General features: G+C 33.1%; 2 protein-coding genes, 1 long non-coding RNA gene and 1 other non-coding gene across 5 annotated transcripts; 3 read left to right on the forward strand and 1 right to left on the reverse strand.

Moving 5' to 3' along the window:
• The first annotated feature begins 34,133 nt into the window (after window positions 1–34,133).
• Window positions 34,134–39,255, forward strand: LOC108489499 (signal recognition particle 54 kDa protein 2). The gene is made up of 9 exons (XM_017794092.2): window positions 34,134–34,617; window positions 35,082–35,181; window positions 35,348–35,501; window positions 36,543–36,693; window positions 36,785–36,933; window positions 37,054–37,154; window positions 37,264–37,421; window positions 38,369–38,483; window positions 38,578–39,255. The coding sequence occupies exons 1-9, from the start codon at window positions 34,387–34,389 to the stop codon at window positions 38,907–38,909; spliced, it is 1,491 nt and encodes a 496-aa protein (XP_017649581.1). The 5' UTR covers window positions 34,134–34,386; the 3' UTR covers window positions 38,910–39,255.
• A 670-nt stretch (window positions 39,256–39,925) lies between these two features.
• Window positions 39,926–47,669, reverse strand: LOC108489599 (PX domain-containing protein EREX). 2 transcript variants are annotated; one of them, XM_017794256.2, is made up of 10 exons: window positions 47,231–47,669; window positions 46,495–46,605; window positions 45,510–45,608; window positions 45,270–45,356; window positions 44,732–44,840; window positions 43,896–44,590; window positions 42,328–42,492; window positions 41,999–42,241; window positions 41,129–41,347; window positions 39,926–40,368 (listed from the first exon to the last, which is right to left on the reverse strand). In XM_017794256.2, exons 1-10 carry the CDS (start codon window positions 47,471–47,473, stop codon window positions 40,078–40,080), a joined length of 2,262 nt encoding a protein of 753 aa, XP_017649745.1. In that variant the 5' UTR covers window positions 47,474–47,669; the 3' UTR covers window positions 39,926–40,077. The 2 variants fall into 2 exon arrangements, with proteins under 2 accessions (XP_017649745.1, XP_052876168.1); XM_053020208.1 differs by lacking the exons at window positions 45,270–45,356; window positions 45,510–45,608; window positions 46,495–46,605; window positions 47,231–47,669 and having other exon boundaries at window positions 44,728–45,040.
• A 505-nt stretch (window positions 47,670–48,174) lies between these two features.
• On the forward strand, window positions 48,175–48,247 carry TRNAA-UGC (transfer RNA alanine (anticodon UGC)). Its single transcript has one exon. It is a non-coding gene; the product is annotated as a tRNA-Ala (tRNA).
• Window positions 48,248–49,367: 1,120 nt separating this feature from the next.
• On the forward strand, window positions 49,368–51,303 carry LOC128281404 (uncharacterized). The gene is made up of 2 exons (XR_008271610.1): window positions 49,368–49,671; window positions 50,981–51,303. It is a non-coding gene; the product is annotated as an uncharacterized LOC128281404 (long non-coding RNA).
• The last annotated feature ends 9,645 nt before the right edge of the window (window positions 51,304–60,948 follow it).

Here is a 60,948-nt window from a genome sequence, read left to right on the forward strand (position 1 = left end):
TTAAAACAATACACAAATTGACAATATAATAAAAAAGGTTATATTAAAATTTTAAAATGATTAAAAATAAAATAAAAAATATATTAATATATAATTCAGCTGGCCGGCCAAAAAATCTTACTGAGGCTGCCCGTTTTCTAAACGGGCCTCGTTTTTTTGCCCAAGCCCATTTTTTGGGCCAATATTTTTACCCAAACCCTCCCATTTTTCGGTAATTATGCCATTTTTATTAAGATGAGACGATTAGTGGATGTTTTAGCAATATTTTATATGTTAACTAAAGTTAAAATAAGTAAATAAAACTTAAAACATTAAAAACAAAACATCATCTTCTTTGTTTCTTTTCCATCGTAAAACGCCATTCAAAGGAGCTTGGAGAGTTTGGCTCATCTTTTCCATTGCACGTAAGCATTTTCTTAGTCAATTTCTTGTAAATCCTATGTTTTTTATATCGTTATAACTTAATCTAGCTAATCTAGGGACTAATTTGTAAAAGTGTTAAAGGTTTTGAAATGTGCCATTGATGAATTTTGATATACTTGAAGTTAAATGATAGGTTTATAAGCTTGGTTGTTAAATAGGACTACTGTGTCAAGTGAATTTGGTTAGTTTTAGGTTTAGGGAATAAAATGATAAAATAATAAATTTAGGGTAAAATCCTTGTGAAATTTAATTAATTATGAAGGTAGGAGAGCTAAAGAGAATTCGATATAAGATTTTTGTGTCACATCCTATTTTAATGTGAAATTGGAATAGTGGTTTCGGGACCACAAACCTGAGCCGGATAGAAATTTTATTTTTATATTTTTGCATGGTTAGTATTTTAATAGAAATGTTATAAGCAAATTCTAATAAAAAAATTTATCGAATTTGTGCTTAATTACGGATAGGACCAAATTGAATAAAATGTAAATGTTAGATTCCAGTAGCTATAAGGATCAAATAGCTATGGAATTCAAAACTTGAGGTCTTTATATGGTAATTAGACCATTAAAGAAAAGATAGTAGATATTTTTGATGAATCATCCATGGAAAAATTAGAAAAGGCTAAGGACTAAATTGGAAATTAAATCAATTAAAAGATGATAAATAATTAAAAAAATATGATCTTATTTTATATCATCCTTTCCCCCAAGATACATGGAAACCCTAGGAAAGAGAAAAAAAGCTTTCTTGGCTTAATTGGGTAAGTAATCTTGTCCCATTTTTATTAATTTTTATATTTTTGAGATCGGGATACTCTAATATATCTATTTAGGGGATTAATTTGAAAAGTTATCAAAGTATAGAAGTTATAACATGGATAAATATGCTGAAAATTTGAAATTTATGGTAGAATATGAAAGATTGTTTATAGATAAACAACTTTTACAAAGTAATTTTGATGAAATTGTGATTTAGGGACTAAATTGTAAAGTTGTGAAAATTAAAGAAAAATTCAGAATTTTATAGAATACATGTGCTGTAAATTTTATACTGAAATTTCGGTCAGGCTTGGAATAAGGAGTAAATTGCATGAATTTCATTTTTCGAGCCTAGGGACAAAATTGGAATTTCTAGAAAGTTTATGGGCAAAATGGTAATTTTGCCTAGGATGTAAATTAAGTTCAATAGAATATGAAATGTGAGAAAATTATGATTGAATTCATTTATATAGATTTGGATAACACAAATTCAAATTTAAATCGAGGAAAAGAGAAAGTTTCGGATTAGTAGATTTTCTTGTACGGATTATTATCGAGGTAAGTTCGTGTAACTTATTTATGTATATTAACATGTTTGAATTGAATGTTATATTTAATTTGAATGAAGTAAATATTTATTTGACTATATGAATGTTATAAATTTATGAATGATCACATGATAGAAAAGGTCATTAAAATGTTAAGTTCTGTTTGAATAATGAAAATCGACGGATACATGTGATTTCCCGAATATGAATGTGATTCTGCATATGTTGCAAAAGGGATTTAGCTCAGACGAGTAATCCCGATATAGCCTCTCGAGCATTTTGATATATAGTTCCTATGAGCATCTTGATTGGTAGTGATTTAGCATGTGTTGCGCACTATCACAGCTCTTTGTGAGCGTCCTGACATACGATCGGTTGTGGTCCTGCATATAATGCGGACACAAATGCAACTCTTCATGAGCATCCTGTTAAGCTTTCTTGAACTCTCTGTTACCTTACCCAAAGCTCCCTGATATTATCTCTTCAGAGATATCTGAAAGGCTCTATGAGTAAAACTCTTATGAGTTTCCTAATTAGCTCGGATAAGTGTCCTGTTACATGATTACATGGCTCATTAAGCATCCTGATGTGTGGCTCGAGAGTGTGCTTCTTGAATAAGTGCCCTACTAGGTACCCCTGATTATGAATTGATGAATTACAGATTTGTACACCTTAAGTGTACTATTTGAGTATCCATCGATATTTCAATAATTCAACGAATAAAACTCTCGACATGAGAAAAATGATGAGATAAATAGAAATATGCCTTGAATGCTTTTGAATTATTTGATGAAGTGTTTCATGATGAGATCATCTATGCTTATTTGATATACATGAGACTCATGTAACTAACTTGTTTGATTGAGTGCATATGTCTAGGCAATTTGCCAAGTTGACGGAAAAACATGTCATTGTATGTTTAATTTTAATAAATGAGATTGGTAAGTTTAATTCCTGTTATACGAACTTACTAAGCACATAATGCTAACTAGGTTTTATTTTCTCTATTTTATAGTGCTTAGAAGCTCGCAAAGGTTGGAGATGGGTCGGAGCATCATCACACTATCCACTAACTTGTTTTGGTAGAAATAGCAAACTTATTTTGGTATAATGGCATGTATAGGTAACTTGGCCATTATTGGCATAAAAATGTGGTCTGTAAAGTAGCCATTGGAATAGCTAGTAATGATTTGCTTTGGTATATTTATAAGGATATAATATGATAAAAACCTATGTGATAAGTATATTAAATATGGTTGCTCAAGTTATGTTTAATATATATATTAAACAAGGGTAAGAATATAAACATAAATGTATATGATAAACTATCATATTATATGTTAGAATTGGCTTGGATTTAATACTTGAATTGGTTGTTATATAATTGTAATTTTGGTGAAGGTTATTGGAAAATTTGGGTGAGAAATAAAGCTAGGAAATTACTTTATTTTGTTTACACGGGTAAACACACGGGCGTGTGTCATGACCATGTGTGACACATAGCCTGGCACATGGGCATGTGGTTTAGCCATGTGTCGCCTGCATCTTAAAATTAATAAACAGAGTGCTTAGAATTAAGCACACGGGCAGACATACGGGCATGTGTCTCAGTCGTATGTACTACACGGCTAGAACATGGGCGTGTGTCTTGGCCGTGTGGACCCTGCACCTAATTTTTGAAAATTAAATTGATCACACGACCTACTCACACGGGCGTATAGTTGGTCGTGTGGCACAAGTCAGAGAGTTACATGGGGTTGAACACAACCTGTAGCACGGGCGTGTCCCTTGACCACACGGGCGTGTGTGCCTGCATTTAAGAAAAATTTTAAAATTTCATGAAAATTTTTTTGAGTTCCCGATTTAGTCCCGACTCGATTCTAATACTCATATTAGACCTTGAGGGTCCATTTAAGAAACGTTATGAATAATCTCGAAAAATAAATAGTAATTGACATGAATTATTTGAAAATATTCTGAAAACTCTAATAATGCTCTGTAACCCTGTTTCGATGCGGACATAGGTTAGGGGTGTTACATTTATTGGTATCAGAGCTACGATTTAGTCAATTCTTGAATTGAATGTAGCAAGTATAAGTTTAGCTATACATCTCATTATATAATTTGTGATAGTGTGATATCTCCTGACCATTTTAAATGTGTTTTTCATATAGTAATGTCATCCAACTAAGCTAGAGCTGAATCTGAGGAAGTTAAGAGCAATGCTTTAGCTTCAGTTCAAAGAGCTGCATCTACTAGTGAAAGCGCCGTATCTGAATGCCGAAGTGAGGAGGCAAAACAAACCTTCTTTCAAATGATGAATGAATGGTTCACTAGTATATAAGAACAAATCTCGCTGTATAACAACCTCCCCCACCTGCTCCTCAATCCATAAGTATCTTTACCTGTTAGAACTGGTAAGTAGAACCTGTTAGAACTGGTAAACCTTCGGTAGATAAAATTCGTAAGTATGGGTCAGAAGAATTTAGAGCTACTGCAGATGATGATCCAAAAATAGCTGAGTTTTGGTTGGAAATACTATCCGAGTTTTAGATGAATTATTTTGCACACCAGCTGAATGTTTGAAATGTGCAGTATCTTTACTGAAAGACACAACTTATCATTGGTGGAATACTATAACTTCTGTGGTACCTAGAGAAAATATTACATAGGAATTCTTCCAGACTGAATTCAGAAAGAAGTATATTAGTTGGAGATTTTTGAACCAAAAAAAGAAAGAATTTTTAGAACTCAAATAAGGAAACCTGACTGTATCTGACTATGAGCTAGAATTTGTTCGATTGAGTAAGTATGCTAGAAAGTGGGTTCCAACTGAGGCTAATATGTGCAAATGTTTTGAAGAAGGCTTAAATGAAGGCATTAAGCTTTTGATTGGAATTCTTGAATTGAGGGAATTTGTGGTGTTAGTTGATCGAGCGCATAAAGCTGAAGAATTAAGTAAAGAAAAGAAACAAGCTAAAAGAGAAGCTTGGGTTTCTGGAAAAATAACTATGAGCAAGTCGCAATCATCTGCTCTGAAGAAATCAAAGAAGTATTATGCTTGTTTTACAACATCAGCGAGATATTCTGAAAAAGAGTGAGGCTCTCAACGCTTTAAACCGAGATCCTCGTCTCCATCTATAACTAGTTTTGGTAATGTCAGTAATCCTAAACCGAAATGTAAATTTTGTAACAAATTTCATTTTAGCGAATGTCGTTTGAGAAATGGAGCCTGTTACCGATGTGGATTTCTTGATCATTTTCTCAATGATTGCCCGTAAAAAATTGAAAAAGATATTGATCAAACTTCAAAGCCGAGTAATCCCGCTTCAAGAGGCAGACCATCCCGCCATCCCGGTAATGTCTGTCGTAGACGAGGTACTACAAGGGATACAACAGTTAAATCTGAGGCACAAGCAATGCTATTCGTGCTAAATAAGATACCTCTGCACCAGATGTCATTACTGGTACATTTTATCTACTTGATACTGATATTACTACTTTGATTGATCCTGGTTCCACAAATTCATACATATGCACAAATTTAGTGTCTGTTAAAAATTTACTTGTTGAATTCACTGAATTTGTGGTTAAAGTTTTAAACCCCCTAGGCCAGTATGTTATGGTGGATAAAGTCTGTAAAAACTGTCCGTTGATGGTAAATGGTTATTGCTTTTCAGCTGATTTGATGTTACTGTCATTTCATAAATTTGATGTGATTTTGAAAATGGACTGGTTAACCTAACAAGATACAATGGTGAATTGTAAACATAAATACATTGTGTTGAAATGTCAGAGTGGTGAGTTACTCTGTGTTGAATCTGATAAATTAGATGGGTTATCTAATGTGATTTTAGCAATATCAGCACAGAAATATGTTAGAAAGGGTTATGAAGCTTATCTAACATATGTGTTGGACATTAAAGTATCTGAGTCGAAGATTCAGTCAGTGCCGGTTGTATGTGAATTTCCTAATGTATTTTCAGAAGAATTACCTGATTTACCATCGGTTAGAGAAGTGGAATTCTCTATAGATCTTGTTTCAAGAACAACACCCATATCTATAGCACATTACAGAATGCCTCCTACTGAATTAAAAGAGTTGAAAGCACAGCTACAAGAACTTATTGATAAAGGCTTTGCTTGACCCAGTTTCTCACCTTAGGAGGCACTGATTTTGTTTGTAAAGAATAAAGATGGATATTTGATGTTGTGCATTTATTACAGACAGCTTAACAAAGTTACAATAAATAACAAGTACCCATTGCCTTGAATTGAAGATTTATTTGACCAGTTGAAAGGTGCTACTGTATTTTCAAATATTGATCTCCATTTTTTCTACTATCAACTACGAGTAAAAGATTCAGATGTGCCAAAGACAAATTTTAGAACCAGGTATGGACATTAAAAGTTTCTTGTGATGCCATTTGGTTTGACAAATGCATCGGCAATGTTTATAGATTTGATGAACATAATTTTCAGACTGTATCTAGACAGTTTTGTGGTGGTATTTATTGATGATATTTTGGTTTACTCTCGAAATGAAAATGAACATGTAGATCATCTGAGAATTGTGTTGCAAACACTGCATGAAAAATAGTTGTATGCCAAATTCAGTAAATGTGAATTTTGGCTATGGGAAGTTGGTTTCTTTGGACATATTGTATCTGCCGAAGGTATTAGGATGGACTCGAATAAAATTTCAGCTATTGTCAATTGGAGGCCACCAAAAACTATGTCTGAAGTTAGAAGTTTCTAGGACTTGCCGGATACTAACTGAGGTTTGTAAAAGGTTTTTCAATAATAGCTTCTCTAATGACTTGGTTGTTGCAGAAAAATGTAAAATTCGGGTGGTCTGATAAATGTCAACAGAGTTTTGATAGGTTGAAAGCCTTATTGACAGAAGCACCTGTGTTAGTTTAGCTTGAATCGGGTAAGAAATTTGTAATTTACAGTGATGCATTGTTAAATGGTTTAGGCTGTGTTTTGATGCAAGAAGGTAAAGTAATAGCCTATGCTTCAAGACAGCTAAAACCACATTAAAGAAATTACCCGATACATGATCTTGAATTGGAAACAACTGTATTTACATTGAAAATATGGCGACATTATCTGTTTGGTGAAAAATGTCATATATTCACAGATCATAAAAGTTTGAAGTATTTGATGTCACAGAAAGATTTGAATTTGAAACAATGCAGGTGGCTTGAGTTATTGAAAGATTATGATTTGGTTATTGACTATCATCTGGGAAAAGTCAATGTGGTTGCAGATGCTCTGAATAGAAAATCTCTATTTGTTTTGCGAGCAATGAATACTCAATTGATGTTATCTGATGATGGTTCAATCATAGCTGAGTTAAAAGCTAGACCGACATTTTTTGCAGTAGATATTTGAAGCTTAGAAAGATGATAGTAAGTTACAAGCAAAACGGATTCAGTGTCCTGATTCAGAATTTTAGATCGGGATTGATGGTTGTTTGTTATTCAAAGGCAGAATATGAGTACCAAAGAATTTAGAACTAGTATAGATGATTTTGAATAAAGCTCATAATGGTAACATGTCTATTCATCTTGGTAGTAATAAAATATACAATAATCTGAAAAAGATGTATTGGTGGCCGGGAATGAAACGAGATATTTCTGAGTTTGTATCAAAATGTTTGATATGTCAGCAAGTAAAAGCTGAACATCAGTTACCTTCAGGATTATTATAGCCAATTACAATACCAGAATAGAAATGGGAAAGAATTTCCATGGATTTTGTATCAGGATTACCCCTGTCTCCAAAGAAGAATGATGTCATTTAGGTAATTGTTGATCTATTGACAAAGTCTGCACACTTTATTCTGGTACATATGGATTTTTCCTTGGATAGGTTGGTTGAATTATATGTTTCTGAGATTATCAGATTGCATTGAGTACCTGTCTCCATTATTTCAGATAAAGATCATCGATTTACATCTCAATTATGGAGCAAATTGCAAGAAGCTCTAGGTACACAGTTACATTTCAGCACTGCGTTCCATCCCCAGATAGATGGTTAATTTGAATGTGTGATACAGATTTTGAAAGATATGCTTCGGTGTTGTATTTTGGAATTTGAAGGTAACTGGGAAAAATATCTGCCTTTAGTTGAATTCGCTTACAATAATAGTTATCAGTCTAGTATCAAAATGGCATCGTACGAAGCTTTCTATGGCCGAAAATGTAGAACACCATTGTATTGGACAGAGCTTAGTGAGAAAAAGATACACATAGTTGACTTAGTCTGTAAAACTGAAGAAAATGTGAAAGTAATTCAGGACAGTTTGAAAGCAGCCTCTGATCGTCAAAAGTCCTATGCTGATCATAAATGAAAAGAAATAGAATTTCAAGTTGGTGACAAGGTATTCTTGAAAGTATCACCTTGGAAGAAAGTTTTTCGGTTTAGCCGTAAAGGAAAATTGAGTCCACGGTTTATTAAACCCTATGAATTCACAGAAAGAATTGGACCTGTTACATATCGGTTAGCCTTACCATCAGAACTTGATCGGATTCATAATGTTTTTCATGTGTCTATGTTACGATGGTATTGATCGGATCCTACACATGTTATTTTTTAGTTAGAGGTAGAGATTCAGCCTGCTGTAACATATAGTGAAGAACCAATTAAAATCTTGGCTCGTGAAACAAAAGAATTAATGAATAAAAAGATGGTATTAGTAAAAGTTCTTTGGCAATGACATGGTATAGAATAAGCTACTTGGGAACTGGAAGATACCACATGAGAAAGCAATATCCAAATCTCTTTACTGGTAAGATTTCTAAGAACGAAAATTCTTAAGGGGGAGAGTTGTAATAGCCCATTTTTAGTGAAATCGGAACAGTAGTTTTTAGACCACAAATCCAAGCCAGAAAGAAAATTTATTTTTATATTTTTGCATGGTTAGTATTTTGATAGGAATATCATAAGAAAATTCTAATAAGAAAATTTTATCAATTTTGTGTTTAATTACGGATAGGACCAAATTGCATAAAATGCAAATGTTAGATTCTAGTAGCTATAAGGATCAAATAGCTATGGAATTCAAAACTTGAGGTCCTTATATGGTAATTAGACTGATAAACTGTAATTTATACATATTTTTATCCCATGCTTAGCACTTTTATGGATGGTTTCTCTTTAGATTTGGTGAATTCGATCCTCCTAATCCTTTAATTTCATGTTTTATACTTAGGTGAGCATAAGAGAGTAACACTACAAGAAAACAGACTTTTAGCGGCGTTTGAATAGAAAACGCCACTAAAAATTGAATAAATCGGGTATTAGCGACGTTTCACCAAAAACGCCGCTATAGGTTTGAGTATTAGCGGCGTTTTTACGAAAGCGCCGCTATAGGTCTATCTATAGCGGCATTTTTACAAAAACGCCACTAAAGATTAAGCTGAACGACGTCGTTTATTGCGAGCTTTGGTGGCAATAGCGGCGCTTCACTAAAAACGCCGCTATAGGTTTGAGTATTAGCGGCGTTTTTACGAAAGCGCCGCTATAGGTCTATCTGTAGCGGCGTTTTTATAAAAACGCCACTAAAGATTAAGCTGAACGACGTCGTTTATTACGAGCTTTGGTGGCAATAGCGGCGCTTCACCAAAAACGCCGCTATAGGTTTGAGTATTAGCGGCGTTTTTACGAAAGCGCCGCTATAGGTCTATCTATAGCGGCGTTTTTATAAAAACGCCACTAAAGATTAAGCTGCACGACGTCGTTTATTGCGAGCTTTGGTGGCAATAGCGGCGCTTCACCAAAAACGCCGCTATAGGTTTGAGTATTAACTACACCATTCTCTAAACCCTAACCCAGTAAACCATTAAATTACCAAACTTTTAATCCCTAAGTCTCAAACCATAAACCCTTAAACTCTAAACACTACCCTAACCATAAATCTTAACCCATCAACCCTGACTCCTAACTTTTAACCCCTAAACCCATAAACTATAGACCTTAAATTTGAAACCCTAAACTATAAACCCTTAATTAATGACACATAGAAAGAAATGAAAATAAAAATATATATAAAAAAATATATGTTAAAAATGAAAAATTTATATAGTATATATTATTTAAAATAATTTTAAAGCTTTTTGGGCATATGACTGATTGTTTGTCAATTTATATATTAAATAAATTCTTATATAATCATAAAAGAGATGATATTAATTTTAAAATATTTAATTAATTATCATTATTATAGTTTAAGGTTTATGCATGGTTTAGGGTAAATATGGTTTAGGGTTTATGGTTTATATGGATTATGACGAGTTAATATTTTAAGGTTTAGGGATTATGCATGGGTCTAGGGATTATGGGTTTAGGGGTTTATGGTTTATCGGTTAATATTATTTTAAGGTTTATGGATTATTGATTGTGGATTTAGGGATTATGGTTTATGGTTCAATGGCTAAAGGTTTAGGGATTTAAGGTTTATAGTTTAGGGGTTAACATTTAAAGGTTGAGGGTCTAAGGGTTAAGGGTTTAGGGTTTAGGGTTTAGTGTTCAAAGTTTAGGGATTAAGGGTTTATGGTTTAAGGTTCAAGGGTTTAGGGGTTAATGGGACATGATTTTCGGTTTAGTGTTTAAATTTTAGGGATTAAGGGTTAATGGTTTAGGGTTGAGGGGTTTAGGGATTAAGGGGGACATGGGTTAAGGGTAATTAATTAGTGTTAAAAAAGTTAATTAAAATTTGAAATACTATTATTTAAAATAATTAATTTTAAAGTTTTTGGGTATATGACTGATTTTTTAATTTATATATATTAAATAATTTCAAATTTTAATGATTTCAAATTTTCAATAATTTTGAAGATTTCAAATTTTATGTAGTTCTTTTAAATATTAGTTAAATTTTAAAAATTATTTATTTAAATGAAAAAATTAAAATACTATGATCTAAAATAAAATTAAAATTTTTGGCCATTTAACTTATTGTTTTTAATTATATTGTTTTTTATTTATATATAAAATAATTTAAAATTTTAAAGGCATTAGCGGCGTTTTCCATAAACGCCACAACAGGTATGCAATAGCAGCGTTTTTGGAAAAACGCCGAAAAAGATTATAATTTTTTAAAATTAAACGGCGTCGTTTTAGAGTATTTGTTAGTGGCGTTTCTGAAAAGCGCCGCAATAGGTTCGGATGTAGCGGCGCTAATTTATAAACGCCGCTAAAGTTGATTTTGTTTATATTAAAACGTCGTCGTTTTATTAGTTTATTAGTGGCGTTTTGGTAAAACGCCGCAATAGCTTACCCTTTTAGTGGCGCTACGTAGGAAACGCCGCAACTGTCACTTTTTTTGGTCAGACCATCGTCGTTTTGCTGCCTTATTTTTTACCTAGACAAAAACACTTAACATTTTCCCCGTTCTCCCCTTCATTTCCCCTATTTTCCTTAGTCCCAAATCCCTAAAGAACTATCGTGTCTTCTTCCCCAATTCGACATCCGAAAAAAACTATCTTTTTCCCCAATTTGAAATCCCTAAAACTCACCCTTCCCACTGGCCATTGAATTCCCATCTATTAAAAATCGGATTAACAAAGCCACGGGTTTCAGAAGTCGGCTTTGGGGTTGAAGAAAATAGTTCAAGGTAAAGAATTAGGGTATTTACTAATATTTGTGTACTAGTATTACTTTTTGTTATGGATTTAGACATTTTTTGCAATGAACAAGAATTTGCTGTGAATTTCAGCTTTCGGGCTTTGAAGATTGGTGAGCTTTTGTGCTTTAGAAGAATAGCAGAATGGGGTGTGTTGGATTGACGCCGGCCAAATGAGACGGTGATGGTTTTTCATTTTACTTGCTCTTTTTTTTTCTTTTCCTTTTGTTTTTGCTGCTTGGTTTCTGTGAAAATCGTGGGAAAATTGGAAGCTTAAAGGGACAATGACAGCATCGTTGAATTGATTGAGCCCAAGAAAACTTTGAGCTATTCAGTTTAAGTTTCTGATATTTTCTAACCAGCTAAAAGGCTGCACTTTTTTTTTCCATTTTTGTTTCAAAATTTTTCAATTTTTGTGAAGTTTGAAGAGATTAACAACATTTTGGCTATTGAGTTAGATTTGGTTCTGAATAGTGTGTGCATTACTTGATGAATTGCTTGAAAACGATTCGAATTTGATCAAAGTTTAGCTAGATTGGTTCATGTATTTATCTGTAATAAATGGTATCTAACAGGTCTGGAGTTAGCTACTTTTGTTGTGTATATATATTTGGAGTTGAAAAAATTTAAAGATTTGTTTGGGATACAATTATCTAAAATGCTTGTCATTAAAGGTTTCGTTATTAGGTTGCTCGATATACATGTTTTATCTGGCTTAAACTCACAATGTACTATATGTCGAATAGCTTGGTTTAGTGACAAATTTAAGCAAAGCTCAGCTGTAGAACTAGAATGAAGTAGGTTATTACTGCTGTTTCAATGCGATGAAAGTACTCGGTAATGTTTTAGAAGAGAAGAAGAAGAACGATGAGAGGGAATGTTCGATAATAAGGTAAAAGAATTTAGTAAAACTCTAGTCATTTAGATCCTTTATCGAAGAAATAGTTATACCATGTCGAGAACAAAATTGGCGGTACTTCATGTTTCAATTGTTCAAGAGCTTGTTCTAGCTTCGGTTCCCTAAGAAGATAGTATCTACCTATGCTATTGATAGGTGGGTAAAGTTAGTTTGATAAACATACTTGTTTATTTGTTGAATTGAGAATAGTTCTACAATGGGATGTTGTGGAGGTAGATAATTGGAAGATTTTTGATAAAAGTTAATTAGTAATTTACATTATTGACGCCAATCATCGGTGTTTAAAGCCATCATTGAGTTTGCCTATATGTACACATACACATACATAAACAAGACTCTAGTTACCTATGTATATGATGTAGGACACTTGGCATGTAGATTTTACATTCATCGATTTTTGTTCTTAAAGGTGTTGCTTAAAATTGAATAACATAAGCATAAGAAACTTTTAAGCTTTGTATTTTCCTTGACAAGATTATGCCGATTGCTTAAAGGTATAATACTTTGTCATTTATGAAGCATTTGTAATGGTTTCTTAGAAAATTTACTTCTTCTTGTGAATGCTGGTTGAGGAGTGTTTGTTATGGTGTTATGGTACTTTCACAGGACTAGTACTCTAAACTACTACTCTGGCTTGGTTCCAAAGTATTTATGTTGCTTTTTTAACAGGTATTTGGCTCTTCTAGTAAAATATCACGTGTTGACAAAAGCAGTGACATTTGCACTTTTGACTTGTGTTGGAGATTTTATTTGCCAAGTAAGTTTCTAAGTTCCATTTAGAATGACAACGCACTATGAGTAATTTCCTCCTTTTTCCTGGTTTTCCATCTGGTTTTCTATTTTCACTTGATTTTATTTTCTTTGTTGAGTAAACACAACAAAACAATTACTTTTCCTTCTTCTTTTTTTCAATTCAAATTGCCGTTTTTTGTTAAAAAGTGTATTATTGACAAGCGGTGTTAAGAGTACGTTTTATCCATGTTTTAAATAGCTTTTGCTTTGGAAAATTCATTAATGGATCATGTTTTTAATTCTTATTTAATTCTTGTTTAAACTTAGATTATTTTTTATTTCATGGTCGTTCGTTGTTTGCGGTGTAATTTAATTTGCTAGAATTGACTCTTACATCCAATTTACAATTTCTAAGAGGTATGTATATTTAATTTGCTAAATTATTCCATGAGCTAAGTATAAGGTAATTACAATTTCAAATAGGTATGTATATTTAATTTGTTAAATCTGTTTTAACTTATTTTTAGTGGATCATTAATGGATTTTTCTACCATATTTTTTCAGTTTGCAACCTTTTAATAATATTATACCTCTCGACATGTATGCTTGCCACGTGAATTTTTTTACCATCTTTTTGTTATTTGTGATTTAATATTTCTATATTTCTATCACAATTTTTAATGAATTTATTTATTGATATAATATGTCCCATCTAATATACAAATATTTCTATCACGATTTTTAATAAATTTATTTATTGATATAATATGTCTCATCTAATATATAAATATTTCTATCACGATTTTTAATAAATTCATTTATTGATATAATATGTCTCATCTAATATACAAATATTTCTATCACGATTTTTAATAAATTTATTTATTAATATAATATGTCTCATCTAATATGCAAATATTTCTATCACGATTTTTAATAAATTTATTTATTAATATAATATGTCTCATCTAATATACAAATATTTCTATCACGATTTTTAATAAATTTATTTATTAATATAATATCAATAAAATCTTTTTGAAAATGTGTTAATTATATGAATAAGTGAATATTTTAATATTTATAGGAATAAATATTAAATTTATACATAAATATTGATCAAACTTATAATTTGATACATAAATTTTCATTTGGTGTTATTATATAAATGAAACTTAAATTATGGTTCATATGTATGTATAAAACTTTGATTTATTTCAATTGTACATGTTTAAAAGAAATAAATACATACATTTTTTGTCATATTGAATTAATATAATTGTGTGTATGTAATATAATTGAATAATTATATAATGTGTTAAGTTTGAGCATTGTATAAGTATATAATTTATCTTGTTGTTATAATTTATCTTTGCTAAGGTAGGTCTCTCTCCATACTTGGTATGATTTATACTGTTGTTTGTTTTGTGTTATAATTTACGGAGCATTGAATAATTATATAATTGATGGTCATGCCACTTTGGTAAGATCATTGTGTAGCCTTAGTCTATAAAATGTTACTTTATTATAGTAATGCAGATTATAAGCAATTAAAACAATAGTGACCTTCTCTCAACCTTATTTTAAATATTTTAAAGATTCAAAGTATATAGGTTGGAAACTTTGACGGGTTGCCTTATATCGAGTTGCAAGATATAATGGATCCTCCTAGGTGTAACAACGCCACGTATGATGAATCTTAAAAATTCAAAAGACTTGAAAAAAGTTCTATCGAGCTCATTTACTATTGAATATTTATATAACCTTAATTTATTTCCAATTTACTTATAAAAATTAAACTACGATTCTTTTTGATATTATTATATTCAAATTACTATTTTTTATATTAATAATGTTTTATTTTAATATTTAATATTTTTAAATTTCTTTAAAAGTTATAACTACTTTTTATCAAAATTACAACAATAGTGACCTTCTCTCCAACATTATTTTAAATATTTTAAAGATTCAAAGTATATAGGTTTGGAAACTTTGACGGGTTGCCTTATATCGATTGCAAGATATAATGGATCCTCCTAGGTGTAACAACGCCACGTATGATGAATCTTAAAAATTCAAAAGACTTGATTTAATATGTCCCATCTAATATACAAATATTTAATAAAATATTTTATATAGTTTTAACTTAAATTTAAATTATTATTGAAATATTCTTGTCCGTTTTATCACAAATATTATTCTCCGTTTTATTACAAATATTATCGTCCGTTTTACCATTTAAGTTAAACTTTTATTCAAACTAAATCATAGCTTTTAAGCTAAATACGGATGTCCACACGATTGCTTTAATATGTACTTAAGAAAAGATGACTTGTATAACTTATATAATACATAAATATATTTGATATCATAATTTACATAACTTATATAACATATATAACTTACATAACTTATATAACATACATAACTTATATAACTTATATAACTTAGATAAATATATAACTTACATAACTTACATAATACTTAAATATATTTTATATCATAATTTACATAACTTACATAACTTATATAACTTAGATAAATATATAATTTACATAAATATATATCATATCATAAATTACATAACTTACATAATACTTAAATATATATCATATCATACATAACTAGTTTACGAAATTTACTTAACTTACATAATACATAAATCTATAGTCGAAAATCCTGCAACTTGCCTAAATTAGTTTATACCCATTAGAGACTTGATATTTAGTATAATGATATGATTTAAATCAATTGAGAACATTTAAGTAACTGTAATATGTTGTCAACTTTAGATTTCAAGAACTACAAAATGGATAGGAGTTGGATGAAATTGTCAAGGGTAAGCAATGCCTATCAAAATGGAGTACAAACTTTTCTAAATTTTGCATTTCAAAGTGCAAGCCAAGAGAATATGATTCTTTGCCCGTGTAAGAAGTGTGGCAACATCTACTGGCATTTTCGTGAAGTTGTCTCACGAACATCTAATTGTTGATGGCTTTATTCGGGGTATAAAAATGGATTTTCCATGGAGAGTGTACATATAGTGGAACTTGTTCAACGATTAATCCGACTTATCCTGATACTGATTACCATCAGTATGTTAGACAAGATGACATGGAAGATATGTTGCGGGATGCATTTAATATGCGTAGTCATGGTGAGCAATCGTTTCCACGACTTTATTATATCTGAGGATTGTAATATTGGTGGAAATGTTTTTTGCGAAACGGGAACAAGTGCACCTAATGAGGAGCCAAATGAAGAAGCGGCTAAGTTCTACAATTTACTTAATGAAATGAATGAAGAACTTTACGAGGGATCAAAATATTCAAATTGTCTTTCGCATTCGTCTATTTCATTTAAAATGTTTGGGAGGTGGACCGGAAACTCTTTTACAATCTTGCTAGAGTTTCTAAGAGAGATGTTTCCGTTTGCAAAATTCCCAGTCTTGTCAAGACATGAAGAGACTAATAAAAGATTTGGGCCTTGGGTGCGATAAAATTCATAGTTGCCCAAATGACTACATGTTGTACTGGGGTGATCAAAAAAACCAACAATCTTGTCATGTTTGCGGTAAGTCTCGTTGGATGAATAGTAATATAGAAGATGTGAATACGGATGAAGGTGGGGCACAATTAAGAAAGAAGCGGTCAAGGTCTTGCGATATTTTCCCCGATACCAAGACTTCAAAGGCTTTTCATGTCCTCAAAGACAGTAGAATCTATGACGTGGCATAATGATCAACGGACCGATGATGGATTATTAAGACATCCTGCGGATTCTTTAGCTTGGAAATCATTTGACAAGAATTTCCAAGCTTTGCAAGCGATCCTCGGAATGTGAGGCTTGGGCTAGCGGTGATGGCTTTAATCCATTTAAAATCATGAGTACTTCGATGCGATTACTTGGCTTTGTAGTGCTTGTTCCTTACAATTTGCCTCCATGGATTTGCATGAAGCAATCTTCATTTATTTTATCAATGATTATCCACGGAGAAAGGTCCGGAAATGATATTGACATCTATTTGCAACCACTTATTGAAGAGTTAAAACAATTATGGTCGGTGTTGAGACATATGATGTATTGAGAAAGGAGAACTTTAATTTACGTGCGACTTTATTGTGGACAATTAATGATTTCCGGCTTATGCTAATTTATCGGGTTGGAGTACTAAAGGACGTTATGCTGTCCTTGTTGTCTTCGCATAAACTTGTTCAAGTGGTTGTATAATGGGAAGAAGTTCTCTTACATGGGCCATCGTCGTGGTTAGATGAAAATCATAAATTTAGATTTCAGAGGACTCTATTTGACTATCTTGAAGAGTACTGAGGAGCTCTGAAAGGCACCGTTGGATCTGAAATCTTGTTTATGTTAAAAGATATCAACTTTAGTTACGGGAAGATGAATCAACCACCTATCACGCAAACAAGGAGAAGATCGAGGGATGAATCTGATGATGAATCTGACAAAGAGGATGATCCTAATGAGGCGGAGTTGTGGAAGAAAAGGAGTATTTTTTTTGAGTTGCCTTATTGGGAGCACAACATTTTACGCCACAATCTTGATGTCATGCATATTGAGAAGAATGTCTGCGAGAACATAATTGGGACAATTTTAAATGTTGATGGAAAATCAAAAGACAATCTTCAGAGCCGACTTGATTTAGTTGACATGAGAATCCGGCGTGATCTTCATCCTCAAGTACTTCCGAATGGGAAATATCGGTTGCCGCCTTCTATTTTTTCAATGTCAAAGAAAGAGAAAGAAGTTTTCTGCATGGTGTTGAAGGATATAAAGGTCCCAGATCGTGTCGTCAAATATATCTCGATGTGTGAGTTTCAAAGATAGAAGATTATATTCATTAAAATCACATGATTACCACATCTTGATGCAAGATTTACTCCCAATTGCTTTACGGTCTTGTATGTCAAAAATGTAACGTCTCGTATTTTGAACTATCCAATATAATGAAAGCTATCTGTGGCAAAGTTTTGAATGTCGAAGAACTTGAGAAAGTGCAGGATCGGCGGCTTTGACTTTATGCAATTTAGAAGATCTTTCCACCTTCCTTCTTCACTATTATGGTGCACTTGGTAATCCATCTCCTCACGAAGCAATCCTTGGTGGACCGGTTTTTATCGATGGATGTATCCTATAGAAAGGTGCTAATTTATTTCTCAAGTATTCATTCATTCATCTCTATACATTTAGTTACTGCTTTTGATAAATATTGTATATCGTGTTTAGGTTCCTAAGCAAATTGAAGTCATATTGTCGCAATAAGCGTTATCCGGAAGAATCAATTCTTTGAAGGCTACTTGGCGTAAGAGTGCATGACCTTCATTCTAGATATTTAGAAGATCTTTGAAACACGATTGAATAGACCAAGTAGAAATGTTGGGCTCAATGATAATGACTTGGCCGAAACTTATTTATTTCAAAGTTATGGAGAATCAATCGGCAAAGTTGAAATTGTAGAATTAGATGATATATCGTGGTTACAGGCACATCGATATGTACTTTTTAACCACGATTCAATTGAACCGTTGCGCAAGTAAGTTATAAAATTGTCTTACATATTCATCGTTTTGATTTGTTTATCTTCTAACCAATTAAACATGTTTTTAATATAGTGAGTACAAATAAATTTTGAGATCTCGTGCACGCTCTCGAAGATTACAACATCGAGAGATTAATAAGTTATTCACAGAATCTTTTCATGAATGGTTAAGTCAAACGGTATGTAACTAAAGTTAATAAGTTACATATAATTGCGAAATTTAGTTAATCAAATAAGAATGTTTTTACATATACATTTTTAATTATTTAATTTACTTTCGATTCAATAGGTTTGGAGTGGGAAGGACGTCAATGACGAAGTTAAATGGCTTTCCCAAGGTCCGAACAGAGTAATAAAAAGATATAGTGCCTTCCTCATCAATGGATACAGATTTCATACAAAGTATCGCGAGAGAATGAGGAGAACTCAAAATTGTGGAGTTGTTGTTAATTCTTCAATTACAAGTTATGCTAGTGCTAGGGATAGTAATCCGGTTGAGGGTAATGTGGAGTATTACGGACTTCTTACCGACATTATTGAGTTGGATTACTATGGCAGATGGAAAGTTATCTTATTTCGGTGTGATTGGGCAGATGTTAATACTGCTCGAGGAATTAAAAAAGATCAATTTGGTTTTACAATGGTGAATTTCTCTCGCTTGATTCACACTGGACAACAATTGATGGACGAGCCATATGTATTTTCCTCTCAAGTGAAACAAGTTTTTATTCGAAAGATCCAAGCGATGAGGGTTGGTATGTTGTACTCTGGAACACCCTAGAGACTTGTTTGACATGGGTAATGGAAGTAGAGATGACATCGTCGAAAGATCAGAAACATTACCTTTTCCAGAACAAAACTTAGATGAAAATATCCCTAGTACTAACACACAACATCAATGGGTTCGACATGATGTGGATGAAGATATTTACGAATAATGATGTAGTAAGATTTTACAATTTTTTAATTATATGTAATATTATAATTTTAATCTTTGTCATGTTATATAATTTAACTATTTTATATGTACTACTATTGTTGTAATTTGTTACTAAAACTTTAATTATTTTATGTGTATTACAGGAAAAATGCGTAGAAGAAGAGTACGAGATTTAAGTATTGTCCAGAATACTCCAAATTCGGAAGAAAGAAATAGCGAACAGCAGACAGTTGTTGGATCTTGAATGTGCGGAGACACTTGATGAGCTGAAGAATTTCAAAGTAATATTATGTTCATTTTACATGTGTTGACTTTTATTATTGAATTATTTGTCAATTTTACTATAATAATAGTATATCATTTTTCAATTTGAAAGTGGTGGGGCCTTGAGAGTTCGAGGACGACGCTACTTAGAGATTTATCGACTTAGATCCTGTCGAGCGTGTTAAAGTAAGTAGAAATACTCATGGTCACTGTTGGATCTGAAGCTCGACTTTTAGCGAGGCTATTTGGGCATTTTAGCACGAAATGCAAATATGTTGCCCATCAACTACGAATCATGGCATCACATGCCCGATAGCAACAAAACCAGGCTCTCGCTAATATTAAGGTAACAAAATGTGAATGCAATTTATAATACTTTGGTTTAAGTTTCATTTATATTTACATTCTAAACTTATGTTTTTTAGGAGAGATTTGCTTTAGAAGTCTCCGATGATTATATCAAGAAGGCATTAGGTAAAATATGGAGAGACAATAAAAGCACTTTAAAGAAACAATATTTTAAGAAAGACATAAGCCTCGAGGAAAAACTGAGAAATGTTCCGCCAGGAATGCTGAAGTATCAATGGGAAGATGCGGTTAGATTTTGGAATTCAAAGAAAGGAGAGGTATTGCGTATTTTCAAACTCTTATATATAGTGTTTACTATATACGTAATAATAATTTTATTATGTAGGACCGTGAGCGAGTTGGAACAAGCAGCAGGCAAAAACAAAAATTCACGCACTGCAGCGAGGTCGAGAAGTTTTTCTTCCAGAGTGAGGCCGAGGTATTATGAATTTATTAATTCTTTCAAATATTAATAACTTTCTATTATTAAATAATATTCTTACTACTATATTGTAGGAAGTCAAATCCGGACAAAAAGTTGGACGCCTTCAGCTTTTTGAGATTACGCATAGGAAGAAAGATGGATCTCCTATGACATCCGAAGCTGGAGAAATTATGGTATATTCACTTAATAATATTTGATTTATTCTAAATATTTATAATCTTTAATTATAATTGTTTAATTCAATTCATCATTAGTAGTTTTAAAAAATGTTAAGTTATGTTGCATTTATTTTTATTATATATTTCGTTTCTAACTCTTTAATTGATTTTTTAGGAGAAACTAAAGGAGAAGAAGGCGGAATATGAAGCGATTGCTTCGAGTGATAGTTCTGTTAATCTTGAGAACATTGATAACAGAATTATCACTGAAGTTTTGGGTCCTGAAAGGTACGGTCGGGTTCGATTTCAAGGATCTGGTGTTACCCCGACCCAATATTTTGGATCCGGCTCCCAGCAATACATGCCTTCCGGAAGTCAAGCTCAAGTGAAGTTCGAGAGGTTAAGAGACCGAGATAGCTCGGATGCAAGCGAACACGGTTGAGCAAATTGCCGAGGTTCAACGAAAATATGAAGAACTCCAAGAACAACTTAGAGCGAGGCAGAGAGAGAGGCGGCAATGCAATGAGAGAGAGGCGAGGCACGGCGATGGTAGCGAGCGAGCAAAAAGTACGATGACCTCCAGCTGACTTCACAAATGATGCATATGTTTCAACAATCGCAAAAGCATGTCTTAGACATTAGTTTTCTTATTGTAAGAATGTTTTTAAGTTTTGTCACGTTTAACATTATTGTAAAAATATTTTAAATTATACTTTATTATTAATTATATCATATATCTTTAGTTAAATTTGAAGTATCATTTAGAATTAATATTTTTGGTTGTATTTTTATGTTAAATTCTTGTTTTTTTGTTGCATTTTATATTATATTTGTTGTATTTGGTTGGATTTTAGTGCGGGAAGAATTTGGATATTGGTGAAAAAATATTACAAATCTGCCAAATTTAGCGGCGTTTGCAAAAAAAGCGCCGCTACAAGCCTTGACGTTTAGCGGCGCTTTTACCACAAACGCCGCTAAAAAGCCTTGACCTTTAGCGGCGCTTTTACCATAAACGCCGCTAAAAGCCTTGACCTTTAGCGGCGCTTTTACCACAAACGCCGCTAAAAGCCTTGACCTTTAGCGGCGCTTTTCCCACAAACGCCGTTAAAAGCCTTGACCTGCCTTGACCTTTAGCGGCGCTTTTCCCACAAACTCCGCTAAAAGCCTTGACCTTTAGCGGCGCTTTTCCCACAAACGCCGCTAAAAGCCTTGACCTTTAGCGGCGCTTTTCCCACAAACGCAGCTAAAAGCCTTGACATTTAGCGTCGTTTTTTTCCAATAAACGCCACAAATTTTGGTGGCGTTACATATAGCAGCGTTTTTTGCGGCGTTTTAGAAAGCGCCGCTAAAAGTTTTAGTGGCGCCTAAAAGCGCCGCTAAAGGCTAAAAAAAGCGCCGCTAAAAGTCTGTTTTCCTGTAGTGTAAAAAGAGTGAGAAACGGCCGAAAATAGAGAAATGGGCCCACATGGGAAATCAACAGGGCCTGGACTTCCTCACATGGCCGTGTCCCTTTGGCAGGATCGAAGCATGACTTACACGGGTAGACTACACACCTGTGCCTATTCAACAGCCTTGACCACGGGCTGGAGTAATCGTACATGGGCGTGTCCCTGCCGAGCCCAAGTATAACCCTATTCAGAAAAGGCCAATTTTGAGGGCTCTTAGGCATTCTAAAGCCTATTTAAACACCGAAGGAGGCACTCAGGAAGGGGGACGGAGAGGAGGAGGCAAGGAATTACTCAAGGGAAGCCGATTGGTCCATCTCAAAAGTCAGATTCATCATCAAGACAGAAGATCTCCCTTCAATTTCTATTCAGGGGTTTTAGGTTTTGTTTATGTTTTGTATTCATTATTCTTCTGAGATGTTTTCTTCTATAATCATGAACTAAACCCCCTAAACACCTAAGGGGAATGAAACCTAAGACGGATCTTGTTATTATTATATGAATTGTATGATAAATATTTGACTTGTTCTTAATTATCTGTTCTTAATTCTTGTTTTAATTTTCCAGGAAATTGATTCGAGTTAATGCTCTTATTCAGAGGAGGAATTGACCCTGTCTAAGAGTAAATTTGTCATAATTAAGTGGATTTGATTGCACGCCTAGAGATAGGGTGATAAGACTTTTCCAGATTAGGGTGAAACCTAATAAGGGGATCCATAAATCGAGTTAATGCAACACTAGGTGTTAATTAGAAAGAGATTTCAATTAATCAAGCTAGGGTTAGACATTATTAGTCTCGAGAGAGATAATAATATAGCTTAGGGATTTCTACGGATCAAGTCAAATGAATAAATCGTCTGGTTCAGAGTCAAATAACAAGTGAAGTCTAGGTGGATTTTTCCTTGGGTATTGTCTTAATCAATCGAATTTTCCTAAAAGCTTTTCCCCAATTTCTCTCTGTGCACTCTTAGTTTAGTTAATTAATTTAGATCAACAAATCCCTTAATTTTTAGGTTAGATAATAAAAAGAAAGTAATTACTAGTACTCTTGGTTCCTTTGGGTTCAACAATCCGATCTTGCTAAAGCTATACTACTGTTCAATAGGTACACTTGCCTTTATCGTGATAATAGTTACACTTGCCTTCATCGTGATAATAGTTAGTTTCAAGAACGATTAATTATAAATATTTAAAACATGTCGCGAATATCACATATCATAGACCATTAAAGAAAAGATAGTAGATATTTTTTATGAATCATCCATAGAAAAATTAGAAAAGGCTAACGACTAAATTGGAAATTGAATTAATTAAAAGATGATAAATAATTAAAAAGAAAATATCGTCTTATTTTATACCATCTTCTTCCCCAAAATACATGGAAACCCTAGGAAAGATAAAATAAGCTTTCTTGGCTTAATTGAGTAAGTAATTTTGTCCCGTTTTTAGTAATTTTTATATTTTTGAGATCGGGATAATCTAATCTATCTATTTAGGGGATTAATTTGAAAAGTTATCAAAGTATAGAAGTTATACCATGGATGAATATACTGAAAATTTGAAATTTATTGTAGAACATGAAAGATTGTTTATGGATAAACAACTTTTACAAAGTGAATTTTGATGAAATTGTTATTTAAGGACTAAATTGTAAATTTGTGAAAATTGAAGAAAAATTTTGAATTTTATAGAATACATGTGCTGTAAATTTTATATTGAAATTTCGGTTAGGCTTGGAATAAGGAGTAAGTTACATAAATTTCATTTTCTGAGCCTAGGGACAAAATTAGAGTTTCTAGAAAGTTTAGGGGCAAAATGGTAATTTTACCTAAGATGTAAATTGAGTTCAATAGAATATGAAATGTGAGAAACTTATGATTAAATTCATTTATATAGATCCAGATAACACAAATTCAAAACTAGATCGAGGAAAAGAGAGTTTCAAATTAGTAGATTTTTTTGTACGAATTATTATCGAGGTAAGTTCGTGTAACTTATTTATGTATATTAACATGTTTGAATTGAATGTTATATTTAATTTGAATGAAGTAAATTTTTATTTGACTATATGAATGTTATAAATTTATGAATGATCACATGATAGAAAAGGTCATTAAAATGTTAAGTTCTGTTTGAATAATGAAAATCGATGGATACATGTGATTTCCTGAATATGAATGTGATTTTGCATATGTTGCAGAAGGGATTTAGCTCAGACGAGTAATCTCGATATAGCCTCTCGAGCATTTTGATATATAGTTCCTGTGAGCATCCTGATTGGTAGTGATTTAGCATGTGTTGCGCACTATCGCAGCTCTTTGTGAGCGTCTTGACATACGATCGCTTGTGATCTTGCATATAATGCGGACAAAAATGTAACTCTTCATGAGTATCCTGTTAAGCTTTCTTGAACTCTCTGTTACCTTATTCGAAGCTCCCTAATATTATCTCTTCAGAGATATTTGAAAGGCTATATGAGCTTCCTGAGTAAAAACTCTTATGAGTTTCCTGATTAGCTCGGATAAGTGTCCTGTTACATGATTACATGGCTCATTGAGCATCCTGATGTATGGCTCGAGAGTGTGCTTCTTGAATAAGTGCCCTACTAGGTACCCTTGATTATGAATTGACGAATTACAGATTTGTACACCTTAAGTGTACTATTTGAGTATCCATCGATATTTCAATAATTCAACGGATAAAACTCTCGACATGAGAAAAATGATGAGATAAATAGAAATATGCCTTGAATGCTTTTGAATTATTTGATAAAGTGTTTCATGATGAGCTCATCTATGCTTATTTGATATACATGAGACTTATGTAACTAACTTGTTTGATTGAGTGTACGTGTTAGGCAATTTGCCAAGTTGATGGAAAAACATGTCATTGTATGCTTAATTTTAATAAATGTGATTGGTAAGTTTAATTCCTGTTATACAAACTTACTAAGCATATAATGCTTACTAGGTTTTATTTTCTCTGTTTTATAGTGCTTGGAAGCTCGTGAAGGTTGGAGATCAGTGGGAGCATCATCACACTATCCACTGACTTGGTTTGATATAAATAGTAAACTTATTTTGGTATAATGGCATGTATAGGTAACTTGGCCATTGTTGGCATATAAATGTGGTTTGTAAACTAGCCATTGGAATGGCTAGTAATGATTTGTTTTGGTATATTTATAAGGATATAATATGATAAAAACCTATGTGATAAGTATATTAAATATGGTTGTTCAAGTTAAGTTTAATATATATATTAAACAAGGGTAAGAATATAAACATAAATGTATATGATAAACTATCATATTATATGTTAGAATTGACTTGGATTTAATACTTGAATCGGTCGTTATATACTTGTAAATTTTGGTGTAGGTTATCGGCAAATTTGGGCGAGAAATAAAGCTAGGAAATGGCTTGGCCGTGTGTGACACATGGCTTGGCACATGGGGGTGTGGTTTAGTCGCGTGTTCCTTGCAATTTAAAATTAAGAAACAGAATGCTCAGAATTGAACACACAGGCAGAGACACGGGCATGTGTCTCAACCGTGTGTGCTACATGGGTAGAACACGAGCGTGTGTCTTGGCCATGTGAACCCTACACCTAATTTTTGAAAATTAAATTGATCACACGGCTTACTTACACGGGCGTATGGTTGGCCGTGTGGCACAAGTCAGAGAGTTACACGGGGTCGAACATGGCCTGCAGCACATGAGTGTTTTAGGGTCACACGGACGTGTCTCTTGACCACACGGGCGTGTGTGCCCTACATTTAAGAAAAATTTTGAAATTTCATGATAAATTCTCTAAGTTCCCGATTTAGTCCTGACTCGATTCTAATACTCATATTGGACCTCGAGGGTCCATTTAAGGGACATTATGAATAATCTTGGAAAATGAATAGTAATTGACATGAATTATTTGTAAATGTTCTAAAAACTCTATTAATGTTCCATAATCCTGTTTCGAGAACGGACACGGGTTAGGGGTGTTACAGTTTGGGCTTAATTGTAATAAATATGTAAGTTTTGTCTTATAGACTAAATTGAATATAAGGTGAAAGTTTAAGGTAATAATATAAAATAATGTTAAAGGATCAAATACATGAATTTAGATAGTTTAAGGTATTTGAATTGGATAATTAAGCTAAATTATTATATATAGATCAAGAAACGGATCAACCAGTCGATAACCACAGAAAAGGGAAAATAGTCGAGTAGTCCTTGGTGTAATGCCTGTTGCTATTTGATTTAAGTAATTTTGTATTAGATTTATTTGGGTTATTGATTTTTGAATTCAAATTTCATATGTGAATATATATAGCTAACATGGTGTATTAAGGTAAGTAATGAAATTGGAATTGAATGATTGATTTGTAAAGCATGGCAAATGTGTATATATGAATTGAAGGGTATAATCATATGAAATGTATGTGATCAAGTTGAACATGGTATAATGTTGAAGATGGAAAGAGTATGAGATATGAATTAAGGCCCATGTGAGCTTAGTGAATGATTAGGATACAAATGACATGTTATTAAGGTGTTTCAGGCACTATGTGCCATCGATTATAGTTGCTAGGTACTTTGTACATGTGTTACAATTATTAGGTACTATGTACTGGTAGTGGATACCATAAGGATGGCTAGAATCTAACATTTGTTGCAAATTCTCGACAGCTTGTGTGAGAAGGCTGATTGGTAGCTTATCTAAGCATTATTTACCGTGTATCCAAAGTTAATTTACTAAAATTCTCTGGGTAAAATAGTTAATGAAATGAATGGAAATGGAATCTTAGGGCATAAAAAGTTATATACTTGTTGGTTGTGATTTGGCATGTGAGTTATGCTATCCTGAGATCTTAATGATGTTAAATTTTCATATCAAACCATTTGATATGGTAGGAAATGTGAACATGGCAATGAGTACTAGCTATATGTAAATTTTGAATTGTATGCTTTAAATGACAGGTATGTGATGTTTAGTTTTACGAACTTACTAAGCTTTAAGTAAGTGTTAGCTTGATAAATCAAACCGAAATTGCCAATAGGGGGTGAAATCACTTTTAAAATTCTTTTTGAAAGCTAGAAGGAAAATTGAAAGACAAACACTATAATTTAGAGTGGTTCGGCCTCAATTGCCTACTCCACTACCAACTAATGATTTTCCCAATTTCACTAATTTGATAACCTTTGGGGACAAGTTTTAACCTTACAAATCCCTTAAGATTTCTACCCCAAATCTTAAGACACAAACCCTCTCAAGGAAATACAAATAAGCAAACAAAGAAATAATCCTTACAAGATCAAAGTGTTCGCAAATTAAGCTCAAATACAATGAAATACACTTGAGCAAAAAAATATAAGTAAAGCTCTCAAGTGTAGGTAAAAAATATGAAAATAGTAAGTTTAAAGGTTGTTTAATTAATGATTTTTTCTTGAAAGTACTTTTTTGTTGTTGTAGGATCTTTAGAAATTGGTATTTATACCCCCTAATTAATTTCTAGCCGTTGAGGTTATTGGTGTCATGAATAGAGCCGTTGGGGATGTAAAAACTAGAGCATTTATTTCACCTGCAACACTAAGTATCTATACCATAAAAAAATGTATTGATAATTTTTGCAATAAATACTAATTCAGTGACCGTTGGAGTTTTACTATCGATACCAAAATAATTTTATCGATACTTTATGAAAAGGTATCAATACCGTATCGATACTTTGTAGTTTTTTAAGAAACATAATGCTATGTTGGTATCGTTTTTAAAAGCAAGTATCAATAATTCAAAAAATATCGATACTTGACCAAAAGGTATCTATACTTAGTATGGTTTGTGAAAAACAAAATGTCATTTTGGTATTACTTTCAAGAGGGGTATCGATAATTCATAAAATATCGATACTTGGCCAAAAAGGTATTAATACTTTTTGGACTAGAGCAATTTTTACTTGTTTGAAAATTATTTGATTTGTTAAAAGTCTTTTTACTAAGTGAAAATCATTTTAACTTGATTTTAAAGTTGTTTCAAAAAATTTCTAAGAGTTCAAAATAGATATTCAAAATTTTATCTCTTAGACTTCAATTTTAAACAAATCATTTTGGTAGTTTTGTTCAATTTTAACTTTTATTCAAAAACATTTAAATTTGTTATATCAAAATATTTTATCAAATAAAGCTTGGTTTAATAGTAAGTTTACCTTATTTCTTTTTCTTCCTTGTAAATTGTCGGATTCGAGCTGTCGATTGCATCATCTTTAGAACTCATACTATCCGTCAACTCTTTTGGTAGCTATTTACTTATTTTGGCTCGATTATAAGTCACATGTAAATAGGGTTTTGGCAATGTATGTTCATAAGTACCTAGTTATGTTTTGTGCCATTTGGTATATGAACCAAGTGTACAATTTGTAAGATATAATGGTTGTTTTGGTGGCTTGTGTTGGTATAAGCCTATTTGGTGTCTATCATGTTATCTTGGTTATGAATTGTTTCTTATGTATTTGGCTAATTGGTGATCTTTGTTTGGTGAAAGTGGTCATGAGAAAGTGATGTTGGTTTGATGATTGAATAAGTATGAAATGATAGGCATGTTTATGCTTGAATTGTTAACGAAAATGTTTGAATTGTGGTGGCAATCATGGCATATTGGTTAGGCACTTTGGTTGGATGTTTCTTGTGTGCTATTTGCTATACTTTAGCAAGTTATTGGTGCATTTGAATAGGTTAAAATGTTTAGTATTGCATGACTTGTAGCATTAGTGAACATAGGTGTGATTTCTGGGTTTATAAGGCAGTTTAGGTGAACACAGTTAGTGACACGGCCTACCACACGGCTGTGTGCCATACACGAGTGCAGGGCACAACCATGTGGTTTGTTGAATTTATGTGCAGGTTGATCCACAAGGCCACAGTCTGTTACACGGTTGTGTGACCCAGAATTACACAATATCAGCCTGTTACATGGTTAGGGAAGACAACTATGTTATGGAACCACACGGTCTTAGCCTTGTCACACAGCCTAGCCATACGACTGTGTGACTCATGTTTTCACTTTTTACCTATCTTTTTGTAAAAGTTTTAGATTAGTCCAGTTTTGTTTCCAAGTTGGTTTAAGAGCTTCGTAAGCTCGATTTAGGCTCAGTTTTGATAGTAAATAATATATTACTTCATAAGCTAATTTTTAATTGTCATAATACCTTATAGCTTGGGTCAAGTGGCTGAATCGAGTTTAAGGTGTTACACATACCATCCTTGTTAAAAACTAAACAAAGGACATACGGGAGGTCACTTGAGTTTGTACTCATGCATCACCCTGTCGGTCCTTCCCCCTCATGGAGCTTTACGTTGGTGAAAACCAAGGTTTGGATAATCTCTACCATCTCATTATTGTATTTAACCAGTCTGTCCTTTCTAGTTGTTTTCCAATAGCTAAAAGTGGTTGTACGGTTCACTTTAGCCTCGAAATCGTATTTCTTCTCAACCAAATAATAAAAGTGGTACTTCAAATCCCCATAATTAGTCAGTGGTAAATTCTAGGGAGCATAATTGTATATGTCAAGTTTGACAATTGCTTTAAAGTGAAGCTTCTTGCCAAGTACTTTCCTTCTCAAATAATATCTCACTAATTCAACATCAATATGGTGGAACTGAAACCCCAACAATAATAAAGTTCTCACCATAAGTGAAGTGGGGATGGCAAAATATTTTGATAATCCTATTTACAATATCATTAAAGGTCCATGAGATTACAAAATTCAACCAAAACAACTTTAATTAATTCAAATATATATCAAACCTCATATAACAAACATAAGGAATACTAGAGTAAAGAAAAGACAAGTTTTTTTCTCCTTTTTTTTTTCATTTTGAAAAAAAAATGTAAAATAACTTATGTGAGATATGAGAACTTTGAAAAATAGAATGTCGATAATGGTAAGAAAATAAAGGAAAAATAGAACACACAGATTTTACGTGGAAACCCTTTTAGGGAAAAAAATCACGAGCAGAGGAGAAGAAAATTCACTATGTTGAATTCGAATGATACAAGAGGAGAGACGACTACGTTTATTTATAGGTTTGTAAAACCATATTCTAATCAAAGTCAAATAGAAGTAATGCAGTAAGGTTAAAGCACATTATTCTAATCAACATTAAATAGAGGAAGCATACTTCAATACAAATTTCACTTGTGCAACCTGTACCGTATCGCGGGGGCCTCCTAGTTGTGACCCAGCCCAGTATCTTACTTATTGGGGATCTACGATGGGTTGCGGCCTTCGCCCTCATAGATCCCCCTATCTTGCCACTTGTATTTTTATTTAACAAGAATTTGGGTCACATATCTTTAACAAAACTTTATGGTAAAGGAATGAAAAAACATGTTTTTCGAGCACAAGTCTATTTCGATTTACTTAGCTAACATCATAAAAGCTGATTGGTTCAGTTATAATGTAAGATAATCAGTTAAGTTAATTAAGTCTAAAAAATTGATCGAACCAATCTACTTAACCATTTGCTAACCCTTAAATTCTCATATGTGAAGACTTTACTTCAAATCTAAAGATTCATTGAGTAGCGTTGAGCAAAAACAACCAGAAAGTCAATCCAAATTGTGGTGTTTGGATGGTATTGGTAAAATGAGTTAAAAATTACGATTATCCAATCAAATTAAATTATATTTTTTATTTAATTTTGTTATACCCCTACTTGGCGCCTACAGATAGCACTTCACCTTACGTTGTATGGTTAGTCACTAGGGGACCAACCATCTAAGCATCTCACCTTTCATTAGGCCACTCACTATTAGGTCACCCCCTTTTAATAGGAACACTCTTATTTACAAGTGGGACTATTAAGAGACCATTGAGGTGTAACAACCTTATACTATCCTAATAAGGAGAATGTTAAATCTATACCACATTTGAAGGCAACCCATGTATAACGACCTTGCCAGCTGACCGACGACACAATCACCCTGTCTTAGAATTGTTTATGACATGGCATTACTGGGTAGGATACCTTTTCCTGTAACAGCCCGATTTTTCAATGGTGTCAGACATAGTGGTTTCAAGGCCACCAAATCCGGCGAGTAAGTTTGTAAATATTATTATTTAATATTTATGATTCAAATATGGTTTTAAAAAGGTTTTTGGTTTGGTAATTTATGTTTTATAATGATTTATTAGGTTCAAGTAGTAAGATCCTAAGATCAAGTGGTTTTAGAAAGTGAGGTATCAGGACCTCATTTTTATAAATCGAGCCGTAAATATTTTTATAAATATTTACGAAGTGTCATTAAGGTGGTATTAAAGTTTTGTTGAAAAATTTTAACGTTTCGATAATTAATTAATTAAAAATGACCAAATCTTAAAAGATGTAAAATTTAGTGACTATTTTATTTGAGTGATTAAATGGTTTATTGAAGAAGGAAAATGGACTTAAATGGTAATTAGACAATTCAAGGGTTGGTGGACGTTAGTGGGCTTTTAAATTGTTAAAGTTTGATTATATTTATAAGGGTAAAACAGTAAATTATTAAATATGTAAATATAACAAAAACATGATAAAAAAAATTCATTATCATCTTCTTCATTTTAAAAAGCCACCACCGAAACCTTATAGGAGAAGAAAACATTCTATCAACTTTGGTTTGGTGATTTGGTAAGCAAACTTTTCCCCTTTTTAATAATTTTTATATTTTTGAGACCGTTGCAACTAGGTCCAGCTAACCCGTACCTTCGTTTCTGATTCTGTTAAAAATTTTGGAAGTTTCTATTGATAAATATTAGATGTTTTTGATGAATAATGTGGATTTGGAGATTTGATTGTGTTGTGTGATGATTTTGTAAAGTGATTTTTATTAAATATTTATTTTAAGATTAAATTGTGAAAATGTCAAAATATTAGGGTTTGATAGTAAATTTTAGGTTTATTACGGGCTGTACGAGGGCCTAGAATATTTGGATAGATTATTGATTTGAAAAATTAGTTAATTTGATAGATTAACTAATTAAGGGATTAAATTATAAAAATTGTAAAAGTTTGAGGTAATTGCACAAATTCAAAAAAAAGGGTATTAATTGTAAAACGGATTGGAAATTAAATATATGCTAATAAATGATTAATTTTATATTTTAGATCACGATCCCGTAGATACTAGTGAAAAAGGAAAAATAGCGGAATAGTCCCTAAACTTCTACAATTACTATAATTTAGTCCAGGTAAGTTCGTACGGTTGAAATTTAACATTTGTATAATTTGATGATTGGTATTATGTATATATTCTATTTTTGGGAATGAATTATTTTTTGAATTATAATATTGAATTGGATATTGGTTTGAATTGACCGCGGGATTTAAGTATATTCATGATCTGGTGTATGATGGGGGTTTGGAGTGGAGATGGTATTAGAGGGAGATATCGGTATTTTACCCAAGTAAACAGGGGTTCAAAATTTGTTGCAAACTCTCGTGTTTTACTTTCTGTTTGGCCTAATTGGGTAGATCAGCTCTTACGAGCTTCTGTTCAGCTCTTATGAGCTTCTATTCAGCTTTCAAGCTTCTGTTGGCGTATTTGGAAGGACCAGCTCTTGTAAGCTTCTATTGACGATGTACTCTTATTCGTAAGTCGTTCTTCGAATGGAAAAATCTCGGTAAGGTGATTTATTTAATGAATTTGAAAGACATGTTATTTATTTTTGTATTGATTTGAATACAAATATATTTATCGATTGAAGTTGTGAATGATAGGGAGTTGTCATGGATTTTTATTATTATTATTTGATTTATTATAGTTAATTTGGTAAGATTTTTTTTTTATCTCGTCAAACTTTCTAAGCTTCATTAAGCTTACTTGTGTTGTTTAATGTCATTGTAGATTTTCGGAAGGTTGGACGATCAAATTGGCACTCAAGTCACACTATCCAGTTTATCTCGGTAGTTTTTGAAACATTAAATTCATATTATATGGCATGTATAGACTCTTGTGCTATTTTAGTTAATGTTTGGCTTATGTAAATGTTATGAATGATATTTTGTGCAAATAACCAATTTGGTATGAGAATAAGGTATAGTTATTATGCTAGTATGTTTGGCTTACATATATTTGATTTGTTGTGGTTGTAGTAACTTTGTTAGGTATTTTAATTTGGTATTGCTTGAATGAGTTGATGAATTGAAATAATGTGTATTTTAAGATTAAATTGTATATAATTGTGGTACCAATGAGGGTACATTGGTTAGGCACATATTAGATTGGTTTTGATGTGTTTTTGACCCGATTGATGTTATTTTGATTTTGTATTTTGGTTAGTATTTGAGTTTCTTAAGGTCCAAGCAATTTGATTATGTTTGTATTAATGTATGATTTGAATAATTTACTATTCTATTATCTTGTAATACTCCGTAACCCTATTCCGACGACAGATACGGGTTAGAGGTATTACATCTCCCCTATATATACTTCAAAGAATTATGAAAGAGGGATATTTTTCCCCATCAACAACCCTAAGCAATATCTTCAACACTCTATCTTCCTTATCTTCACAATCTCCTCTACTTTACTCCCTTACTTTTTCGATTTTTTGCCTGTTTAAATGAACCGGTCTTCTTAACACCATCATTTTTTTTTGTCTCTTTCCTTGTTGAATACTTGTATCAAAAAATTTATAATTAAATTTAGTTTTGCTAATGAAAAAATGTTTTATATTTAAAATAATAAAACTAACTTACAATTTTTATATAAAAATATTTTTTAAAATACTATATAAGAATTATTTATTATTTACTTAAAAGTGAATTTTTCTTAGAAATATTTGTAAATATTATTTTATATTTTAGAAAATAATACTTGAAAATTATAATATAACGTTCATTTTGTCAAAATAAATACATAAATATAAAATTCAAAATAAACATAGAAAAATAAAAAAAACCAAATCCGAACTCATCCCTTGGAATAAGAAAAAAAAGCTAAGTAAAGATTGGGTTGGGTGGTCAAAAACCCAGCCCAATATTGAGATATCTCAATCATTACGGTTTCTTCCCCACACTGACTTCACCTCATTTTTGATCTCCCATTTGATACCCTTTCCCTTATATCAGATTTCTCAAAAATTATTTTTCATTTGTTCAGGAAAAACCCTAAATTCTTCAAAACTCTCAAGAACAGAAATCTCATTTGATTTTCTCCAGAAAAGTTTAGCGAAGATGGTGTTAGCACAATTAGGGGGGAGCATCTCTCGGGCTATACAACAGATGAGCAATGCCACGATAATCGATGAGAAGGTTTTAAACGAATGCCTCAATGAAATCACCAGAGCTCTTCTTCAATCCGATGTTCAATTCAAGCTCGTTCGTGATATGCAAACTAATATTAAGAAGATCGTCAATCTTGATGATCTAGCTGCCGGTCATAACAAGCGAAAAATCATCCAACAGGTTTATTTCATTTTCTGAATCTTTTTTTTCCCTTCGAATTGAGAATTTCGGTGGCTTTAAACCACTATTTAGGGTTTTATATTTGAATATTAGTATTTTGAATTATTGTATGGGATTTTGCTAGTAAAAATGTGAATTATTTTATAAATTTTGAGAATTTCCTCTTTTTTCTCCTTTCATTATCTTAGAATGTTTATTAATTCTATGCTAAAATTAATGATGTTAATGAGATTTATTGAAGTTCTGGTTTTTGTTTTTGTTTTTGTCTGCTTTTAATCCAAAATGCTGATAACATTTGACTTAGTGGCTCTCTTCTATTATTTTATTTTATTTTAACGTGAAAACTTCATGTAATTGGGTAACTTTTGATCCAACACTTAACAAAAGAAATTGTCTTGGTTCATGCTTTGATTCTTGTATTAGAGGTATATCTGGTTCTAAAAAGGGTTTGTTTATTGCTATAGGCAATTTTTAATGAACTTTGTAAGATGTTGGATCCTGGGAAGCCGGGTTTCACACCGAAGAAAGGGAAAACGAGTGTTGTGATGTTTGTTGGTTTACAAGGTAAGCTTTGTTGACATCCTCATGTAGGTTGAATTATGTTCCAATTGGTACTGAGGCTGCCTTTGCCCATTGTTGTGAAAGCTTTTGCTGTGTTATGAATGTGTTGGTAAGGCCATATGGAATACTTGAATTTTGAAGTTGATTTTTCTTCGTTAAAAATTTTCAGGGTCTGGAAAAACAACTACATGTACAAAATATGCCTATTATCATCAGAAAAAAGGTTGGAAACCAGCTCTAGTCTGTGCTGATACGTTCAGAGCTGGTGCTTTTGATCAATTGAAGCAGAATGCCACTAAAGCTAAGATTCCATTTTATGGAAGGTACTTTATTCTTTTGTATTCATTGTTGTGGTCAAGGATGCAAATTGCAGCTGTGAATGTGTTTTCGGTCGCATTGCATTTATCGTAGTTATGAATAGAATAAATTCTGGGGTAAACTAGAAAAATAGTCACATATCTTTGTTTAAGTTTACATTTTGGTTACCGATGTTTCAGTTGTAACAATTTGATCACAAATGTTATCAATTGATAACAATTTGGTCACTGGTCCGTTAGTTTCCATTAAGTGGTAGACAGAAATCATAGCTGGCAGTACAGAAGCCATTAAATGGCCTTGTGGAGGCCATGTCATTTCCACATATTTAAGCAATTTGTTTTTTCAAATTTTAAATGATTTTCAATTTTTTTTTTTTATATTTAAGCAATTTGCACCACTTAATGGCAACTAACAGAGACCAGTGACCAAATTGTTATCAATTGATAACATCTGTGACCAAATTGTTACAACTGAAACATCAGTGACCAAAACGTAAACTTAAATAAAGATATGTGACTATTTTTCTAGTTTACCCTAAATTCTACTGCAGTTAATTGTGGACCTGGTAAATACTGGCCTTGAATATCTATGGTGAAGAGAGCTAAAACTGCAAAATAGGAGCCATAGCATTGCATGTGTCCCCTAATTGTAGTTGCGGATTGAAGTTTAGAATCTAGTTTGATTGTTTGTTTTATATAAAGGTAGTTTTGATTTGAAGTTCTTTAATTCTTAGTCGGGGAAGTAAGGAATAATGTTGACTCTAGGTAATTTTCAACAATAATATGACTTGTGTGCCTAGTTACTGGAATGTCTTTTAAATACATAGAAGGGCATAAGAGGGAAGCATGAAAATACATGCATTCAGCTAGTTTGTTTTTCTGTTTCTTGTATATGTAATGCATGTGTACACATTTCTATGTATTTTGTGCTCATAATGCTTTCTACCATGTTAGATTCAAATGACTGGTTTTCATATATGGTCATGATTACTGCCGTGGGTTTTATCTGCAGAATGTCTTTAATGGTGTTTTCTGCTATTCATGCAGCTACATGGAGTCAGATCCTGTGAAAATTGCTGTGGAAGGTGTTGAGAGGTTTAAGAAAGAAAATTGTGATCTTATAATTGTGGATACCAGTGGGCGCCATAAACAGGAGGCTGCCCTATTTGAGGAAATGCGTCAAGTCTCTGAAGCAACGGTATTGTTCAGATTTTAAATCTTCATTTTGTTTCAGGATAATTGATGCTAATATTCCCTTAATTATTTTTTACTTCTGTTTTATGTTCCAGAAACCAGATCTTGTTATTTTTGTTATGGATAGTAGTATAGGTCAAGCAGCTTTTGATCAAGCTCAAGCATTTAAACAAAGTGTTGCAGTTGGTGCTGTAATTGTCACAAAAATGGATGGTCATGCAAAGGGTGGGGGTGCTCTCAGTGCGTAAGTGTTATGATTGTCTTGCCTTCATTTTTTATGTCCTACTCAAGATAGCATTTGCCTTGCTTCTATTAGGTTGGGTTCTCCTGATTTGTGTGCTTCTTGATTTGTGACTTCTACCAGGGTTGCTGCTACTAAGAGTCCTGTCATATTTATAGGAACTGGAGAGCACATGGATGAGTTTGAAGTGTTTGATGTTAAACCATTTGTAAGCCGCCTTCTAGGTATATATCTCCTTTTCCTGTTATGTATTCTTTTAAATGCAGAAGTCATGGATTTCAAAATGGTGATGATTGTTTGAAACACTGTCTTGGTGATTATCATTCTGAATAGGCATGGGTGACTGGTCTGGATTCATGGACAAAATTCATGAAGTTGTTCCCATGGATCAACAACCTGAGCTTCTCCAAAAGCTTTCAGAAGGGAACTTTACCTTAAGGATTATGTATGAGCAATTTCAAAACATACTCAAAATGGGTCCAATTGGGCAGGTTATTCTTATACCACTCTCTTTGGCTTCCATCTTCTGTTGCCCTTTTGTTTTAGTAAAATTGAAGTTTGGTTATTTTGTGTTAATGGGTGTGCCTTTTAATGATTCTTCTGTATTGCATTTTCAAATGCTCTGATGTATTTGAATGTTAGTTTGGTAGTTTGCACCCCGTCTTACAATTTGGGAGATATCTACATAATTTCCCATTCTGCAAACTTTTAATTTCTATGTATGTTTGATGTTAGACATTTTTCTAAGTTTTTCCATTTGCTGAAAATTTTTGGTGAAAGTAATTAGTAGATTATAATACTATCTTCTAGAAAGTTTGATAAACAGCCTTCTCAATAGGTGACTTATTAGTTTAAACTACTAAACATTTTGTAGAAGAGAAATAGATATCATAACTTTGGTATCTGGGAGGGGATAAGATTCTTTTAGTATAATCATAATAAATGAGCTTGATGCAAGAGTTGCTTACCCTTGACATAAAAAACTATATCACAGAGTTGGAAATCCCTTAAGTGTTCCCAGATCTTAGTTCCTTCATGGAGAAACTGTTGCCTTGTAATCGATCTGGTATGTACTTTAACGATCCAATGAGCTAAATTGAGAAATGTTCTGGAAATTTTGGTATAAACAAGTTCTGATATTCCTAGCCTGTTTCAAAGTGTTGAGAAAATATCAATCTTGTCGCTGTGAGTTCTCTGGTTTTTCCTGTCATGTAAATACTCCCTGCATTTAGATTGCTTGTTGTATCTACAGATTTCAAGGTTACATGCTTATCACAATGCATCGTCTTTCCTGCTTTGCTTGATTACTAGATTGTTATAAGTATTTAAATCAGGGGTACATAGTGTATGTATAAGCTTTTGGATGGTGATCCACTTTCCCATGACCCCGTCCAATGGTAACTTTATTCTAATTCTTTACATCGGTTGCTGTCTGCAGGTTTTCTCAATGCTTCCAGGATTTAGTGCTGAACTAATGCCGAAAGGTCGTGAAAAAGAAAGCCAGGCAAAGATCAAGCGCTACATGACCATGATGGACTCAATGACGAATGAAGGTGAGTGAATGCTCTGCTTTATTCAATTTCTCAGTACATGTCATGCTGCTGAAGTTTAGGATCATGAGTGTCGTTGATTGTTAATTTGATGCAGAGTTGGATAGCTCAAATCCCAAGCTCATGAATGAATCAAGGATGATGCGAATAGCGCGGGGGTCAGGACGTCATATTCGAGAGGTAATGGAAATGATGGAGGAGTACAAGCGGCTAGCAAAGATATGGAGCAAGATGAAGGGGCTGAAAATTCCAAAGAAGGGTGAAATGAGTGCGTTGTCTCGGAACATGAATGCACAGCACATGAGCAAGGTCCTTCCTCCGCAGATGTTAAAGCAAATTGGGGGTATGGGTGGGTTGCAGAACTTGATGAAGCAAATGGGTTCTACCAAAGACATGATGGGGATGTTTGGAGGTGGTGGGGACAAGTAATGTAATTTTCCACACCCATTCCAAGGCTCTACTTTGGACTGCTAATGCAGGACAGGATTCTCCATGTTGAAGACAAAGAGAAAGAATATATGCATATCCCCAAGTGCAAACTGTGTTTTCCAGCACAGGCATGTATTGTGATTTTGAGATATATAATTTCTTTACTATATTTCAACATTTAGAATTTTAACAGTTCAAATTTCTCCTTTTGTACGCATTTAGATGAACATAGAAGTGTTTGGGACTGAACCTTTTACAAATGAACTTTTAATGTAACAGCATGTTTGGTTCGCTGAATGGAATAGAGGATGAATGGAATAGATATTACGATGTTTGGTTGGTTAAATTGTGAATAAGAATTAGATTTCTAGATTGAGTTATGGTTTGTTTAATTGTTAATAAGGAATAGATAAGGCCATGGATGTCTGGATTATATTTTGCTTTTTTATTTAAAAAATAGTTAAATTAGTTTCTACACAATAAATTAAAAAGCAAACAGGTTTTTTTGTTAAAAAATGTCAGTTTTAAACAGTAAAATGAATAGAATTTTTAATAGTTTAATTTATTTTTAACCTAACATATAAAGATTAATTAATATACTTTTAAGTAGTTCATAATACTTTTACCATTAAGAAAGTGAATTTAAGCATGTATCCATTTATTTATTTATTTATTCATTTCTACTCTTCAACAATCAAAGAAATGATTTCTAGATGGGAGTTATTTCAGTTGTAGACGCAAGGTTGGCACTTTGCCGTAGAATGACCCGCACTTTCCGCTATGTTATTTTTTTTTTCCTACTCGGATAACATGAGGCAAATAAAATTATACTAATGCTCAAAATAAATAAAATGAACTGATATTTGTAATGTTTGGGTATCAAATCAGTAGTCAAGCTTACAAAATTCAATTTAATCAAATTTTTAGCTCAATTTATTTTATTTGTATTGATTTATGGATCCACCGATTTTTTACTAATGTATCGGTCACTTCTTATTGATGTAATCATCTTCCCATTTGTAATGCAAATAAAAGATAAATAATTAAATAATAAAAAAAATTGTAGCTATACGGCAAATGTGCAGTAGTAATACAGGAATGAGAAGAGTATCTTGAATTCAGAAACAAATATCAATTCACTATTTGTTCTCATCTACAGTTTATATCTTTACAAGAATTTGCTCAGAACAGTTTTCCTCAAATGGGTTTCCTCCTCTTCCTCTACCTCTTCTTCTTCACTATCATCATCATCATCATCATCTTCGTCAGTCTTCACATATGCATTGAGAGCACAACGTACTACCGAGTTCACTTGCTTCCTTAATCTTGCATTATCAACAAACATATCTGTTAGCATCTTCCTCAGCTCGTCATCTATTCTTTTATCACCGTCTTTCATCTTATGGCTCTCTTCCGATCTAACCACCGAATTTTCTACATCTTGTGCAAGGAGCTGTGCCTGTACATAATCAAAGCAGTCAGCTCTCGGAAACTGTTTTATTTTCAACTAATTCTAGGAAGCAGTTACAGAGAAGACTATGCACGTCAACATGCAAACTAATTCGCATAAACATAGGAATACTAGGCGCCAACTTAGCCGGTGAGAGGATCAGACCAGACAGTTGATCAAAGATTGTCATTGTATCATTTCGGGAATGAGAAGAAGAACATGGTGATTGCACCACAAAACTAACGAAGGAAAACATTACTATTTTTAAAGGACATTCCAAAAGTTATGTTGTTAGATATACAATCCCCATTCCCCACCCTTATTTTCATGAAACATCATTCCACCACATCTTAGGAGTAGATCCAACCCAAAACAAGCTCTTCTTTTTCTAGTTTGAAAGTTAAATGGTTCCTTTAAGCCCTAATCCCACACCTATAACCTAGAAATTCTCTTCTATTGAGCTTTGGCTATATTCTATAAAGCAAGAATTGACAACAATAAAAAGGGGGCAGCTACTGGTTTAATTGCTTCAAACAATATCTGGTGTACAAACATATATATCACTACCATAAAACAATATACGGATAAGAGGGATGCATGGACACATACACCCACGCTAGTTAGAAAGCAGTTTTGTAACTATCATGATAAGCTACAATTTCCAAACCTTGAATAAACAGCCACTCCAAATGCCAAAACTTTCAGAGAGAAAGGGTTTCAACAGTATGTAAAAAAAGTTCATAACTCTAAGTTCAGGCACAAAGGATACCTCAGCAAGAAGGAGACCAATTCGATTATCAGAAGTTGTTAAGAGATCCAGAGCATCAGATGGAGATGAAGTATCAACATTCAACTTATCCTCTTCCTCACTGAGGAAATTAACACTGCATTCTTGGAGCCGATCCCAGAGAAGATTGCACTCGTGAAGCAGTTTAGTGTTTGCAGCATTGGCATGCTCCATCCTTTTCTTTTCCTTCTGCATAATCCTCTGAAAAATGCACATGGAACAACAGAATGAGATGTTTCTTACTTAGAATGACTTTACCATAAGGCTCAAAAGTAGGGAATAAACCACTGAAACAACCAATTGAGGTGTCCATGGGCCAGGCAAGGCCAATCCTATTGGAAAGGAAAATCCTTGCCCAAGTCCTGATCCAATGTGTAAGGCCTCAAAGGCCCTTTTTACTTTTAATGTTAAAAATATATTTAGACATTTTAAGATTAAAATTAGGTCAAAAGTATTACTTAGAAAAAGAAACCCAGGCTTCGCTGGGCCAAAAATAAAAACCTTGTCCAAGGCCTGGCCCTTGGACAAGATATACAACCAATTTATCTGACCCAAAAGTAACGAGGAAGATGTTACAAATAGTCAGGGAAAAACCCCCCTTGCTTTTTGCTTAAAACAAAGGACAATCAAAGAGAAGTGAATCAAGAACATCAAAAATTGATGGAAGGAGCTAGATACGTAATGCACAATGATTCCTTTGAAGCTAGTTGATTCAATAGATTTTATATATATAAATAAAATAGTGGCTCCTTTCATAATTTACTATTATTCCACAAGAAAAAGGTAAAAAGAAAACAGATATAGTATTGCTGTATTGGTATAATTTTTGTGAAGAAAAAGATGATAGATTACCTCCAATTCTAGTTTTTCTTTCATCACACGGCTAAGTTCTTGCTTCAATTCAGATTGAGAGCTTCGAAGAGATTTCACCTCCTTAACAAGGAGCTTTACATCTGCTTTTGATTTCACCTCTAACTCCTCGTGATGTTTTTGCAAGTCTGCAAGCTGTTCTCTAGCAACATCCAACTCTTGCAGCAACGTTTTGCTCTCCTTCATCAATAATAACTTTGCTGACTCAATGTGTGCCTTCTCATCCTGGAACATTTTTGCCCTTATTAAAGATTTTCATAATTGAGTAGAACTGTTCTAATAAAAAAAATGTTAATAACAGAAGAAGAAACCTGTTCCTTCTTTAACTTCAATTCCATTTCTAAACACTGTTTCCGAAGCAACTCCATATCCCACTGCATTTGGGTAAATCTTTCTCTTTCAAGCAAAACAGCTTGTTGCATGTTTTCATCACAATTCTCTCTAGTGGTTTCAAGTTCCACTTCCAAATCCTTAACCTACATGAGAAAATGAAATCAAGTCAGTCATCTCATGCCTAATCAAATTATAATTAAGCTTCATTAAGTACGTTAAGACAATTCTTTTTCTAGCTACAGAAAGTATGAACCTAATACAAGAAGAATGGAGGGAAAAAATTCATGTACAACCTCACTGGTTCAAGCTCAATATCCACACCATTAATACCATTATCATATAACCATAAACAAGAACATCCTAGTTCACAAGACACTGAGACTGAAGCTATAATGAAAGGTTTTCCAAGTAACCATTTCCCGGTCCTAAGAGATCATATAGCAGTTAAATTGCATTACTAAGTCTATAAATATGAGAAATAAATTCAGCTTGATGTTTGGTTTATAAGGAATCCAATTTGAATCTTCTAATCCTCATCAATATCAGTATACCATCAGGCTAATTAAACACAGCAACTAGTTAGTTTTCAAGCCTTCAAACTCCATTATGATTTGTAATGAGTGCCCATAAAAAGGTTCAACAATTTGTCTGTGCAGCTTTTTTTTTGAAATTATTCTGTCAGAAATGTCCTACATTTCAGACAAGCAATGTTCACCGAATTAGCTTCCTCTTACATTTAAGGAATTATTAATTGGACAATGCTAAAATATCCCCTATATTATGTTTTAGAATGGCAAGAGAGTGTTCTTCCAGACATGCATGCCCTTGCAAAAAATAATATATAAAACAAAAGTACTTAAGTTGTTTTTGGCTAGTAGGAAGTTGTCTAGTAGAACAAGTGATGTTCTGCAAAAAGCAATATAATGATATCTTGCACTTCTAGTATTTCCACACCACACGTTATCTTTCAAAAAAATCATCAAAATCTAACACATACTAGTTTTGGAAGTGTGAACACAAACCCAAAGTCCAAAAACATAATGGATTTGCCTAACCAATTAAGTACCAAATAATGTCAAGATCACAGATCATAAAAGCTGACCATCTCTTCCTTTTATATATTGTTTGGACAAACATCATAGACTCCAGAAGAAAATTTATTTAAACATCTTGAGAAGGTAAGGATCAGATTGTTGCATATTTAATATGAGAAAATCCAAGTTCAAAGTAATAAGAAGCAATTTGAAGGTCCATAGTCTTTTTCAGCCTTTTGGCAATTGAGAGGAAAAAAATTAATATCATTGAGAGCTTTAAAGGTTCTCAGGCAATTTAAGATCTACAAACTAAAAGAAAAAATAACTCTTATCAAAGAAAATAGAAGATCAGGAAATGTAATAAGTTGGCATGAAGTCATAATGCCGATATAAAAGCAAATATACCAGAGCATGAAGAACGAATGAGTAATACCGATTTCTTCATCAACACAAACATGGAAATAGAAATTGCATTAAAAGGGCTTCTACATCCCAACTATAGTTGAGAATACCTTTGTTACAAGGAACTGTCTAACTGCAACTTCTTGATTCAACCTTGATATAAGATCTTCCATGTCTGTATTTGCTGTAGCTAGTCTCCTCTGCAGCGTATTAAGAACCCTTTTTAATTTATGACGCTCATCTGATAGAAAAAGGATAAGCAGATCTTTATGGAATTGTAAGTTGGGGCTAAGAGAATCCAAGGTTCTAGAAGCTTCAGCACTTTCAGGCAAGTCATGTAACCCATCACCAAACAAACTAGCTATTCCCAAGTTTGATATTTCACTTGCTCGGACTGAACTTAAATCACTTCCAATGCTTTCTATTGACAATCTTCGAACATGGCCATCCATTTTGCAATGATCCGGTTCAGGCAAGTGCTCTGCTCCATCTCCACGAAGAAATCTCCTGTCAGTATTATTTTCGGTAACTTTATCTCCTGCAATGTCACTTTCAAGTCCAGAATGCACTTTTTTCTTCATACTTTTCTTTAAGGGTTCAATCAAATTGGGTTCCAAAATTGAATGTTCCATGGAAGGACCAGCAGAACCATCTTTTCCCTGCCTTGGAGTTCCAAGCTCAGATATCTCAGAAGAAGCATTATCAAGATCAGATGCATTATCAATATCCAAGTAGTTCTTGGACAGAAATAAAGGAGCCACACTACCAACAGAAGAAACAGCATCAGGTTGATTGTTGTCAAATGCTGTAACAAGACAAAACATTTAGATCATGAAGCATAACTTCATGTGAATTTATAGTCTAATCCTAACTACAAATACAGGCTGCAGATAAAGACGTAAAAACATGTTCATCCATTTACAAGGGGCATCAAGGTAACACCTACAAGACCTCGCAGCAGCTTCCAGCTCAAGAAATGTTGCCACTGAAACACTTCTGGAAATATCAATATCTGATAAAAGTTTTTCCATCCAATCCTCCAAAGAACACCTTCTCTGCAATAAGCTAACCATTTAGAGAATGTTATTATTCCTATTATATCTAAATAAGCTAAGCTGATTTCAGGCATTACCAAAAGGAGAATGAACACCATTTAATGTTGAAAAAATAACACAAATACATGACCAATTTTCAGATTGCCAATACATAATGAGAAAAGGGTTAAAGCTGTGCATAATACACTACTCAAAATTCACTGGCTCACAAGCACAACCAATAACACAAGAATTGTCAGTTGCTCTTTCCTGGATTGTTAAGGGACTAAAGCATGTATACATAGAAAAATTAGATAAACCTTTAAACTTTTAGACTGCCTAACATGATTAATTTTTCCAGCACTGTTTGCTCAGGATAACACATAGTGATCTACAATTATAAAGATCCAATTGCCGTGAAGGAAAATAAACAAACATCTTTTAGCTTACCTCCTCCAACAGTGTTCTGTTTTTTACCCTCAAAATTCTCTTTGGAGGAGCTGGAGGCAGATTTTTCTTGGGAAATATCTTCTTAAGCTGCGAAAACAGAGGGAAAAATGAGAAATGCAATAAACAAATTTTAAAAATGAAGCAAAATATGGCATATGAGAACATTATGGCCGAAAGAGCATGAGATACAAAGAAGATAGTAAACTTTCTCAGATGATAAAATTAGGTACAAAAACGTACTTCAGATAGTAGCTTCAAGAAATCACTAAATCTTCGTAATATTTCCCGGGTGGTAGTGACGCCTTCTGGTGATTGAATGCCAACTTGAACCCGGTAAAACTGTCATCAATGAATGTTAAATATAAAACAGTTGAAGAAACTAGTCCATAACTAGAACTTAACAATCATGAGAAATGAGGAGAAAAATCACCAATAGAGTAAGAAAAGAATCTCTAAAGGAAATACATACAGATAATAACATGCAAAAGGGAAAAAAAATCATTAACTCATCATGTTTGTAATGTATATGACCAAGATTTAAAACAAAATATGCATACCCAGTATATCAAGAGAACTTTCTACTATTTCATTTCCTTCTTTTGTCAATTACATTTTTGATTTTGATGCTTGTGCCTAGGAGCTACTTCGATCATGCAATTTTATTATAGTAGTCTTATTGATTAATTACTAGACATATGGATGGATAGCTAGGAATACAAGTTATCTTTAGAGTTTTAATCTAGGGTTATTTTGCTATTTGCAATTATCTTTTTTTTTCTAATTAATAGACTTTAGGAACTCGAGGTTTATCTAACCCTAAGTTTTTCCAAAAGTTCGAACTTCTATCTTACTTGTTTCTCATCCTTATTTCTATTGATTTGCTATTGTTTTTTCCCTCACCAGACCAGGTTGTCCCAAACCCTGAAGTGGCTGCAGTACTAATGCATTCCCATTGGCCAATGGCCTAGTGAGCATCACCTAACGCCTTCGAATACCATAGCATTCCTATGTACATGCTTCATAAACCTGACTTCAATCCCTTTCAAATACTCTCTATATTGCATCACTCTCATCTTAAGCATGCTTTTCTTGCTAAACATCTTTTTAGTGTACCATGAGCAGTAACATATAGCAATATGGCTAGATGAAAAGAACAAATTTCATTGAAAATGACAACTTTGATCTAATTAAAAAGATAAATTCTTCTAAGAAAATTAAGCAGTACCACGACAATATCTGAACCTCCAGATGTTGGCAGAATAATCCAAGAAGGAATTGTAACACAGTAACTCCACCCTGTCTGAGGATTGTGAGGCCAAACAGTGTCCCGCCCATCCTGCAATGAAACTCAAATTAAAGAATGATATTGGTGAAGATGAATCAAATTTCCGAAAGGAAAATGCCACAAATAAATAGAACTTTACATAAACTAAGGTTAATGACATGCTACATAGCAGCTAAATAGCCTGTACCTAATCAATGATAACAATGATTTGGAAAAGATTCAGGCAGCATAATATGCAATGTTACGAGGAAGCAAACAGAAAATCATTTTCTTAGCCAGTCACAATGGTATCGTGATTCACGTCGTTCATTGGAACTTAACAATTAACTTAGGGAAAAAAATTATATGACAATCTGTAAAACAGACAAAAAAAAAATACTCTAGCGCATCAATCTTCCATGTTCATGAATCTAAGCACAAAGAAAAAGGACATTCCTATAGCAAGCAGCTCAACTTGTTCATAATTCCACTTTTTATGTAAGATTAACAATTAAATAAAAAAGAAAGGAGGGGAAGGGGATAGCGAAGCCCGCCATGGGTAATCTCTTGAACTGATTCAAACTTGAACTTTTAACTCAAATTAATTCAAAATTTAATCTCAAAAAAAAAAACCTTAGCATTTGAAACAACAAAAATCACTTCAAACGAGAAATGAAATGAAGAAAAGAGGAAATACCCATCTGCGAGGAGGTAAAGACCAATCCATCCCCAAAGGCAACGGCGAGGTCCGGTCATGGCGGTGCTTTGGTGGACTCTTAGGAGTAGCGGTGAAAGTTGGTTTATTTCCAGCATCAACATCATCAGAATCACTGGGAGGTGTAGTGATAAAGGAAGCGAAAGATGAAGGGTGATCGATGATAGGATTATCAGAGAAGTTGGTGAAATCAAATAAAGAGAGATCGTGAGCGTATAGATTCATGGTTTTGGGATTTAGTTTATAGAAAGTGGAGTTGGGATTCCGAGGCTATATCTTCCCCTTTTGCCGCACCTTTACGATTCAGGGATTGGAAGAGATAGAAACATTTGGGACCTTTTCTTTATTATTTTGATTAGTCCAAAAAGTCTCAACTAATTGTCTTGCCAAATTTTGACCAACACAAAAAAAGGTTGGCCCAATCCCCGCCTGATTTTAAACTTTTTTTTTTTACTGCTTATTTTGGAGAATTATATTGAAGATAGCTCAATGCTTGCACCAAAAAGTAGAATAAAGATTGAACATCACTATAACACGGTGACAGTTAATCAAATATCGTTTGTTGCACAAATGAAAGATTGAAGTTCACTATAACTCTATAACTCAACCTTTATCCGAGTCTGTTCAACTTTGTCGTAGATTTTTTTGGAAAAAATTCCTTTTTATTTGATCTAATCTAAAAGTTATGTATACTTTTTAAATTTTTTAGATTTTGATGTTTATATTTTATAAAAATGGATAAATTAATGCAATTGTTGATAATTACGTGAATTTAAATTGCTATTTTTTTTACATATAAACTATTGGTTTATATACTAAATTAATCAAATAAAAAGGAATTTTTTCCAAAAAAATCCACGACAAAGTTGAGCAGACTTGAATAAAATTAAGTTTATATAGAATAATGTTTAGCTTGAAATTTGACGGGGGATGTAGCTCAAATGGTAGAGCGCTCGCTTTGCATGCGAGAGGCACGGGGTTCGATCCCCCGCATCTCCATTTCCCTTTCTGCTGCTCCACGTGAGCCATAACGTGCATACTTTTTGTATCTTCCCTTTGTTAGCCCCTTTAATAATAATTGAACTCTTACCCTATTCTTTTGCTTGTAATTTGATTATGAAGGTGGTGTTAGAGAAAGTATGCGAAAATGTTACAATTTTCAGACAGAAGATTTGTCAGTATTTTATTCATATTTGCAGTAAGTGGTTTATTTGTAATCATTAAAAAATGTTAATTAATAAAATTAATAAATACTTAATAAAGCTAACATTTAAAACAAATAAATTCATTGTTAATTTTGAGATCTTCTATTTAACAACGAGGAGAGTAAATACACTAAATTCATTTGTTTTTGTAAAGTTATGAAATTTAAATTAAACCCTTTTTAATTTGTTTTTGTTTTTTTCAGGAAAGGAATTGATATTAATAGGGAAATTTAAAGAATAGTCCAAAACATAGATAGCCCTTTGGCATTGTCTCAAAGAAGTTTTTCTCTTCCCGAAAATTATGCTTCATAGGCTTAGAAATCATAATACGGAGGAACATCCTGTTTAATAGTTGTAACATTTACTTCAATCTCAATATCTTAATGTTTAGGTCTCTAGCTAGCATGAGCCCCCATAATTCCACTTCTACACTTGCTGCGCTCGGAATGTAACCAAAGGCCCCCTATCACCTAATCCCCGTTATGGCCTCAGATGAGGGCCCTTGAGCCAGCTTTTCCCGAGTTTCCCACCTATGAACCGTCTGTGTTGAACTTGAATCCTTCTCTCGAAGGTGGCTAACGATACTAGGATGAACTCGGGGAGCACTCTCTTTTTCATCAAAGAAGAAATAGCTACATATTCCCCAGCATTTGAAAACACTCTCTACAAAGTGTATGACCGACTCTTACCAAAAATTAAAGCATTACGTGAGAGACATATTTCCCAAAGTGTAAATGCAAACAAAAAACTCCAGGGGATTTGGTGACACTTGGCCCATTGGTTGGATGTTAGATTTCTATCAATCCAGTTGTTAAAGACAACCGGTTGACATTGGGCAGACCTAAGAATGCTAACCCAGAACTGATTTGTAATTTGACATTCCCAAAATAAGTGTTGGATGTCTTCTTGGGCGTTGGAGCAGAAAAGGACATTCATCCCTCTGCCATGTAGTAGATGATTGGTAGGGAGAGCTTGAAGCCCACACTCACATAGGAACACTTTAAGCTTTGGAGGGGTCTTTGCTCTCCAAATAGACTTCCAGAGTCTCGTCATTTTAAGGAGCGTCGGATACTGTTCCTAGCGCAAGCAAATAGGCACTCGCTAATGAGAAGGAACCCAAATTCGTAAGGTTCCAGTAGAGAGAATCCCTACTGTTGGTGTTGCAAAAGAATGGCGTACTCAGAAAGGAGTCAATTAAATCTCTTGGGAGTTCCAGAGGTAATCAACTCAGTCCTTGGGTATCCCATTTAGATTTTACTTGCTCTAGATTCCAAGAATCTTCCTTATACGACATAGGTCCTTGTATTGCTCTCTTCAGATGTCCTCTTTCCGTCCAGTTGTCATGCTAAAAAATTACAGATCTCCCATTATGCGCCACCAATCTCAATCCTGAATAAGTATAGAATCCTTCTCAAGGACCTCAAAGTTATCGATGTGTTCTTTAAAAGTTGGGGGTTGCGTGGATCAAGGAGGTATTTTGCCATGAGAGTTTTAGCCCATAACTTATCATGCTATTGGATGAGGCGTCACACTAGCTTGATCAAGTGAGCTTGGCTCTTATGGAAAGCAATTCCCAAACCTCCTTTTATCTTCGGGACGGGTGACCTTCTCGTAATTGACCAGATGGAGTTTATTTCCCTATTCATTCCCTCCCCATAGAAAGCTTTTGTTAATACGAGCTAGTCGTTTAAGGGTACTAGCCAGGAGCATAGAACATTGCACAAAGTAGTTTGAAATTTGACGTCATAGTAGACTGAATGTGTAATAATCAGTTTTTTTGTGGTGTCGAAAATAGTAATTTTGGAACCTCATTTTTGACGAATGAGTCCGTAAATATTAAATATTTACGAGGTCAGTATAAAGTTTAATTGAAGTTTGGTCCAATAAATTTGTTAATCGAATTGTTAGTTATAGTATAAAGACTAAGTCGTAAAAGTGATAAAAGTTTAATCGCTATAGATTTTAAGTAGTGGAAGGCCCAATGGAGAAAATGGACCATTAGTAAATGGTTATTTGGTAGTGGATGATGATGCAGTACATTAGCTTAAGTAAATTTGGTTTAAAGTTAACTAAATAAGCTTAATTAGTATAATTATTAATTAATTAAAGTTAATTCTAATATAAAAGCTAAATGTTAAAATAAAACAACCATTATCATCTTTCTTCCACCCCCATTGCCGTCAAAAGAAGAAGAAATAAGGGTTTGAAAAATTCAACTTTAGTCCTTCAATTGATTGAGGTTTGAATCAAGTTGAGAATAATTGGGGAAAAAGAAAAATTATAGAATTGTCCTTATAATTTAACTTGTTTGCCGATTTTTCTAGGTAAGTTCATATGGTGTACTTATGTTTAAATCCTTATGTATGTTATATTGTGAATTTATATATGATTTGTTAAACTTTAAATTATTCGCAAGTTAATACTAATGGGTGAGATTTGGATTAAATTGAAAAAGGATAAGTATGAACTTATATGATAGAAATGACCCTGATGAAACTTCGTAAACATGTCATACACATGGTTACAGGTTGATTTCTGATGATTTTGAGCTCCAGCATTTGTGGCGGACTCGAAGATACATGTGACACATGTTTAGCCTGAACTAGTAACCTGATGTCGTTTTAAAGGTTTAGCCCAGACGGTTATCCTGACATGTATATATATAGCTCTAGTCAAGCTCTTTGATGTGTCGATATAATGGTTTAGCCTGGACGGGTAATCTGACACTATTATATGTTTCGCTTGAACAAGCCTCTGATATGAATTGTACATGTGTGTTTTAGCTTGTTTACTGAGTTTCATCGGGTAATATTGGTAATATGAAATAAGAAATATAAATGTTTCGAAATATATTTGATGATCAAGTATGGAATTTAGGTATGAATTAAATACTAAACTTTAGCATTCATAAATGACCACTCAAATGTATGCATTGATATGTTATGAAATGGATTTTGTTATTTAAGCTCACCTTATGGTTGCGATTGTCATGCTAGGTAAACTCTACCGAGTTATTTAGTTTGATTAATTATATTATGAATCATGGTAAGTTTATCATTTTAATACCTTTGAACTTACTAAGTATTTAAAATGTTTACCTTGTTGTTTTCCTTCTCTGCAAATATTCAGTTTGCAAATTCATCGATTAGACTTCACAAAGATGACACTATTCCTCTATTAACTTGGTAGACTTTTTCTTGTTTAAGCTTAATAGTGTGGCATGTACTTAGGAGTGTCAAGTTGTTTATAATATTAAGCATGTTTTGAGACATAGTTGAATATGAACTCTTATGGTAATGAAAATTTGCTCATGTTTATGGATTGGATGTTATATAGCATACATATGTGGATTAGAAATTCAAGTGAGTTGGATATGAATGGTATAAGTAACTTGTATGGCTTGTAATGGTTCATATAGCCTTATTGTGTATTGGTGCCGATGTGGCATATTGGTTAGATCTTTAGGAGAAGGATGTATGATATGTTTTGGCATGATTTTGGATGTTGTGAAGAGGTCTAAATGTTACTAATTCCACTTTTTTGATTACCTTTAAGATTTGGTTTCAAAACAAACACTAAATGGCCTATTTTTCCATCAAATAAATTCCTCGTCCCAACATTGATCTCTCCTTGTCGCAATGTCGGCCAATAATTTGTGTTGTCTCGACGTTAAGTGGTCTGATGTCATGACATAATAGACTGTTTGGTGACGTCTCGACCTGGAGGAAGTCACGTCATGATGTCGTCTTGAAATTTTGAATTATTTATAATTTGTTCCTTACTCGATCTTGGGTCAAATTTAGAGCTTACGTAAGCCTGTATAAGACTCAGGAAAGATTTTAAATTATACTGAATGATTGATATGATTGAATTATCATACTTTTGTCTCATGTTGTCCGTTAAAGGGTTTGTCATTGTTTCATTTTGTATTGTAGCACTCCGTAGCTCAGTCCCGAATATCGAGTTAGGCGAGTGGTGTTATAGAATGAGCACAAGCCTCTCGACCGATGATAGGAGATTTGCTTTCCAAGAACTCACTTTGCCCCTAACTTTTTCAATAATTAAATCGTACTCTCCACGAGTAAATCTCTTAGAGTTAATAGGAAAACCAAGATACTTTCCATGTTCTTTTGCTTATTTGATTCCCAAAGAATACGAAGCCCACTCCTTTGTGGAGGCCAGACAATTCGAGGAGAAGACAACTCTTGATTTGTGAAAGTTAATGTTTTGATGCATCTCATCCATGAAGATATTTAGAACCCTTTTAATTAAATCCAAATTTTCCTATATGTTTTAGCAAACAAAATGACATCATCAGTGAAAAGGTGGGAAAAAGAAAGTCTAATCTTGGAGGCTTGGATGGGCATCCAAACATTATTTTCGAATTCTTTCTCAATTTGTAGGATGTAAATATACGAAGAAAGAGGGCCCCCTTGTCTAATTCCTCTAGAAGGTTTAAATGGATGAATCTTGGAGCCATTTGGGAGGACAGTGGTAGAAGTAGTCGAGATGCAACTCATGATCAACTTGATCCAGTTAATAGGAAAACCAAAGAAAACCAAGACTTTTTGAATGAAGTCTCACTCAAGTTTATCGTAAGTTTTTTCTAGGTTTAGTTTGATAACAATTGAACCTTTCTTTCCTTTGAATCATTTCATTGAATTTATGATTTACTGAACAATGATAGCATTATCAAAGGTTTGACGACTAGGAAAGAAACTACCTTAGAAGGGAGAAATAATTTTGTTAAGTAATGGTCAGATCTGCATTACTAGGATTTTTTTGATGATTTTGTAAGTCGTGTTGCATAGGCTAATAATCTAAACTTGGAAATCGAGGTCGCTTCCTTAAACTTGGGAATAAGAGAAAAATATGTTTTATTTAAAGCTTCCAGAATGCATGAGTTTTGGAAGGTTTCCAGGACCATTCAAACCACTTTGCATTTCACTTGTAGCCAGCATATTTGGTAAAAGAAAGGGTGAAGGCCATCCAGCCTAAGTGCTTTGGTCAGGTTGAAAGACCAAACGAATTTAGCGGTGTCCATCAAAGTCACCTCCACGTATAGATTTTGAATATCCAACGACAATAGACGTGTCCAACTTAACTCATTAACCGAGGAGATGAAGATTGATGCCACTGTAGAAGTAATGAATAAGCTCAAAAAATATTGTTGAACAAGTGATCCAAATTCATTTCTTTTGGTAATGCACTTGCCAGTATGTTAATTTAGGCCAATAATTTTATTGTAATTTCTTTGAACTATAGTGGTCAAGTGAAAGAACTTTGTATTTCTTTCACCTTTAATAAGTCAATTAGCCCTAAATTTAAGAGCCCGCAATAACTCTTCCTTTGTAAGAATGTCATTGTAGTCTCTATTGTAGTCTCTCTCTAAACTCTTATGGAGTTTAAGTAAATAGCCATTTGGATTTTTTTTCTACCCCCCACAGTTCTAGCCAAGATTCATTGCTTCCTACGTAACACGTTCTTGAAGGTTGTCTTGTTCCCAGTTGAAAGAAACTTTGTAAACAAATCAATCGTTTCTATTAGAGATGAGTTGTTGCCAACCCAGAAGTTTTCAACTATATGCTTGAAGTCAGGATGGTTTAGCCACATAATTTGAAGACACAAAATGTAACACCCTTATACCCGGTTCGACTCAAGGAAACTGATATAGGAATATTACATTTGGTGCCAAAGTGATTTTGGCTAATCACTAATATATTTGAACATTAAAAAAATAAGTTTTTATAACTTATATTTTAGTCCCTACTACTTGGAACACACTTGATCTTCCTATGTACATGTCATTCTATTCCAAATTTTGAAACATACCTTCTTGGCACTTGGAGATGTGATGAGATGGATGCTTACAATCTCAATTACAACTCTTCAAAATCACTGTACCTATTCTGCACACTGAAAACAAAACCGTACGCTGAGTAAAACTCAGTGGTATTTCTATAATTTGAATATTTAAAGACAAGATAATATAATAGGCACAATTAAATTATAAAGACATATTAATGTCTAGTATCATAACTTTCATTTTCATTTATTAAACAATATCCTAATTCACACAATTTTTATATAAATGGTTATTCACAAATCAAACCATATTTATTAGTACAATGACATCACCATGCAATACTCAATTCATAAGTATATAATTCATATATTCCATGTATTGTCAACATATTTCACATTCTATTTTCAATTCACTATTTCACTTCTATTTCTCATACCATCCATATCAATATCAACCATAAAACTTTATTATTCAATTATCCCTATTAACACGACTCGAACTCGGACGGATACACGGATCCAACTAAAACACACCAGTTTGGCACCCAGTGCCTCGTCGGATAATTCAAAGTAGTAAATTGATACCCAGTGTCTCATCGGATAAATCTGAAGAAGTATATTGACACCCAGTGTCACATCGGTTAAACCGAAGTAAATTGGCACCCAGTGCCTCATCGACTCGAAGTTGAAGAAATATTTGAACTCTTCCAATTCTATGGCATGCCATCTATATCCGACTCAGCCCGATACAGTTAATAAGATTTCAATTCACTTTCCAAATGTAACAAATATCTAATATTCAAATTTCACATTAATATTCATTTCAATTCAAATAATCAATATATTCATAATATATATCAATTCAATCCATTCAATCAACTTTTAATTTAATTAAATGTCAAAGTGCCGAATACTCACCTTAACACTTACCATATGTATTAAATAAAAAATACAACAATTAATAACTAGTTTCGGATTATAGAAATACAAACCAGAAATTCCGAGCTATTCGATGTAAACTTTATCTTTCCCCTTTTTACTCAAGGATTCTGGTATAACGTTAGCTACGAAATTAAAAAAAAATTAAATTTCATCAATACAACACAATTTAATTTCATATTGAATTTTTTAATTTTTACTTAATATTTTTCTAAATTCCAATTTAGTCCCTAAACCCGAATACTTTTATTTCTTCACAATTAATCTTATATTTTCATACAAATTCCACTTTAAAATAAATTTAACTCCCTATTTTCACTTAAATTCCTAAATTTCAAATTTTTCACAATTTAGTCCCGATTACTCAAAATTTACAATTTATTCTACAATTTAATCCTTTTTCATTTCTAACTTAATAATCCATCAATTTAATCCCTAATACTAAAATTATTCAACATTAACAATATTTAAAAACTCAATAATCTCTAAAATTTTGACATGAGTCTGGTAGTATTTAACACCGGAATTCCAAAATCATAAAAATTACAAGAAAAAGGGACTAAATTGACTAACCAATTGAACTTTGAACAATTGAAGCCCCTAAGGCCGTGGCTTTCTTTCTTCTTTCTCTTTTTCTTTCTCTTTTTATTTCCTTTTTCTTTTTCTTTCTTTCTTTCTTGTTTTATTTTCCTTTGTTTCTTTTTCTATTTTTCTTTTATTTATTTGTTTTATTATATAATATATTATGCATACTTAAATATTAAGGTTTTATGTTATAATATATAATAAATTTATAAATATCTATCTTATCCCGCCTCATTTATAAGCCATGGCATAATTGCTTCTTTGGTCCTTTTAATTTTTCTTTAATCTACAATTCAACTTTTACCCTTTTTGCAATTTAGTCATTTTACCTAATTACTCTTAACTCATGCAAATTCACCTAAAGAAAACCTAATTAACCACACAAATAGCTTCATAAATATTTTTAATAAATATTTACGAGTCCGATTTACGATAACGGATTCTCGAAAATGCACTTTTCGACACCTGTGACTATCAGGTCGTTACACAAAAGGTTATTTCTTGGCTTACCAGAAGGTTCACATAAGGATATTAGGTTAGGACAATTGTTTGATTTGAGTGTGAGAGAGGTGACTGACCACTGCGTTGGGGTATAGGAGATGCCAATTTAGGTTAACGATCAAGTCTTTTTTGGATTAAGTTTGATGAGTTTTTAAAGTTGGACTAGTTAAACTTGGGCCCTTTAAAACCTAAGTCAATAAGTTTATAGTGATTGAAACAATCACAGAACTATTTAGTTATGTTATAAGCTGGGGGTAACCCGCCCAGTTTAGCAGTGCTAGAGATCACTTCATTAAAGTCAATGATTACAAGCTAAGGCAAACAATGCTTATCTTCTATAAGTTTTAAATTGTGCCAAAGAAATCTATGTTCATATAATCTAGGGCTAACATAGACTACTGATAAAAGGCAATGAGAGTTAGTAGCATTTACCTTCACAATTACATAAATCTCTTGTTCATTATCGCATAGACAAATCCAACGTAACAACAACTAATTGCTAAAGAAGCTAAATACCCCATTTTCGTCCTATGGTGATTGTATCCCTCTATGCGTCAAAAGGAAGCATATTGACAATATGCAAGACTTCATCAGCTTAAAATTTCGTCCTGGTAATAACCATGATCTAAGGATTGTGATGGTGAACCAATTCACATACTGTTTTTACAAAATCAAAGTGATAAGCCCCTTCATAGTTCTATCCGAGCATAGTCATCAGTTTTAGATAAGGTGGTAACCCCAAGCAACGTTCGAATCTCATCGGGTCCTTGTCAAAATCAAATAGCGATAGCGAAAGAAACTCATTTTGTGATTCAACTCCTCTCGTCCCTACACCAGTAGAGAGCTGATACTTACTTTGAACTTTTCTACCACAGGTACTACTTTTAGAATCTAGATTGTTTGGATCTCGTTCGAAAAATGAATTCCTATTTTCTCGATCCTGAAAAAGGATATTGGGATCTTTAGAGTCCATCTCAAGTTGTCGAACAATCTTGGTTCCTTTATGTTTGCCCTCCACGATACTAAATAGCTTAGAGTTGGTAATGTAATAGTTCATTTTCAGTAGTATCAGAAGTAGTGGTTTCAGGACCACAATTTCGACTAGTAAATTATTGTTTTTATATTTATTTAATTTTTACGAGATTATATTAAGGTCATATTAAAATTCTGTTAAGAAATTTTGAAGCTTAAATAGTTAATTAAGTGAAAAGGACTAATTTGTAAAAGGTGTAAAAGTTGAGTTCTATTAGTTAAAAGGGCTTAATGGTTATGGAAATGAAATTTAATGGACTTTAATGGTAAATATACCATTTAAGGTGTTAGTGGATGTGCATGGACATGGTTTTAATGAATTTTTTTATTAGTAGTAAAGGTAAAATGGTAATTTAGTAAATAAACCTAAAATAAACTAAGTAAAATTTATCATCTTCTTCCATTTTCACTTGCTATTGTTGAAAATCACCATTTTTAGGTTGAGAACATTTGGCCAAGCTTTCTTTGATGCATGGTATGGTTTTTGTGCCCTATTTTTAATGATTTTTATGTTTTTAAGTTCATTTTAGCTTAATCTAGCTAGCTCGGGGGTTAAATTGTAAAACTGTTAAAGGTTGAGGGACTTTTCATGGATTTTTTGAATGATTTTTTATGTTAGTTGATAGATTATGAATCTTTGTTGTAAAATATCCATGTTTTATTAAGTGATTTTTGGTGAATTGTAAATAGGGATTCCACGGGTGTTGTTGTGAATTTTTTTATAAATATGAGTTGCTTTAAGGTCCCTTGCAACATGGTTTAAGTTGGATTTAGTTTAAAATGATTAGATTCTAAATTAAGAGCTTAAGGACTAAATTGTAAAAAGTTATAATATCAGGGGTAAATTTGTAATTTTTAACAATATGAATTATGGGTTAAATTGAATTCTAGAAGTACTTAATTGAATGAAATTATTTATTTAGATATCAATCACAATAGAACTTAAATTGAGGAAAAGCTAAAGTTTCAGATTAGTTTAACTATACTACTACGCCTCTAATTATCGAGGTAAGTTTGTGCGAACTATAATTGTTTTAATGTTATCTAAATTGAATTTTTACTAAATTGTTTTAATGTAAATGAATCAATATATTAATGTATTCATACTATGATGAATTGACAAATACCGAGTCCTAGTTGAACCTTAAGAATTCTTAGGATACAAATGACATGTGATTAGGGATTTTATGTTTCGGGTGCTGGTCTTAATGTCCTACTGATGGCTAAGGTCCTGCATTTGTTGTTGATTCTCTACAGGTTGTGTGAGCAGCATCGTGTAACTTACATTCTGACCCACAACTCGTGTGAGCAGGCCCATTTCATAACTCGTGTGAATATTAATGTAACGGAAAGGTTACAGTTATATGTAAAGGCACACTATGTGTAAGCTTTCCCAAGTATCTAATGTAATTCTATATGGTTCAACGGGTAAGAAAAGGAAATGAAATGGTAAGTATGCCAAGGGAATGAATCATAATCTTATAATAGTACTGATGAATTAAATGATGTGTTTAAATATCGTAAACTGTATATCTTATGGTTGAATTCATTTGATTCATGGACAAATATACTAACTTGTGAGTTGTTGATGCTTTTATAGGCTTATGCCAAGCTTATGGTTTTGGTTAATATTATATTTATGCTATAAATTGTGCAAATGACATGGTAAGTTATGTTTTAATTTATACGAGCTTACTAGGCACTCGTTGCTTACATAGTTACTTTCCTTTGTTTTATAGATTACCAGAAGCTTGATCAGTTGGAAGCTCATCAGAGACTTATCACACTATCTAGCAATCATTTTGGTAATTTTTTAGTATTTTGGCCAAGGTTAATAATGGCATGTATAGGTCCTTTATATTGATAGTTTATGGATGTGTAAATGGTTGCTTTGGTATGTTTAAAATTTTAAACTTTATGTTTGGTTGGTGAACCTTAACATCTCACTAAGTTATATCTTTTTGGTCACTATCAAGTGCTTGTAAATAAAGTTCTTTTGGTATGTTGATGATGGCTTGAAAAATGGGTCATTTGTAACATGTTTTGGCACATATATGAACTAGGTCTTTATGCATAAAATAAGGTAATGTTAACTTGTTTTGGTATGTAATTTTTTTGTATATTTGTGGTGCCTTTGAATGGCATATTGATTAGGTGATTTAGGATGTTTGAAATGGCATGTTTATGTATGTTTGAATGATTTTAAACCCCTTCAATGTGTACCTAAATGGTTTGAATGGTTTGGTGTAAATTAGTCTTAAAATGGTTTGATTTTAGGTAAATTTTGGATTCACACAGCCTGAGATACAGGCGTGTGTTATTTGAGAGTTTCATAGTTTATCAAGTCAGTGAGTTACATGGCCTAGCACACAGCCTGACACATAGGCGTATGGGGCAACTCGGTGAGTTACATGGGTGAGGACACGGGCTGGGACCTCTGTTTTCCAATTTTTACATCTTTTTCTTAAAACTTCTGAATTGTTTCAAATTAGTCTTGTGTTGCTTCTAAGCTATTTTTAGGGTCTTGAAGGCTCAATTTAAGGATAAAATGCATGTGATTAAATGGTTTATAATATATTTAATTTACTAAATGTTATGATGTTAAATGTTTTTTATTGTATTGTAATACTTCGTAACCCTAATCCGACAAAGGAGACGAGTTAGGGGTGTTACAGATAATATATGCACTTGTGAAGGTAAGATCAGAATCGGGGTTACTAACCAAGGATGGAATAGAGAGTTGACTATTATTCTGTAAGAAACTACCTCTTCTAGCTCTATGTGAAATAGACAGTGATCAGTGACAATTCTTGACAGTGATTTCGTCCTCATTACCAAGTGATAAGGATCAAGAAATAGAACGGTAAGAGGCTCTGACCATTGAGGGGAGAGGTCCGTTCCCTAGTTATACTCCAAGTTGGTGTATGGTACTCTCTTTCGATGGCCAAGACTCCTTTCTTAGGACCTTAGTCGCACCAGATCTCGATTGTTGCCTCTCGAAGCCATCAAGCATAGGTTTTGGAGCTTTGTTAGAACTCTATAGGTAAGGGGATTAAAAAGTTTAAAACCAAGAGCAGGAGCTAGACTTTTAGAGAAATTAAGGCTTACTTTCAGACTAATATCCTTAAGGGGAAGGTGGTCTTTTCTTTCATTGATAATGATACCTTTTGTTTTTGAGTCAGGCTTTGGCAATTTACTCTTTTTGTTTTCTAAAGCTTTCCATAAAACAGTCTTGCCTTTAGAGAGACTTTTGGCTTTATCTGCTTGCATGGACTTAGCCATACAAGTTTTGGCTATCGAGCTATTGTCCAACGTAAACTCATAGCAGGTTTTTTGAAATTTGCAGGGGTGGAACTAACGTTGACAGATGGCGTGCTCTTTGAGCCTAGGAGAGGGTTGCCTAATATGCCATTTTTTTAGGAATTTGCTTCCATCTGATGAAGAAAGTGCCTCTTTAAGTTTGAAAGGTCTTTGAGCTTGTCTTTTCCTAGTTGTCTTCTTTCTTGATACTAGTAAAAAAGGTCCAAAAGCACTGACCTCCATTGCCAGTGTTTAAGCCCCACCAACCCCGACTTAAGTCAAGTCATTAACCACACATTTTCCCGTGATTGGATTTGCTTCCATACCCACCTT

The sequence above is a fragment of the Gossypium arboreum genome, chromosome 10 (assembly GCF_025698485.1).
Source record: "Gossypium arboreum isolate Shixiya-1 chromosome 10, ASM2569848v2, whole genome shotgun sequence".
NCBI classification, from domain to species: Eukaryota; Viridiplantae; Streptophyta; class Magnoliopsida; order Malvales; family Malvaceae; genus Gossypium; species Gossypium arboreum.

Bases quoted from the DNA above. Each gene is read 5' to 3' on its own strand.
- LOC108489499 (XM_017794092.2), top strand. From the start codon at position 34,387: ATGGTGTTAGCACAATTAGGGGGGAGCATCTCTCGGGCTATACAACAG. The intron at 34,618-35,081 runs GTTTATTTCATT...TTATTGCTATAG, and splicing joins AGCGAAAAATCATCCAACAG to GCAATTTTTAATGAACTTTG. The intron at 37,155-37,263 runs GTATATATCTCC...CATTCTGAATAG, and splicing joins ATTTGTAAGCCGCCTTCTAG to GCATGGGTGACTGGTCTGGA.
- LOC108489599 (XM_017794256.2), bottom strand. From the start codon at position 47,473: ATGAATCTATACGCTCACGATCTCTCTTTATTTGATTTCACCAACTTC. The intron at 42,493-43,895 runs GTATTCTCAACT...TTTCTCATGTAG, and splicing joins GACAGTTCCTTGTAACAAAG to GTTAAGGATTTGGAAGTGGA. The intron at 41,348-41,998 runs GTAATCTATCAT...TGCATTTTTCAG, and splicing joins AAGAAAAACTAGAATTGGAG to AGGATTATGCAGAAGGAAAA.